Source organism: Lissotriton vulgaris, chromosome 6, assembly GCF_964263255.1.
Source record: "Lissotriton vulgaris chromosome 6, aLisVul1.2, whole genome shotgun sequence".
Classification (NCBI taxonomy): domain Eukaryota; kingdom Metazoa; phylum Chordata; class Amphibia; order Caudata; family Salamandridae; genus Lissotriton; species Lissotriton vulgaris.
Genome location: NC_141694.1, coordinates 1,130,370,616 through 1,130,442,704, shown reverse-complemented (window position 1 = coordinate 1,130,442,704; position 72,089 = coordinate 1,130,370,616).

Below are 72,089 nucleotides of genomic sequence, written 5' to 3'. Positions count from 1 at the left end.
AGGTAGTCTGAATCAGTTACACTTACACTTACACCTTAATCTTGTTCTTATTCCCTAGGCTATTGTATGTCTAACTAATCCTTTCCCTTTCAGCGGAGTGTTCCTGTTATGTTTAATCTTTCCCTTTCAGCGGTGTGTTAAAGTTACTGCTAGTTATAGAGACCCCATAGTTTTGTACTTTATTATTGTTACAATAAATGACCCCATTAATTAGTGAATTAGTGTGCATGAGTTTTTTTTATGATAAAGCTATCCTGGCTTCTAGCCAGTTGCTGTTGAGCCACTGATGGATCAGAAGGGAGTAGGAGCGCTTAAATCAAGAAATAACTCAATCACATAGTGTGTATCTCATACAGTGAGGGTAATCCCCTTTCCTAGTAGTATTGCTGTTTGAACAGATGCTACCCCTGATCAGGTAAGTAATAGTGAGGGAGAGAGGAGACCTGCAACTAAGGGACCACACCCTCCCATAATCCTGTAAACAGCGTCTTCTGTTCCAAAGCATAGGTAACCTTTTTCTCCTAGTCAGATGTTACAGCCAGAACAGATGCTGCCCCTGATCCGGTAAGTCTGAGTAAATAGAGAGAACAGGGAGCCCTTGGGCTAGGGAATTGTTGACACTAAGTAATTCGGCTATCCCATAATATTATTGTAGTAGTAGACTCTTAGTGAAGAGACATATATCTGAAGGTGTTCATAGGAATGTGGTCGTCGTTGATATACGGCGTTAGTGAGAGCGCTGGGGTGGATGACCAGCGTGGATACCCACAGGATTGTGGCTTGCGTAAGTGAGAGCGTCAGGGGGGAGACTGGCGTGGAGGTTTGCCGGATTGCGAACCGTTTGGAAATAAGGGAGAGCACTGGGGCTGCAGACCCACGTGTGTAGACGCACCGGATTGTGTGTCATATCTGCCCTAGGGTAGACCGGTCTGGGTCGGGGTGGCCACGAGACCAACTGATGTGAATATAAGTGTGGTGTAGGGTATGGATATCCCTAGTAATCAGTGAGTATTCTTAGTATCCCTATAGATTAAGTGGTGTTTTTAATAATATGAGCTTGTATATTGCGAGTTCCCCATCCTCAGGTAGGTACCCAGGTGCCTAGATAGTTGGTCCTGAGGAGGGATGTGATTACGTTCTGGCTGGGTTGGAGGGGCCCCTAGGGGCTGATCCCATCTAATCAGAAAATCCAGCCATAACATCTGGCGTCTACGAACAGTTTACGAAACCTGTGTGATCTGGCCATGTGCTTAGAGAGTTTCCCATGTGTTCTGAGGGAGTGCCCTGAACGCCGGTTCCATCTGGCGTAATGTTGCAGTTTATGTAGCCTGTGTGACCTATGGGCTTGAACAGTTGCAGCGTGAGGAGATTGCATTACATCATGGCATTTGGCTTATTCAGGGTGGAAGGAATGGTTTTCATCTTGGTGTTTAAACTGTCACGGTTGAAGGATGGCATTACATGAGGGAGCCAGTTACATCTTTGTGATGGTCCAATTGTATAATTGTGTGTAAAAAATGCTTTTAAATTGCCCATTAAATTGCTTGCTGCATCTGCTTATGCTGTGCAATGTGAAATGTGTTCATTGTAATATGTTCTGTGGAGTTCTTTGAATATAGCTCCTTGTAAATATGACTTGTGAATAGCGCCATGTTAATGTGGCTTGTGAGGTGCATGTTCTCATGTTGATCTGCTGTGTTCCTTGTGCATTGCGCCTTGGATATATTGTTTGTGAAAAGCTTGTCTTGTAAATATGGCTTGTGAATAGCGCCATGTGGTCATGGCTTGGACAGGGCATGTTATCATTACGTTAGGCAGGAGAGAGCTGGATCTCTCTCGGGTGCTTGAGGATAACGTTTTGAAAATGTGTGTACGTGTTATCTGTAAACGTGAAGAAATGTGCTCATGACTTTCCCATGTATCCGCGGACATTGGGGAATGATTCTGCTTGTGCTGCCAAAGGGTTAATACCTTGAGTTGAGATGGCAGCCTTTATTTTTCAACATGCTGTTTTACCTAGCATGGTTATTTGACCTGACTATAAAAGTCAGTGGATTATTTGATGGTTTGATTTTGACTTTTTTTGTGATTCCTTGGTCTGCCTACGTGCTTTGTCAGCTTCTTGATGGAGAGGTAACATCTTGTGCTTTGCAAAGGGTTCTGTTCATTTCACATTCTTTTTGAAATGCATCTACGAATTTGTGTGGATTTGCCTTGGAACTGATGCGGTTATAAATCAACCAGTCGGATTGAGATAAGGGTTTGCACGGAGAGAGCTGTGTTCTTTTAAATGAAATGTTAAAAAGATGGCCCTGTTAGAGTGCACGCTACGGGGCTGTTTTCATTAATTATTTCTTTGAGGGTTTTCCATCTAGAAAGGAATGTGCTGGTTGCAATGATCACAGGTTGAGAATAATCAATCTTGCCCGACAGTGCATGGTAACATGTGCTTTTAATTAGTGAAAGGCAACCGTGTGCTTTTGAAAACAAATCATTATTATTTTCCCAAACGTAAACTAAAAGTTTTTTTATAAATGTGTCAGTAAAACCGGCCTTGGTAAGTTATCCAACTCAGTTAGAAAATAATTGGCTGTTTATTAATGTATGAATGTGACCCTTTTATTAGGTTGGATTAAATAGTTTGCGCTATTAATTACACTGTAATGCAATATTACGTGATGCCCCTGGTTGAACGAAACACAATGTTGAAATGTGTCTGCATTTTATGTTGTTTTAAAATTATTTCTCTTTCAACAGCTGACAATAGTCCATGTTAATTCGTTTTTCAAATGCAGAATGTATAATTTTGTGTACAAAACTTAGTTGCCCCTTTCTAAATATGTGCCCTTATTTTAATTATCTTGCCTTTAGCTGAATTAGTTAGACAAAAGTCTTTTTAGAAGCTGGAGCTTTTAAGTAGCAGTACATTGTAATAGAATTGTTTTTTTTTAGAATGCTGGCTTTCGTTAGTTAGTGCAATCAGGCCTGGGAACAAGCTTGCAAAAAATGTGTTTGTCGACCTTGGCAGACCAGCTGGTTTGTGCAGACGAGTTTTTTTTTCTTCCTCTGCAGGCTCCGAACACGGCCCTGTCTCGTTATGATTGGCTATAATCCAATTTTATTCCGCGGACGGCTTGTTTATATAAGGGTGGGGTTAACTGGCTCTTCCTGGCTGTTGACGCAGGCAGCTTCGTTGCCTGCTGATAAAGGATTCTTGCACACTCTTGGCCCTTGGCAGTGGGCCTGGGCGGGCTTCTCTGATCAGGGAATGGGAGGCTTGCAGTGCCCTGCTCCTGCTGTGAGATCATCATTTGGCAGTGATTCAAATTACTTCATACTGTAGCCTGGCTCCTGCTCTGAAGGGAGGGGTGTCTCACAGAGGATTAGGGTATGTTAGGCCCTACTAAAATTTCATTAAACGTTAGATTTTGAATGTTTTTAATTAATTAGGATATTTTCTTTTCAACAATAAAAGGCACCCGGGGTGATTTTTAAATGGAAAATTTTGTCATGCAAGATTAATGATACTTGTTTTCTTGTCCCTAGGATTGCTGGGTTGTGGTTGTGCGTGGGTCGATTCCCCCTCCCACTTCCTTTTTCTTATTTTAGTTTTTTACTTTCATGTTTTTATGTTAGTTTATTATTTTTGGAAGATGGAACCAGACCAGACCAGACCGGAAGGGTGGTGAATGGCCGCATCGGAGGAAGTGTCCGGATACCGAAGATGCAGGGTGGTGACCTACACTGATCAACAAAATTGACATTGGACTTTTTTTTTTAAAGAACACAATTACACTTTTTTAATTTGTGACAGAATCATAAAAGGATTTGGTTACTTAATTCCTTGGCCTGCATTATTCCCATGTTTTCTATCACTACAAGCAGGCCCCACTTTAAAAAAAAAACACAAACATGTCACCTATTATAAGTTTTCCTGTTTTCTTCAAAACTGTTTTTGCCAATGAAGGACTTTTTTTTTGAATGGTGGTGCACACATGTGTTCCACAGTGTGAAGAAACTAAGTGATATATATATACACCAGCTATCTTGTAGAAATGGGGTTGTATTTTACTGTTATTACAATTTTACCTCGATTGATCAAAGGGTGGTTACCCTAGACTTTGGGTTGTCCTGGGAGGTGTGTCTTTTAGTATGATTATGTATTGATGTTTGCCCAGACCTTGAAAACATTTTGTCATGTTTACTTTTCAGATTTCACCAAAATGTTTTCTTAAGTTATATAGTAGGTAGGCCTCATTTAGGCCCATTGTTATTTTTATTCCACAAACAAGCCCCGACACCATTAAATTTCATGAGTCATCATTAGCTTAAGTTGACAATAGTAGGTAGGGCTCATTTAGGCCCTTTGTTGTTTTCTCATTAGAAGTTGAAACACATTTAGTTCTTAAGTTGTCCGAAGTAGGTAGGCCCCTTGCTGTTTTCATTCAACACATAAGTCCCTACATCACTAGATTTCACCAGTTATCACTAGAAGTTGAGGCACATTTAGTTTGAGGATGCTTAGGTTAGTTTCTGTTGTTATCAGATCCAATCTCAGATATGTTTCAGCATTCAAGTCAAGGGTGCTTTGATTTGTTTTTAGTTGGTTGTTAGGTTTGTATTCCCTACAATTGAGTTTCAGGTGGAATTTCCTTATGTTGTCATTCTTTTTAGAGAGTTTTTTAGTTTTTGATTTGTTGATAGATTGTGTTGATGTTTGTTTATATGGATGTTGTTGTTTATTGATGTTCGCAAGATAAGGATCTAAGGGTGGAATGTTATGGCAGAGTTTTTGGCTTTATTTAGCAGTGATATAGACCTTAGTCTTGCTCACATCTAGTATAGGTATTCTTAGCCTGTGTTGGCCCTTTTAAGCCCTTTTTTCCAGACCTAGAAGCGGATAGCTGCTTAATATGATAATAGATCCTTTATTCTTGACTCTAACCTGTCTATTGCCTATTGGCTTTGACATATTAGACACATTGGTATGGTTTATGTAGGTATTCTGGCAGAGCTAAGGGGCATTTCATCCCTTTCAGGCCTACAGGCCTAGAGCTAGAGCGACTCTATCTTGAGGGAGCTGAGAGGCTTTTCAGGGTAGAGTTAAAGTTTATAGTTAAGGCTGTTGTTCGCTTGGAGAGAACCGGCTCAGGCTGGCCCTTATCGAAGGAATGTATTTTTCTCCACTCCGAAGACACAACTTCAGGCTGGCCAGCTGGGAACGTGTCCTTGGTACGGGGAGGTACAAGAATTTGGTGGGCGGCAGGTTACTGGCCGTAACTTTCCATGAAAGGACAAGCTTCCATATTAGCGAGCTACAGGAGAGGAGGAGGGTTCAGTTCAGTTCAGTTTGGTGTTCAGTTCAGCGTGGAGTTCATTCCAGCTTGTGTGCAGTTCAGCCTGGAGCTCAGAACAGCTTGGAGCTCAGAACAGCTGGGAGCTCAGTTCAGCTTGGAGCTCAGAACAGCTTGGAGAGAGAGAGAGGATGTCTGCTGGAGCTGCAGAATAGAGTGCAGTTCTTGAATGGAGAAAGAAGGCAGACGATTGCTGAAGATGAGGAGAGAGAAAGCAGTGCAGAGAGCATCAAAGAAGGCTGTCAGCTGGAGCAACTGAACCAGAGGCGTGGTGATGTGGTGAAGGAGGGAGAGACAGAGAGAGCCCTAATCCCACCAGAGGCAGAGAGAGCCCTAATCCCACCAGAGGCAGAGAGAGAAATGTTCCTTCTAATAGGTGAGGTAGTCTGAATCAGTTACACTTACACTTACACCTTAATCTTGTTCTTATTCCCTAGGCTATTGTATGTCTAACTAATCCTTTCCCTTTCAGCGGAGTGTTCCTGTTATGTTTAATCTTTCCCTTTCAGCGGTGTGTTAAAGTTACTGCTAGTTATAGAGACCCCATAGTTTTGTACTTTATTATTGTTACAATAAATGACCCCATTAATTAGTGAATTAGTGTGCATGAGTTTTTTTTATGATAAAGCTATCCTGGCTTCTAGCCAGTTGCTGTTGAGCCACTGATGGATCAGAAGGGAGTAGGAGCGCTTAAATCAAGAAATAACTCAATCACATAGTGTGTATCTCATACAGTGAGGGTAATCCCCTTTCCTAGTAGTATTGCTGTTTGAACAGATGCTACCCCTGATCAGGTAAGTAATAGTGAGGGAGAGAGGAGACCTGCAACTAAGGGACCACACCCTCCCATAATCCTGTAAACAGCGTCTTCTGTTCCAAAGCATAGGTAACCTTTTCTCCTAGTCAGATGTTACAGCCAGAACAGATGCTGCCCCTGATCCGGTAAGTCTGAGTAAATAGAGAGAACAGGGAGCCCTTGGGCTAGGGAATTGTTGACACTAAGTAATTCGGCTATCCCATAATATTATTGTAGTAGTAGACCCTTAGTGAAGAGACATATATCTGAAGGTGTTCATAGGAATGTGGTCGTCGTTGATATACGGCGTTAGTGAGAGCGCTGGGGTGGATGACCAGCGTGGATACCCACAGGATTGTGGCTTGCGTAAGTGAGAGCGTCAGGGGGGAGACTGGCGTGGAGGTTTGCCGGATTGCGAACCGTTTTGAAATAAGGGAGAGCACTGGGGCTGCAGACCCACGTGTGTAGACGCACCGGATTGTGTGTCATATCTGCCCTAGGGTAGACCGGTCTGGGTCGGGGTGGCCGCGAGACCAACTGATGTGAATATAAGTGTGGTGTAGGGTATGGATATCCCTAGTAATCAGTGAGTATTCTTAGTATCCCTATAGATTTAGTGGTGTTTTTAATAATATGAGCTTGTATATTGCGAGTTCCCCATCCTCAGGTAGGTACCCAGGTGCCTAGATAGTTGGTCCTGAGGAGGGATGTGATTACGTTCTGGCTGGGTTGGAGGGGCCCCTAGGGGCTGATCCCATCTAATCAGAAAATCCAGCCATAACAATATGGCCATGTATGAACTGGGGTGGTGGAGTGAGCTAAAGAACGGTGATGGATTAAACCCAGATCAGTTGACTGGGGGTGAGTGTTTGTATTGTCAATGCTCCGTCCATCACCCCCTTTGGTTTTTCTTTGTTCGCCCTAAGTTGGCAGGGTATGCTCAGACTTGAGTCCCTTGCTCACTTTGCCACTGGATTCAAGTAAGCCCGGCTGAAGACGACTGGAATGCCAGAAACCTGTCCTGGGAAGCTTGATTCCGGTCCAGGGAAGACATGGTTTGGATTTTCTGGCTGAACTGTTCCCATGAGGCACACGGTCAGACTGATTTGCATATGACCATGTCTGAACTGGGATGGCGGAGTGAGCTAAAGAACGGTGATGGATTAAACCCAGATCAGTTGACTGGGGGTGAGTGTTTGTATTGTCAACGCTCCGTCCATCACCCCCTTTGGTTTTCCATTAATATATATATATTTTTTTTTTGGAAAAACCTTTATTTACGAATCAAAGTACACAGCTATTTAGCCTTACATCCCAGAGGCTAGGCAGCATAGTATAAGTACAACGGCTGGTGCACACAGTACATAGTGGAAAATCGTACCAGGTTTAGTTTTATGTTATAAAATAAGAAGAGATGAAATAGAACAGAATAAAAAGAGCACCATAACCAGTGCTAAAAGGCAAGGCAAAAGAAAATGTTTGCGACAGTACCCAGGTCAGGGGAAGGCTGGGCCGATAAACCCGAAAAGTACACGTGTGAACCGTTCAAAATGGACGATCGTGGGAGGGAAAGATTACAGGATGTGCAAAGTAATAACATTTGGGTTGGAACCACAGGCTACGGGGATAGTCGTTCATCCAAGGGGGCAGTGTCGGGTGGGAGACAGATATCACCCCTATATTCATTCCAGGCCCCCCAGACCTTATGCCACTGCTTGGGTTTACCCCGGGCCAAATACACAGTTTTCTCACGAAACATACACCAATCCATATTGGTCTTCCACAATGTCACAGAGGGAGGCGACGCCGCACCCCACTTCTGGGCGATGTCACGCTTTGCCACCATATTCCCCAAGGTGATCCATTGGGTTTGCGCACTGTTGTAATCCGTGGGGCCCCATACATTCAGCAGGCAGCGCCGGGCCTCGGCCGGCAAGTCAACTCCAGTCACCTCACTCATCACCATGTGGATACTCCTCCAGTAGGAAGCGACCGTGTGACACTCCCAAATGATGTGCATGAAGGCATACAGAAGCTTGACCCATCCTATGAATTCCGGACCAAATCCAAACTTCGTCAGCACCGCCCACAAGTAGTTCCACTCAAGGGAGTCAAAGGCCATCGTGGCATCCAAAGACGCCAAAACGGCCGGCTCCCGGAGCGTACGGACCCTCACGAGAGCCCCATGGAGTCTCCTAAGGTTAAGGGCTGTGTTGCGGTGAGGTATAAACGATTTACAAAAGGGGGTGGTGATGAACAGAGTGTCTGAATTGAGCAGACCACTCTTACCCAGTCCAAAGATCAGGGCTTGATCCATCACCGTTATTTATCTCACTGCCCCATCCCAGCTCAGAACCTGGCTATATGCAAATCAGTCTGTCCCTGGCCCAGTGCATCATGGGAACAGGGCAGACTAAACTACCAAGCCAATTCTTTACCAGAAAGGAGACAAGCTACCGGGGACCGGTTTCTGGCATTTCAGCCTCTTCGGCCCGGCTTGCTTGAATCCTGATGGAGCAGTGAGAAAGGGACTCATGTCTGAGTATACCCTGCCACACCTATAGTGGCCAAAATCGATTTACAAAAGGGGGTGGTGATGAACAGAGTGTCTGAATTGAGCAGACCACTCTTACCCAGTCCAAAGATCAGGGCTTGATCCATCACCGTTATTTATCTCACTGCCCCATCCCAGCTCAGAACCTGGCTATATGCAAATCAGTCTGTCCCTGGCCCAGTGCATCATGGGAACAGGGCAGACTAAACTACCAAGCCAATTCTTTACCAGAAAGGAGACAAGCTACCGGGGACCGGTTTCTGGCATTTCAGCCTCTTCGGCCCGGCTTGCTTGAATCCTGATGGAGCAGTGAGAAAGGGACTCATGTCTGAGTATACCCTGCCACACCTATAGTGGCCAAAATCGATTTACAAAAGGGGGTGGTGATGAACAGAGTGTCTGAATTGAGCAGACCACTCTTACCCAGTCCAAAGATCAGGGCTTGATCCATCACCGTTATTTATCTCACTGCCCCATCCCAGCTCAGAACCTGGCTATATGCAAATCAGTCTGTCCCTGGCCCAGTGCATCATGGGAACAGGGCAGACTAAACTACCAAGCCAATTCTTTACCAGAAAGGAGACAAGCTACCGGGGACCGGTTTCTGGCATTTCAGCCTCTTCGGCCCGGCTTGCTTGAATCCTGATGGAGCAGTGAGAAAGGGACTCATGTCTGAGTATACCCTGCCACACCTATAGTGGCCAAAATCGATTTACAAAAGGGGGTGAGGTATAAAGCCCGACTGATCCGGATGAACCAAGTCGCTAATCGCGCCAACCAGTCGATTGGCCAGCAATTTAGCTAAGATCTTAGGCTCAGCATTCAACAGAGAAATGGGGCGATACGATCGACACAGGTCTCTGGGCTTCCCCTCTTTATGAATGACCACGATGGTGGCCAATCTCTGGTCCGGGGGAAGCGTACCCACCTCCCGCGCCTCCAGGAACATGTCCAGTAAGGGCGGGGCGATGGCGTCGGGCTTTATCTTATAAAGTTCCACCGGGATACCGTTGGGGCCGGGCGCCTTGCCGGACCTCAGGGAGCGTATCGCGAGAGCGATCTGGTCAGCAGTTATATCCCTATCCATGTCGTCACGTTCAGTGTCCGACAGGCACGGAAGGTCCACCTCTCTCAGTAGGGCATTGGAGTCCGCCTCAGACATCTGAGAGACCGAGGTGTAAACGGACTCGAAGTACTCGGCGAAGACCATGGCTATAGCGCTGGGGTCGGTAACAGCCAAACCGTCCTCCCCCAGCACCTCAGGGACCACCCGGGAGGCCATCTCCTTTCTGTCAAGCCAAGCAATAAGCTTGCCTGCCTTGTCCCCGACATCATAGATCCTCCCCTGCTGTTCTCTGTCCATAGTCTTGGCAGCGTCAGTAACAGTGGCCCGGTACTCTGACTGCTTAAGCGAGAGAACATGGAGTAGGGCCGGTGTTGGATCGTTCTCCAATTGGGAGTCGAGAACCTCGATCTCTGATTCAATCTGCACCACGTCCGCATCCCTACATCTCCGCGCCTCGGCTATTAAGGAGAAGGCCTCTCCTCTCAAGACAGTCTTAAAAGCCTCCCATAGGGAGACAGCCGATGTGACCGAGCCTGTGTTTTCAGAGAAGTAGAGCTCAATGGCTTTGGCCAGGAGTCCACGTGTCTTAGGGTTACAGAAATACCACGGGTTAACCGGCGCCACCCTCTCGGCTACCACGATGTCGAAGTCAAAGGACACCCAGACCGGAGAGTGGTCCGAGATGCCCCTGGCCATCAGTCACCGCCGATGCATGGGCCGCCAGAGTCAGAACGTAGTCAATTCTGGAGAGGCTACCATGAGCCCCGGAGTGGAATGAGTATTGACGCTGGGTAGGATGTAAAAGCCTCCAGCAGTCAATAAGCCCGATAGTGTCCAAGAAGTCGGGAAGCCAGGACTGCGCACCTCGAAGATCTCTAGATGGATGCCTGTCTAAGGTCCCCAACCAACCGCATTGAAGTCACCACCCACAATAAGCAGGCCTTCAGGCAAACCCAAAATGGCGCCCCCGAGATCCTGAAACATGGTTGTTTGCAAACCGGGAAGGACGTAAACAGAAACCAAAACTAGGGTACGCCCCTCCCATCTGCCCATGACGGCGACGTAGCGCCCCCCTCTCATCAGTCACGCTGGATTCTATCTCGAATGGGAGAGACACTCGCACCATGATCCCCGCCCCGCGGGACCCCGAAGAGAACCCCGAATGTGCCACCATTTTGAAACCCTTTCTATTAAGCGCATGACACGTGTTTCCTACCAAATGAGTTTCCTGCAACAGAATGATATCAGGCATACATCTTTTGAACATTTGTAGTACTACACCTCTCTTAATACGATCCACCAGCCCATTAACATTCCAACACAGAACATTGAATTTCTTACCCCTATCATCAAAATGCAGGCCCATGCTAGCCCTGTCGGGTGGCGTTGCTACGACACAATAAGCAGCACAACATTTACCTTGCCTTGAAGTAGAAAAGTGGAAAAAGAGAACAAGTAAACAACAAACTACCCAACCGCCCCCCACCCTGCACCCCTGCATTAGACTAAAGAGCCCCCCAACTAGCAGTGTGCCTGTCGCCCCTAGAACACTACTCTACGAAAAGCCCCTAGAGGAGAAAGGAGTCTAAACTATCGCCCCCGCATCCCCGGTTCAAGAAATGAGGATAGTAACCAAAAGTACAGTACTGTGATACCGACTGCCTGGGCAGTCCCATTGTCCGAAAAAGGCCTGAAGGATCATTCTATTCCTGTTGTTCAGGGCCACCCGCTGCTCCTTCAGACTGTTCCTCAGGTTCCTCGCGCCGCTGAGGCAAAGTATCCAGCCAGTCCCTCGCGACCTCAGGCAAGTCAAAGAACAATGCACGGCCGTCGTGCTCAATACGCAGTTTTGCGGGGAACAACATGGAGTACTTCATCCCCAGCTCACGTAGTCTCCGTTTCACGCCCGTGAAGCTTCGCCTCCTCCGCTGAACCGATTGGGTGAAGTCCGGGAAAAAGTTGATATCTGCATTTTGATATTTCAGCGGCCCACCTCTCCTCGATTGCTGTAGGATAGCGTCCCGGTCCCTAAAGTTGAACACACGGGCAATGATGGGCCGCGGAAGGGCCCCCAACTTCGGGCAGCCTCCGGGCAGTCGATGAGCCCACTCAACCGAGAAAAACTTGCTGAGGCCCCCAGGGGCCAGATGATTCTGGATCAAGTCCTCGACAAAGAGGTCGGTGGCAGCCTCCTCTGCACCCTCCGGAACACCGACAATACGGACATTCTGGCGCCTGGCTCGTCCTTCAAAGTCCTCAAGCCTACGGGCAAATAGCGAGTTTGCAGACTTCAGGTCTCGGACCTCTGATTGCAGGCCGAAACGTCTGTGGTCAGGCTCGAGGTTTTTATATCGAGTGACTTGACCCGGTCATTGGTCTTGCCCAAATCGGCTCTGATCAGGTTGACCTCAATGGCCAGTGTGTCGACCTTATGCGCCAGGACCTCATGCTGTTTATGCATCTCGGCTGTTATACCCGCGATGGCACCCATAACGTTCTGGAAGGTTGGGGCCGAGCCGTTCGGCGACACCTCTCTATGTATGTCCTTAGGCCTCGCAGCGGCACTAGGCAAGCCCTTAGGGTGGGCATAACGTTCCATGTTGTTGGATTGGGAGAATGTTGATTTCCTGCTGGTCCGGGGCTTCCCTCTGTCGGAATCACCTCTGCCCGTCATGATAGGCGAACAATCACCACGGTCGAGAGTACCTCGGGGCCTCACCGGCTCACCAACGTGACCAGCGGTCGCAGCTGTCCCCTCCGTCCGTTCCGCGTCAACACACTCCGGAACTCCGCAAGCTCTGCTTCGAGGCGGAGCAGTCACTCTCGTACCATGCCACCTCCGTACGGCTGTGTCGCACTCGCCGGCTCAAGCACGGGCGCTGGTCACGTCGCCGTCCCCAAACTTGCACACAGTGTAGCTTCACCCAGGAACGTCGGAATTTCTATCGGACAACGAGTCCCGTACCAGCAGCAGTTCACCCACAGTTTTCCACTGTCGTGGGTCAGGATAGACCACAGGATTAATGTGGAGGATCGGAGGGTCTTCGGAGCTCGAGCTTACGCGGCCATCTTAGTTGCCCGCGAAGCTCCTCCCCCCGTTTTCCATTAATATTTAATAACATTGGAGCCAAAACACAGTCCTGAAGAACCTCCTTTCCCAATTTAAAGCCAGCAGTGTGCTCACCAGCTGGGCCAAACCCAAAAGACACCAAGTGATCATAATGCAAGGCCTGCAAAAAATCAACAAGCCCTATATCCACCCCCAAATCAGTTAGTACAGACCATAATTTAGGTCGTACTATGGTGTTGGAGGCCCACAACAGTTTAATGAAGGTCAGGCAGATGGAGTCCTGCTTAGCGAATGTATACTTGCTAATAAGCAAGTGCAGGTGCGTGCATTGTTTCACTGTGCGCAGCCCCTCCCAAAATCCGTTGGCACCTTGACAGAATGTTTGACTCCCTGACCCATATCAGAAGGCCTTCCAGCACAACTTTCCCTGCAGTATTGATCGCGAAGTAGAGCAGGGAGTTGGACCAATAGAAGCATGGGGACTGAGGGTCTCCCTTTTGAAAAATAAGACGATAGTAGAGTATGCCATGAATCTGGGAAATCCATTTTGGTAAAACCATTAAAACAATTGCATAGCAGTAAAGCCCAAAATTCCGGTAAGGATTTATACAAATCCATGGAGACCCTGTATGGCCCTAAGGCCAGCGGCAGCTTCTGATAAAGGGCGTTGGACTCCGCCCTCTTTACTTTCATCCCTCCAGCATCGGCATTGCTAAAGTGAAAAAAAACTCTTTAAATCGATTATTCCCCAAACAATTTACACACTTGTTTGTTGAGGGCAGGGCTGTCAATGTGCTGACACACTGCCAGCGAGTCCAATACATTCCTAAACCTTCTGCCTCTGGGTGAGCCCTGGTGCCTGAGTCTACAGTATTTTACGGGCTGATGAGCTCACAGCCCTGAGGCATGTAAGGTCATCAGCTCTGCAAAGACATAGACTTGAATTACAGTCTCCACCCTCTATGAAGTATGGGTAAAGCTTACCCTGAACGCTTCAGGCTGAAGCCCTGTAGCAATGGGGATTCACATCAGTCAGGGAGTGGAGAGATGATGGCCACCCCACCCTTTCCCAATTCATCACACAGGGCGGGTCTTGCCCTATGACAAGTTGTGAAAGGGTAGGGTTAGGGTGACCAACTTGCATGGGTGCAAATTCAGGACGGCGAGTGTAAAAATTAAGGACAAAGGGTCAAAATTCAGGACTATTAGGTTGAGACAATCATGGACTTCACGGTTGGCCGCTGCTTGCTACCTTAGACGATTCAAAACTGGCATCTCGCTCCAGCAGGCACATTAGTCACCAGACGATGGTGAACCACACCTGAATATAAGTGAGGCCACTTTTATTGTTGATTGAAAACTTCTGGATATACAAGGAACCCTAAGTAACAAAACCACTCACCCCCCTTTCCAGCCTCCCAGGGAAACACCCGATGCCCGGTTGGCCAGTCCGACCTTGCTACCACCCTCCATTGGTGCCCCTCATCTTCACATAGACCGTTTCTCATGTGTATTTAATTTCTTTTATAGTGTTACTCATTCCGAGTATGTAGGGCAGGGTGTCAGAGTGTGTTACATCACACACACATTATGTAGAGACAATGACTCATATAAACGTGAAAGTCAATGTATAGGAAATGGTACTAAAGATAATGGGTGCTGCAAGGTGTAATCATTCTTTTACATATCATTCAGTCTTTCACCATTCATTCTGACCTTCCATCTGTGTGCCCATCTATATCCAAACATATTCAACCATTTGCAAACATATCCACCATGTATCCTTCCATCCATAATTTCACTCATTCATCCCTCATCCACCATTTCATTCATCCATCCATTATTCATCCATCCACCCTTTCACCCCATCCATCCTTACAGTCATCCATCCACTCTTCTACCAATCCATCTATTCACTCAGCTATCCAGCCATTTACCCTTTCACCCATCTAGCCGTCCTTTCACTTACTCATTCATCCACCCAGTCACTTATTCTTCCACCCATTCACCCTTTTAGTCATTCATCCTCCCTTTCTCTCTCCATCCCCCTTTCACTTATCCATCCATCCATCCTTCCACCCACCCACCCATCTACTCATCCAATCATGAATCCATCCATTGACCCTATTACTCATCCATCCATTCTCTCATCCATCCACCCTTTCACTTCTTCACTCATCTATCCATTATTTTGTCCATCTATACCCTTTCACTCACTCATCAATCCTTACATCCACCCTTTAACTTATCCATCCATCCACCCTTTCACTTATCCATTCACCCATTCACTCGCCCATTAGCTACCCTTTCACTCACTCATCCATCCATTCTTTCACACACCTATCTAGCCTTTTACCCATCCATCTACCCTTCCACCCATACATACATCTATTTACCTTTCCTCTCATCCATACTTCCACTCACTCACTCATCCTTTCTTTCGATATCTATTCATTCACCCTTTCAATCATCCATTCATACTTTCACTAATCCATCCAGCCATTCACACATTACTTCACTTATTTACTCACCCATCTTTTCACATGAGCTGGGCCTTTATCTACAGAGTTGCAGACAGAAGAGGCCCATCAAGAGCTTCACCTGCTGTAGTTTCTAAAGCACAGGGTGGGGTGGGGGAGGGTTCACTATGCCCCTGAACATAGGCAATCTGAAAACTAGAAGTTGTGAGTCATGCATAATGCACAGTGCCAGGATTTGAGGTGACTGTGACATGGTGTTGTTTCCAGGGCTTTAAGTGGCGTTAAAAAGCTGGGGGGATCTCTTCAAAGGGGGTGTTCAATGTAATTAAGTGTGTGTTTTAAAAACCTTGGCTAAAAATCTGTGCTTAGCATTGTGTTTCGCGCGACTGGCATTATGTTGTTTCTGTAATTGCATCCAGATATATAATATAATAAGTATCATTACACCAACAACAAGCCAGGACTATTGGCTTTGTCAATGGTTGTTATTTGCTTAAAATACAAAAGCAGTAACCATGGCTTTATTGAATATATAATATTGAATAAACTTCAGTTCTAAAATGATGAGATAGTGATGAACATAACCTGTTCTTTTTAAGTTGTTTCACAGGCTTCTTTTTTTTTTTTTTTTTATTTTATTGTTCTTGTACAGCCAAACTGCAAACAGAAACACAAATAGCAATATATATTGTTTGATCATGAAAGATAAATGTCCAGATTTTTACATTCAAAGGAGAAAAACTCATGATTCGTAATAGTCCCGAAATGCGCTCCAAATTTTTATACCCAGTCTCTTTTTCCTTGATCCTTTAATTGAAAACAGACTCTACTCTAAATTATATAAACTCAGCATTTTAGCACGCCATTGATGAAAATCCGGTGGTTTTTTCTGTAGCCACTCCATGGCTATGCATAGGCGTGCAACAGTCATTGCAAAGAAAATTAAATGTCGTTATTGAAAAAGTGCTTCCGATAAATTGTCTTTTTGGATTTTGCCTAACAACATCATTGCTGGGGAGATAACAACCGTTGTTTTAATCACCAAAGAAATACATTTTTCCAAATGTTCAATAAACCCCTGTAGCTTAACACAACTGTAAAAAATATGAATCGCCCAGCATCAATATCCCCACACCGGAAGCATTTACCTTCATTTCCAGCTTCCCATTTTGCCATTCTCTTAGGAGTTTAATATAAATCATATAACGTTTTAAAAAACTGAGCTTTCAAATTTGCAGACATTAGCGCCTCCTTTGATAATCTTAAAAGGTCCTCAACTTCTATCTCTAAGTCTCCAAGAGATTCTCTCCATTTCAACTTGACTTTCTCAATATCATCCTTCTTAGCTGAGACCAAGGATTGATATATCACTCCAATTTTAACCGATCTGCTAATACCTTCAATGACTTGATGTTGAGTTAAATTCATACCTCTTCGATTTAAGTAATCACAAATTTGTAAATATTTGTAAAAAGTGCCATCTGGGCAGTGAATATTTATCCTTGATCTCTTCGAAAGATTTACAAATCCCATTCTCGTTTACCATGTGTCCTAAAATCTTGATGCCCTTCTGCTGCCACTGAGCAGTCATTACATCTGAAAAAATTCCAGGTAAGATCCTTTGTGCATTAAGCGGAGTATAGTATGATACTCTTGCTAAGTCCATAGTTTTTGTAAACCATTTCCAGACCTTATATGCCCCCAGGGTTACCTTAAACCTTGTTTGTTTATAATAGCTCCCATCAATCTCTTTGACTAGGATGTGCTTTGCATCTGGCCCTAACTGTATGTCAAAGATGTTCGGAGCGTTAGCAGCTTCAGCTTCTTGCTCTCCAGTAATCAAAACTTTCATTTTTAGTAAGAAGCAAGTTATATAATAGAGAATAAAGTCTGGAACCCCATCCCTCCCCTTAAGTACGGCAACGTCATATAATTCATTGCCCTTCTAGGTCTCCCGGGGCTCCATATGACTTTCCCACACTTGGACTGCAGCGGGTGTATTTTATCTTTAGTAATTTCTAAAGGTATAGATCTAAATAAATATAAAACTTTTGGTAATATATTCATTTTTATGACGTTTGATCGCCCAATAATAGTTAAATACAGCCTCTCCCATCTATCCAGGGATGATGTAATTTTTGCCATTAACACATTCCAGTTTACTTGTACTAGTTCCGTCATATTTGCCCTGATCAAAATACCTAAATACGTTACTTCTTCTACCACCCTACTGTCTTGCCATTTAATCGTCTCAGAGCAAATAATTTGGGTTTTTGACTCATTCAATTTATATCCAGTTATGGTGCCAAATACCTTTGCTTACCATTCTATTTCTTTTATTGCAGTTTCAGGATTAGTTGTAGCCACTGCTATATCGTCAGCATAGTCAAAAACCGAAAAATAATAATCCTGAACTTTGTAGGGGGGAACCAAGATATTCCGGCTCAATAACTCTATTAGAGGATTTATGTAAAGGGCAAATAAAAGGGGGGAGCAGGACACACTTGTTGTGTATCACGTGTTATTATAACTGTTTCCGAAAGTGAACCCATAACTGATATCTTTGCCACAGGATGTAAATATAAAGATTGGATTGCTCTAATAAATTTTGGCCCGAATCCCATTTTTTCCATTAGTTCCCACAGATATCCCCATTGCATGCGGTCAACCGCTTTTTCCGCGTCTAGCAGAATCAGCGCTACATCGTTCTTTTTCACCGAGGCAATATCAAATAAAGAAATAACCTTGTTAACATGTTCTACCATCCCCCTTCTGGGGATAAATCTGTGTTGATGATATGAAACTAAGGAAGTCATACAATCAGTCAACCAATTGGCTAATATTTTAGAATATATTTTGTTATCGCATTTAACAATGATATTGGTCGATAAGACCCTACTAGTTCTGGTGATTTACCCTTTTTACAGAAGACTGCAATGGTGGCTTCTTGGTGGATATTCCAGCTGAGCATTTCACATAATTTTTAATAGTTCCTCTTTAATATCTTGGTAAAATTGTACGTATACTTCACTAGGTAATCTATCAGGGCCTGCAGCTTTTCCATTGGCTAGGCTTTTAACAGCCCTTTCCACCTCCTCCTCTGTGATCGTATCCTTTAGCCATTGTGATTCTATAGAATTGACCCTTTTTAAGCCTTCTGCTAGTATTGCGCGCCAGTTTGATTCATCCCCCGTGGATCCTTCATATAGCTCAGAATAAAATTGTTGAAAGACCTTAAGTATCTCTTGTGGTTCTGATTGTGCCACCCCAGCAGAATCTAACATTTGAACAATATTTCTGGCTGATTCTTTTATACGTAATTGAGTCGCCAATTTTCTCCCAATTGCCTTTCCATATTCATGTTTATCCATCTTAGATGTAAGGTATCTCCTTGCATTTTCTTCAGCCCATAATCCTAATACTTTCGCTCTGTCCTTAGCCACATTGGCCTCCAATATGGTTAGATTGCTCCCCTTATTGACTATCCCCTGCATTAGTAATGTTTCAGATTGAGTTAGTTGCGAATATAATCTATCTAACTCTTGTCTAGCTTTTTTTTTACTCTTACAGGAAAAACTGATACATTCTCCCCGAAATCCAGCTTTAAAAGTATACCATATTATGGCCTGCGAGCTGGATCCCTTATTCTCTTCAAAAAATAATTTGATCCACTTCCTAATATGATCTCTAAAATCAGCATTGAAAATTAGTTTTCTGTCAAATGTAAAACTGGATTGTCTAGATTTAATTAACGCCATACCAATTTCTAGCAATATCGGGGAATGATCTGATGAGATTCTGGGGTAACCCATAAAAATATTCTTCCCTTTTCATCGTAAATTTCGATATAGGAGCAATAACCAAGATAAGTCATACCAATCAAGCACAGTAAAGTACTGAGTCTTCCGTACTAAAGCCAAATCATAAGTGACATTCTCAATATGCAGTTCACTGTACTCAAGAACTTTATTTCCCCACGTCTTCTCCCTACAACCCCCCAGTGTACCACCCGTGCACCCCCCAACCAAGTGTCCCCCTCCCCCCCAAACCCTGTACTGAGGCTTTAGGACTTATGGTCCTGTTGATGCGAGCTTGCCCCCATCTACCTGCCTTCGCCCGCGAACATATTACTAATTTTGATTAAGCTCAAAAAGAAAGAAAAAGTCTTACACACCGACCTACTGAAGAGAGGCCTATGCCATAAGCGTAGAACAAACCAACAGTACCAAAATCATAAATGAATCAGAGAACATTAGAATTATTGTATACTCATTTCAATTGGCCTGATTACATTGTATCCAAGAAGGTCTTAGCTGCAAGTGACGTCATAAAATAGTGAGTGCGTTTTCTATGAACAACTTTAATTTTTGCGGGAAACATTAGATAGGCTTGAGCTCCCTTAGATTGAAAAACAGATATAAAATATCGCAATTGCAATCTCATCTCAAATCCACAGTTTGTTTACAGAGATCAGGGCGTACAAAGTAATCACAATCAAGAGCTTTGATTTTCTTATCAGGTCTTGCTTTCATAAATATTTCCTCTTGTGCCAAAAAACTGTTGAATGCCACTAATATAGCTCTTGGTTTTGGTCACGCTGTTCCGAATCGTTTGATCTAATTTTAAAAGGAAACCAGTGTGCTCTTTCCACTTCCCGATCCCAGTCCCATCTTGTAGAATCTGGAAATGATTTTTTCAAAAGCTCAATAATGAACCCTCGAGGATCTGACCCCTCCTTTCCTTCTGGAATTTGTAAGAACTGCGAGTTATTTCTGCGAGAGTGATTCTCTAAATCAATAACTTTCCAATTGATCTCGTCTTTATTAGCCAGCTGTGCAGCTATTACCCTCTTCTGTTGTGTTACCTCATCCTCCAGTGTAGATATGCGCACTTCAGCTTCAGTTACTCTGTCCAAAAACTCTGAATGCGATTTAGCCAGGCGTCTAACTGAGTTTTAAAGTTTTTTACATGAGTTCTGCACTCTTAAACTGTCCTGCCTATGTTCCTCTCTATGCAACATCATAGTCTTGTAAATAAGGTCAAGTGAGATTTCTTCAGTTTGCTCTTCTCTAGAAAAAGATGCAGCACCTCTACGATCTTTATCTCCCTCCTGTGTCAAGCGCAATCTACGTACTATATGGCCATCCGTGTGCTCAAACTCCTGCTCTTCAGCCTCGTAACTACTATTAAGGCTTCCTTCAGCCATACTCATCTGCATAGCATACTGTTGTGCAAGATCTTCAGTAGATGACACAGAATGCTCCAAAAGGGAATAAAAGTCTGCTGAGTCGGTGCTTTCTATGTACTTAGCCTAAACACGAGCTCACTGCATCCTTCTCTCATACTCTAAGTCATGATTCACACCAAACAATCAAGCATATGGTCCTCTTCAAAGTGCTGCACAGTTCCAATGCAGGGCCTCTGACATGTCCTTAATATAAGTCTTGTCATTGATTTCAAACTGGTGCTCATCCCCTTCCCCTAGTATGAGCTCAGTGTAACTCTACCCACTGCCGTAAGAGCACCCCAAGGCCGACCTGCTGCTAAACAGCCTGCCGCCTCTGAACCTGCTGAACAGTGAGGACCTCCCCACAGACATGAGCAACTCTTCGTCGTCCTCCAGCACTCAGGACGAAGGAGAGTTGGAAACCTTTACCTCTGACCTCAATGGACGACTTCACATCAACTCTATTAACCACATCAGTGCCGAGAAACTGCAGCAAATGTTGTTCAGTGATTCACAGTTCATGCTGGAATTCCTGGATCAACGCAAGTTTACAGATGTTACACTTAATTCTTTGGCACGTGATGGTGTCAGCAAGCAGATACGGATCAGCTCCTACACCATCCCCATCAATAACCCCCTTGGGCCATGCTGTAGAAACCCAGAGACTTTATAAATCAAGTCAAAAGAGCAAAGGATTTGTGATGGACTCTGAGGTGGTAACACATGATATCCCGTACCAGGACTATTTCTACACAGCACACCGAGTCCGCTATGGCATCACCAGCGTCGCTAAGAACAAGGCCCGACTCAGAGTGTCTTCTATGTAAACTGTTTTCTAACATTGCAGCATTGCATGGGCGTTTTACCTTTTATCTTACAGATTGCCTTCCTGTACACTGAGGCAGGAGGAGGTCGCCACATGGAGTCACACCCCAGACTGCCCCATTGACATTCTGTCTGTGGCAAATAGCCGGCATACAGAATGACAATGGGCGGAGGGGCATACAGAATGACCATGGGCGGAGGGGCTGCTCCAGTACTCCAGGAGGAGTGCGAGGCGCCATCATCAAGGGGCTAGGGCTTCTCACAGGGAAGCAGTGCTGCTCCCTGTGATGGCCAAAATTACGGACAAAAGGCGTCCGTAAAAGGGATCCTCACGAACAACGGACATGAGGTTCCAATTACAGACGGTCCGTGAAATTTTCGGACGGTTGGTCACCCTGCAGAGTGGTAGAGGCTGCAGGTAGGTGGTGTTATGTTCCTGGAGGTCCGCCCCCGGCGCCCCGGGCGTGGGGCGCGCTAGTCATGTGACTCCTGATAATAAAAAGAGGTCTTGCACGCACGCAGGCGTTCAGAGGCGCGCAGACCAAGCAACAAAGTTATTCCCAGTGTCCGACTGAGTTTATTCTAGGGCCACGTGTTAGGCCTAGTTAGGATTAGATGCCCCGGAGTGTAGGCCCCAGATTGATACCCCTAGGACACACCTACAGGACACAACAATTGGCGACGAGGGTGGTTGCCGACCCCTCGCTACGGGCATGTGTGTGCCCCTTCTTGGGTGAGGCGGCTGCGAGCGCTCCCTTTCGCTCGTGGTGCTCGTGCCTTGCTGACACACTCACCCCCACACAGCGCGCCTGAAGGGACGACGACTTCTACCCCGGACCCTCTGGAGGTGAGCAGCGCTGCTCGACGCTACCCTGCTGCGCATCGAAGCACCATTGGTCGCGCGAGGCCATTCCCCCGCAGGATCTCCCCATCCGGTGCCGCACCGTGCTCGGTGGCATGTGCGTGAATCGCACCTCGGCACGCCTGGCGAGGCGATCTGGACGGCGTCCGGTCCTGCCTAGCTGCTCGAGGGGCCGTGGTGTCTGCCCGTCCCTAGGCGCTGCATTGCCGTTCGACTCCGGAGCGCCGGTCGCACGCGCTCCGCTGTGGTCGCTGAGGGACTCACAGCGGTCATCGTCCGCACTGCCGGTGGGCATTGACACGTGCGTGCTAAACCCCAGTCGTCGACGGCCTCATCGAAGTGCCTCTTCGGACCTTACCTCGGCCGGCCACGGGCCTGATCAAGCGCGTCCTGGGCGATGGCTACCATTCCGCCCATTGAACCGTTTGTGGTGGAGGGTGCGCCCTCCACTCTCGCTCCGAAATGGAAGGAGTGGGTGGACAGGCTCCTAATATTCTTCAAGGCCTCCAAGGTCCACAAAGAACAGAAGCGTGCCATGGTTCTCCACCTTGGTGGCAAAGACATTCATTCCATTGCTCGGACCCTCACAGAGGCGACCCCCAAGACTCATCATACCCTGATTAATGCTCTCAATGCACACTTTGAGCCAATGGCGAACCAGGACTACGAACGGTTCATCTTCCGACAAGCACGGCAACTGCCGGAAGAGTCGCTGGATGCATACCACACCAGACTTAAGAAACTGGCACTAACGTGTGGGTTCCAGGATGTCACGGAGGAGATCAGGGGACAGATAATTCAAGGGTGTGCTTCTGCAAAGTTGCGAGAGAGAATCCTGGAAGAATCGAGGAAGCCCCTACCTGACATCCTCACCCCGGGCCGCACAAAGGAGCTGTCCAAGGCCAGGGCGGCCTACATGGAGGCTGCATTACAAGCCAATGTGAAGGTGGAAGCGATCAACAAGATACAGGTCCAGACACCGTCCAAATGGCCCAAAAGAGCGACACCCCCTCAAGGTGGGGAATCAGGACAGTCGTGTGGTTACTGTGGAGGCCCGAGACACCCGGCACCAGAGTGTCCGGCACGAGGCAAGAGATGCTCAGGATGTGGCAAAATGAACCACTTTGAAAAAGTATGCCGGTCCAAGAAGTTCCACAAGCCACGCCAGACGGTGCACACGGTCGCAGAAGGTGAGCCCAGCAACAGCGACATGGATGACGATGACGAGGGGGAGCGGTCCGTACACAAGGTGCACATGATCGGCACCGCCACCAGACGCACCAGGACACTGCCCCAATGCTCTATCCAGGTGGCGGATCAGGACATCATGGCGGTAGTAGACACCGGCGCATCTATAAACCTCATGAGTGCGTCTCTCTACAGCAACATGTCTACACCTCCGAGACTCAGCCCCACCCCCATCACGGTGTATGCCTAGGTCAAGACATTCCGCTCCGGACCCGTGGGAAATTTAAAGCGGCAGTCCGCCATGGGGACAAAATCACGAGAGCCAACATCTTCGTGTCGGAAGAGGGTCAAGGCATGCTCCTGAGCTGCAGAACAGCCGAAGACCTGGGGGTGGTCACATTTGCATTTGGAGTACATGAAGAGTCGGTGCAACAGCTGATCATGGACTTTCCAGATCTATTTGAGGGCATTGGGTGTCTCAAGGGTCGCGAAATACATCTGCACGTGGACCCCACCGTGCAACCTGTGGCCCTGCGACACCGTCGCATTGCATTCCACCTTCGGCCACTAGTGGAGGAAGAACTGCAGAAGCTGGAAGCAGCCGGAATAATCGAGAAGGTATCAGGCCCCACCCCCTGGGTTTCGCCCATCGTGGTCACGCGGAAACCGAAACAGCCGGGAGCAGTCCGGATCTGCGTGGATATGCGCCTCCCAAATGCTGCCATCAAGAGGGAGCGCCATATCACCCCCACGATAGATGACTTAATCGGGGAAATGGCTGGAGCCTGTTGGTTTTCCAAACTTGACCTTCGGGCGGGGTATCACCAACTGGTACTAGACAAAGAGTCAAGAAATATCACAACCTTCTCCACCCATATTGGACTTCGCAGATACACCAGACTTAGTTTTGGGATATCCAGTGCGGCTGAAGTCTTCCAAAATGTCATTCAGGAGCTGATTGCTGGCATACCAGGGGTGATAAATGTCAGTGATGACATCATGGTGCATGCCCGAACAATTCCAGAACACAATCACCGGTTGGCGCAAGTATTTCGCAGGCTCCGCAGTGCTGGACTCACGCTACACCGAGACAAGTGTGAATTCCTACGGACCAAACTAGGGTTCTTTGGGTATGTCTTCTCAGCTGACGGCGTCAACCCCGATCCTGACAAAGTCAAAGACATTAAGGATGCGCCACCACCCACGACGGTCACGGAAGTCAGGAGTTTTCTTGGCATGGTAAACTACTGTGGTCGTTTCATCAAGGACTTGGCCAACCTGACCCTTCCGCTGCGTGAGCTCACTAAGGACTCCACTCCGTGGAGCTGGGGACCGGAACAGGAGAAGGCGTTCCAGGACATCAAGAGCTCCCTCTCTAGCAACACCACGCTGGCGTTCTTTGACCCGCGAAACTCCACACTTATCGCGGTGGATGCCGGACCGGCGGGGTTGGGGGCCGTACTGATGCAAAGGCCAAGAGATGAAATAGACTGGACACCAGTTGCCTTCGCCAGCAGGTCCCTCACGGACACTGAACAAAGGTACTCACAGATTGAGAAAGAAGCCATCGCAATTCATTGGGGATGTCGCCACTTCCACCTGTACGTCTATTGTAAGCCATTTACGGTGGTGACCGACCATAAGCCGCTGGTGGCTCTGTTCGCAGGGAATTCATCGAAACCACCCCCAAGAATAGAAAAGTGGATATTGCAACTGCAGGAATACAACTGCAATATTGAGTACCAACCAGGAGCGAAGAACCCGGCAGATTACCTATCGCGACATCCCAGGCCCGCAACTCCAGAAGAAATGGATGAGGCGGAAGAAACAGAAGCATATGTGAAGTGGGTAGTGGCCAGGTCATGCCCGCGTCCCATTTCCCTGGAAGATGTCGTGAGCGCCACAGCTCAAGACGCCTGCATACAGCGGGCCAAGGACCTCCTTCGAACTGCCAACTGGCAGAAAGCCAAGGAAAGCTGGAAGGTGCTCACCCCGGAGGCTCAGAAGATTATGGAAAGTCTGTACCATGTCAGGGCTGAACTTAATGAAGACACGGCAGGGTGCCTACTGCGAGGACATCGCCTAGTGATACCAACGGCTCTCACGGGACAAGTGATACAACTAGCCCACATAGGTCACCAGGGGATGGTCAAGACCAAGGCCCGGCTGCGAACCAAAGTATGGTTTCCCCTCATGGACGACATGGTGGAGAGCGTGGTGAGGTCGTGCACTGCCTGCCAAGTCACGGGAGAAACCTCCCGGGAAGCCCCCATCATTGTGGAGCCCCGACCACAAGGACCCTGGGAGCGGGTCAGCATGGACTTTGGCAGTCTCCCGGATGGAAGGCACACTCTGGTGATGATAGATGACCATTCAAAGTACCCCGAAGTAGAAATCATAACAAGTACCAGTGCAGACTGTGTCATACCCAAAATGGAAAAGATTATTGCCACTCATGGTGCCATGAAGGAACTTCGAACGGACAATGGACCGCCATTTCAAGGGCAGGACTTGGCCACATACTTGGCATCCCTGGGGACACGCCACAGGCGCATAACACCTCGGTGGCCTCAAGCCAATGGGGAAGCCGAGAGGTTCATGAGGACACTGAACAAAGTTATCCGTATTGCTCACAATAAGGGACAGTCCGTTGAAATGGCCATCTTTACATTTCTTCGAAGCTATCGCCAGACCCCTCACTCCACAACGGGGGTTGCCCCGGCACATCTGCTCCTAGGAAGAGAGATAACTGACTCAATCCCTCATCATCCACAGTGGTCACCTGAAGTGGTAAATGAAGAAGTGGTTGCGAAGAGAAGAAACACCACGTTTGCCAAAATCAGCCAAAGACGACGGGCAGTGCCACCCCAGTTCAGACGAGGAGATGTGGTGCTTATTCGCAATCGCGTCACTAGTGGCAAGTTTAGACTCAATTACGAGAAAAGGCCATGGCGAGTGATTGGGGTGAAAGGCACCCGTCTCACAGCAATCCGAGGACGAGAGAGGGTGACTCGCAATGTGTCTCACTTCAAACTGTTTCATTCTGCAGCCCCGGAGTCAGAGCATCGGCAGGGTGGTGAACAAACTGAAACTGCAACTAACTCACCAACTGTCGAATCAACACCCAGTCACGAGGTCAGACAAAGTAACACTCCACAGGCCTCCAGTGAAGAAGTGGGAGGTGACGCAGAGTCCTGTGAGGAGGCCCCAGATCCGGAGTGGGCCGACAGAGAGGCGCCAAGTCACGAGTCGGAGGCTGGAGCAGAAATGCTGAGTCACAGGGGGTCGCAACATCGATTAAGAGACAATCCCACCCCCTCCGGCTGGTTAAGAGACTACTTCACGTAAGACTGTTCTCATTTAAATATGCATATAGCTGAGCAGACCCGCCAGTAAAGTGGCGCTGCGCTTAAAGGACGCTGAAGGTATCGGTCCTAATGTTTCCTGAGACTGGAGTGAAAATGTTGAAGTGTGGTTTTGTTTGTGTTTTGGTTTTTCCTTATTTTAGGAGGAATGTTATGTTCCTGGAGGTCCGCCCCCGGCGCCCCGGGCGTGGGGCGCGCTAGTCATGTGACTCCTGATAATAAAAAGAGGTTTCGCACGCACGCAGGCGTTCAGAGGCGCGCAGACCAAGCAACAAAGTTAATCCCAGTGTCCGACTGAGTTTATTCTAGGGCCACGTGTTAGGCCTAGTTAGGATTAGATGCCCCGGAGTGTAGGCCCCAGATTGATACCCCTAGGGCGATCACTCCCCACCTACAGGACACAACAGGTGGGAAGCTCAAAAGATGATTGTGCGCAGTTTGCCATATGGACTTCTGAAGAGACACTTGGCAGACTCAAGGGGTGTCTGTTTCCTGTGCTGCTAATTGCAGGACTGTGTGGAGGCTGCCATTTGATCTCCAGCGCTTCAATGTCGGAGAGAGATCCGAATGGTTTTTCGGGCCTGTTGTCAAAGTGAAGACAGAAGCCGCTGACTGGTCCACACCCCTAGAACCCGCCAGGCTTCACTCACACTGGCATCCTAGAGCAAGCCCTCAGGAAGGTAAGCGCCATTGTAAAGCTTGGCAGTGCGTACATTTGATTTCATTTTCCATTGAAGTCTTCTTCTGTTTTGTTAATTTAGTGCACATGTTTTGATTGTTTTTCAGAACATCTGTATTGGATTTTTTTAAGGGAATGGCATGTTCCAGGGACACAACATCCTAATTTAGTATTGCAGGATTGGTGGGAGCTCAACTGTAAAGTTTAAAAAGGAAGACATGCTTTTTACGACAAAGGGAATATAGGATTGCCTGAATGGTCTGTATTTTAATTTAAAAAAGCATGCTTCATTGCCAAATGTAATGGTATACTGTTTACCCACATCGGGACGATGGAAATTCAAGTACTTCGTGCTGGTATTCGAACTGTTACCAGCCGATCACCTCATGCTTAAACAGCAGCGTTCAGCATGCTGCAGAAGCATAACGTGTAACTTCATGGCCTTTGCTTTGCACGCATTAGGAATGCAAGCATTGCTTTATTGCAAACGATGTAAATGTGACTGATATTTGAGCAAGGCTTGAACAGGATGTGGAAGTGAAATAAACACATACCTACTGCTGACTAACAAAAAAAAAACGAACAAGCTGGCCTGCCGTGTGCTTAAAGCACAGTTCCACCCACTTCTCTCAGAACCATCTCTTAAGTTAGAGCCATCTTAGCCTTTGCCCCTTCTCACAGGCCACACACCAGACTGTCTGTCACACGCGGCTTCCTCTCTGTTTCTGCTCTTTAAGAAAGATGTGAAAACGTCTCTCTTCATCCAACAGTTCATTAAATAGCGCTAAACTTAAAGCTACTGGCATCCACCTAGAAGCGCCCATTTTTAGCGCTCTGAATCTTGAAGCATTTCTAACTCCTGCACAACACTGCATCACGTCCGAGCTGTGTGTGCATTGCAAAGTACAGATGCACACATACAGGAGTAGACTGACATCCTTTCAAGACCCCATAGAGCAGCTCCCGCTGTGTGCATGGCACTCACCCCTTTGCACAAGTCAGGGTGCTGCAGAGCTGCACAGTTTAACATGCGTGATGCTGTGTAAACATGTGTTTGGGCCTGTCTCTGAAGAGACCCTGCATGCTTAGCTGCTCTATAGTCCGGAGGAGCAGCTGCCACCTTTATTTTCACCTATAACTATTTACCATTCTGCTCACCAGGTCATGCTCGAGCGGCCAAAAGAGCCTCAAACCTAGTGCAGCTGCTTCTGCGCTATTAAAGGATGGCCAGAAAATTCACAGGGTGAAAACACAATTTGAAGACCATACCTAGTTAGTGGTCTTACCAGGTGTTCTTGACAGTGCCCTGAAGGTGACAAGCATAGGGTACTTTTCTCAAAAACTTGCTCCTAGAAAACTTTGCGAGCTCTGCCAACCATCAGCAAAGTGGTGCGAGGCTGGTGCTGAGGGTACTGCTCTGTTTAGTGGCAAAATAGTTGCTCACATTCAGAGTGCAGCTCTTCCTGCCAGGCATCTAGCAGAAGTGTAGGCCAGACTTCTATGAGCTACGAGAGGGCAGGTACATGGATCCCTGGCACCCATTCAAGGTCAGAATATCTAGCTCTTCTGCTTACCCGTTTGTTAGACTAGTGCTGGTGCTTTGAAGTGCAGTCTGACACCCTCTGCCTTTCAGGGCTGAAGGGGCTGGGGCAACTGCTGTACCAGATTCTGCCGAGGCGTAGGGTAAATTATTTATTGACACTTCTTAATTTTGATCTTTGATTCACAATACTAAAGCTGTTTCTAATACAAATTGGAGCAAAACATATCTATTTTTAACAACTTGCAGTAAATATGTTGTTTACAATCCGCCATTAGAATCACATTTTGTTTTGCCGGGGAGAACCCCCCCAGCATCATCATTTTGCACCGGTATAAAACTTCCACCCACCACTTTTAAAATTGGCAGCCGCCACTGACTAGGGCCTTGTTAGCTGGGAAATTCACAATGGCATCCCAGCTCTCTTCTAAGGTAAGTTCCGTGGTTAAAGGAAACATCACCCCTGTCTCAGTGCTCCCCAAGTGCATCCCAGAGCCCTTTAAAGTGCTAAATGAGTTACACAGACCTCTGGGCTTATTATGGTAGTGACAGGTTTATCATTAGCCCCCATGGTGATAATATCATTAACTACCTTCCAAAAGCTTCAAGAAACTTTCTGTCTACAAGCCAAAACCAGCCTCTTCCAGGAGACCACTTAGATCGCATTGTGCCTATCTCTCAGGGTAGTTTTATATTCAGCTCTGTACTGAATATAACACTGATTTTCTAGTTTCACATTGTGCAAATCAGCTACTATATGGGTATCCCTTTCCCTCACGCTTTCTACATCAAACATCACTGCTTTGTTGTTATTTCTTGTTTCAAAATCTGTTTATTTGGTTTTAATAACTTCTTAGATTGTTGTTATTTCTTGGTGCATGAATTTATAAAGTGGGGGCATGTAGATGCCAATGAAAGATCAGTTCATTTTGGGCTCGAGGGTCCAAGAGGACCTTGAGCACAGACTGAGACAGACATCTGGTTGAGATATCACTAGTTCACCAACCTCTAAAGCTTGGCCTGAGATTGCAGACTGACATACGAAGATGTGTGAGATCTTCAGGCAGAGTTGAGGGCATGAATCTGATTGGGCCACTCCCCATTGCAGACTCCACATCGGTGTGCCACCTTTAGGGCTTTAAGCGAGGTGCGTTCTTCCAGGCCTTAGATGCAGAAGTAATGAAGTACTTCAAATTTGGACACTCCTTGGTCATTAATTCAGGTTCTTTACAGGAAAAACAATTATCAAATTCCGAATGCCGCCAACACATGTATTTATTGCTTGAGAGTCTCATGCAGATGCACTTTATTTTACTAAGGGTCACTGGTCATCGCAAGATAAGCAATCTACAACAATCACCCTTTGTAAAGTTGCAACCTGCATTCCTCCTCGCACACTGTGTAATATTTAACACTTTTCCCTACATTACTAAAGTCTGTAGGCAGTGGGATGCTGCTCATTTGTCGAGGGAAGTTCTAAGCATGTGAGTGCATACACGATAAGGTTTAGAATGTTGTCTAGATATGGCTTCGGGAGGGATGTATGGAGGTGGAAAAGACTCATCATTAAAAATATTTGACAGGCAATGAAAAGAAATGTAGGGGAAATTTCCCATTTATCCTAAACCCAGGAATGGAAAGGTTCAGACATACCTTAGGGCCATTATTACCACTGTATATTCCTATGTCATGTGCCTGGGTCCTCAAAGGTTAGGAATCGTAAATCCTGCAGTGGATGTTGGTCAAATGTTCGATGTTGGTCAATGCCCTTGCAGGAAAGTGTTTCGGGATTGTGAGATCCTTTTAATAAATTCTTCACTTCCTTCCTAATTTCACCCTGAAAACAGTAGTCCAAGCTCTAGGTATTTCCAGGTTGGACTACTGTAATGTTCTCTATCTGGGTATAACACATTCATGATTTAAAAGGCTCCAACAGGTGCCAAACGCGGAAGCTCGGATGCTGCTTGAGCTCCCTAGATGAGCCTCTATCAGCGCGGCATTAAAGAAATTAGACTGGCTTCCGGTAAAACAAAGAATTACCTTTAATGCTCCCCGGTACTGCTACAAGGTAATTTCAGGCCACATTCCTGACTATTTGGAATCCATGATAACCCCCTATGGCCCAACTAGAAATCTTAGGTCGGATGCTTGGGGCGTAACAAACACCCCGGCAGCCCCCGTGGTGCGGGGCCCCCCATTCTTCAGTACATGAAGGGGGAGCCCCCTCAGCTCTTCGGTAGAGAGCTGTGAGAGGATCTAAAGCAGGTGCATTCTGCTGCCTGCTCTGAGCTCCTCGAGCTGTCCCAGGACTGAAGCGAAACAAAGTAACAAGTTACCTTGTTTCTCTACAGTCAGAGCCACCAGCCAGGCCCGGAAAAAGGATGGGGGTGGGGGGCCCAGAAACAGCATTCTCCACAGAGCACTGCTCCTCTGAGGCAGCACAGAGCTGACTTCTGCCAGAAAGTTTGCAGCTCCAGAAACAGGATCTGCAGGGAAGCATTGAAAGGTCAGAGTTGAAGCTATTGATGGTGTAAAGTACAACATATTTTACCTTAATGTTTTCTGGAGTGGAGGGGATGTGTGAAGTGTCAAGTGGGCATATATGGTTTGGATTGGAATTGTTTGTTGTGGAATTGTGTTGTGTGGATTGGATTTGTGTAGTGAAATATTGTGGCATGGTGTGCAGTGTATTTATGTGGTATTGAGTGGAGTGGGATTGTGTGTCTTGGAGTGGGATTATCTGGAATGGTATTTTGTGTTGAGGAGTTGTATTTGGTGGAGTTTACTTATGTGGTGTGCTGTTAAATATTAGCATGATGTGGAATTTTGTGGTGTGGATTGGATGTATTTGGTGTGTTGTGCATTTGTGCTGTTAATCTGAATTATGTAGTTTGTTGTGAATTATGTGGTGTGGAATGGAAATGTGTAGAGTTGAATTGTGTGACGGGGAAGTTGCGGTGTTGAGTGAAATTATGTTAAGTGATATTATGAGGCATGGTGCGAAGTGTAGCTATGTGGAGTGTTGCTACGTGGCATAGACTGGATTTATGTGGAGTGTATGCTTGCAGCATGGAGTAGAGCATAATTATGTGGAGCTGAGTGGTATTATGTGGAGTGTTATTATGCTATGTGATAAATTGTGTGGGGATGAATTGTGGAATTGTGTGACGTGTGGAATTTTGTGGCATGGTGTGTTGTATAATTATGCAGAGTGGAATTATACAACATGTTGCAGAGTTGTATTTTGGGAAGGGTAATTATGTGTTTTAGAGTTGAGTGTAAATATGTTGTGTGAAGTGTAATTATATAGGTTGAAGTGAAATTATGTGTAGTTGAGTTGTGTGCAGTGTAATTATGTAGTTGGGAGTGGTATTAAGTTGTGTGGAATGTTATTCTGTGATGTAGATTTATGTGGCATTGAGTGAAGTGGAAATATGTGTATTTTTAGGATTGTAATTATGTGGCATGGAATGTTGTAGGGTTAAATTATTTATAGTTGAATTATGAGTGTGGAATTATAAGCAGGGGCATAACACAGGCCCCAGGGGCGTAACACAGGCCCCCGCAGCCCCCGTGTTGCGAGGGGGCCCCAGCACTCCAGGGGCCCCCTCAGCGGTGCCAGCAAGCACTACACATCTGTGACCGTCAGGGATAGGTAATTAATTAATATAGGTAGGTTATTTAAATTACGCTCGCTCAAGACTTTTCTTCATAAATTAAACGGTAAAATAAAAAAAAATGGTATGGGTGCACACTGCGTAGCGTGCAGATGTCTCCGCTGCCGCATCTGCACTGTCTTACTCTCACCCTTTTGGTGGGGCTAGTGACCAATTGTCATACGAATTGCTGACTGGTGAAGTGAGAAGGCATCCCTGAGGTCAGAGTGGAGACAATTGAGATGTAACATGCGACGGCTAGCCTAATTACATCTCTGGCTAGCCTTGTTTGCCCCGTCTTCTGTGGCCCGTGCAGGTGAGTCTGTCTGTTCAGTAAAAGAAAGGCCCCTTTGGTACATGAAGGTTGTTTGGAAAAGAGGGAGGGTTATTCCGGAATGATGGAGATCGCAAATTGGATGGCCAACAATTGCCTCCAATTGAACCCAAGCAAGACAGAGGTCATGCTGTTGGGAAAAGTTGAGGAATCCTGGTCCCCGGATTGGTGGCCAGCACAATTGGGCCCGATCCCTCTCCATCTCAGAGTGCGAAAAATTTGGGGATCAAATTAAACCACACCCTTACAATGCAAGATCACATTTCCTCGGTTGCTGGGGCATCTTTCCATAGATTGAAATTATTACGGAAGATCCTTCCTTTTATTCCTATGACACATCGCAGAACGCTGACCCAGGCGACTATTATTAGCCGGTTGGATTATGGAAACGCTCTGCTTCCTTAGTAGGGGGAACACATATAAGGAAACTGCAGGTCATTCAGAATACGGCCGCTAGGCTTGTTCTGAACCGACCGGCGGGCACCCCATCTCAGCCACTACTGAGAACCCTACACTGGCTTCCAGTGAAGCAAAGATCCTTTTTTAAAGTTTGCTGCCTTACCTTTATGTCTCTTCAGGGCTGCGGTCCATTGTATCTCCAATCAAAACTGGAAAAATACTCGCCCAACCTCCAATTGAGATCTAGTTTGCGGCATCTTTTGCTTATCCCGCGCATCAAACTAAGTAGGACAGGGGGTAGGGCCTTCTCTTACTTGGCATCTAAGTATTGGAATAGTCTCCCTATGACTCTTCCAGACATCTCCTCCTACCAATCCTTTAGGAAACTCCTTAAAGCCCACCTGTACGAGTCCTATCGACCTGTTATGCCGTCTTGTGTTTGCGAATAAGGAAAAAGCGCCGAGATGCCCCCCGGTGATTCGTGTGCTATACAAACAAGAATAACATAACATAACATAACATTATGTTACACATTAAAGATTAAAAGTGCGTGGCATCAGTTTCACCTGCGATTTATGTTGATTTGCGGATTTTACAGAACACACAAAAATCGGCATTGAAGTTTGTGGGCGCAAGAAAATGTACCCTTCACCTATGAATTTACATCTTCGTCTGTGACTTTAGGAGAAGTTTCCTGGTTTCGCCCGACTTTGTCAAGGCAAAGTGGTACCCACTTCCCCCCAAAACTGACCCAATTTCTTGTTGTTGATTTCTAGTTGCCAAGTGATGTCAGTTCTGAAGGAGTCGGTCCAGCTAAACTGGACATTAGGGTGTGAGTGGTTGGAGTGGGGGGAAGGGTTTGGGCAGAGAGGGTGAGGATTGGGGCTGTGGTTGCACTGGTGCTACATAAATTGCAGCTTGCAGGAAAAATGGTTTCTAACTGAAACAGATAAAAGTTACTAAAAGACAGCAACATGCACTACTGCACAGTCGAATGCCCTTCGCTAAAATTGACGGGCCACCTTTCAGTTACTCTTTGCTGTTTGGTTGTTAAACTGAGACTGAGGTGAAACATTTGCCGGAACAGTCTTAAAAGGTGCAAAAATTACAAAAAATTAAGCATAAGTATCACAAAATGTGCTGCGTTAGACCGCATAATTTGCCTTTTCCTGCTGCATAATTGAGTACCTACAGCAAAATTCTCATGGCACTGCGTACCATGTACTTCCCCTCTGTTTACTACTGTCGCAAAGAACCACCCATCCTATCCCACTGATATGAAACAAAAAAAAATAACATTTACAGCCTTTCTACGTTATGAAGCATGTTCTACCAGAGGTTGCACGTGAATTCAGTGGAAACAGGCACCAGAGTGTGTAACTCTCTTCTCTTTTTGGACTTTTTTTTAACACCAGCACAACCTACCTCACTTGTGACCTTTTAACTGTGGGGTGCTCCGTGCACATTTCTGCCTTGAAGCCGTCGTACTCCGCTCAGTAGCAGTAAAAGGATCAATGTTTCTGGTCCATAAATGGCTCCAAATCCCTGACTCTGTGGGTTTGACAAGATCACCCAGCATCCTGTCCTAGAAACCTGCCACCCCCACAGACCTCTCCGGGCACAGAAACCTGCCAGTCCCAAAGACCTTTCCGGGCACAGAAACCTGCCAGATTCACAGACCTCCCCAAGCAGAGAAACCAGCCAGCCCCACAGCCCTCCCCAGGCACAGAAACCTGCCAGCCCACAGACCTCTCCGGGCACAGAAACCTGCCAGCCCCACAGACCTCTGCGGGCACAGAAACCTGCCAGACTCACAACCCTCTCCTGTCATGATCGGTATGGTATTAGTGCCGGTGCCTCTGCTTTTCTGTGGTTTCCTCTAGTGCGCGAAACCAAACAACTACAATTCCCGGCATGCCCGTGACGTAGGGGCGTGACGTGCGTTGAAGCGCACAACCAGGAAATAAACAGGCAGCGAGGGAGACAGACACTGCCGATTATTCACACCATGAATCAGGTATGGTGGCGAACCTTCTGCTACTGATGAAGTAAGTGATTGAACTGCATTCATCACCCGTTTTCCTTGTGTACCTCGTGTTGGGTTAGGTATGACTCTACTGTTGCAGCGGAGCAGCGCGAGGTTAGCTTTGCACCTCGATTTGGTCTTGCTGCTGTTTCTGACTGTGAGACTTTTTCTGCTCGTGTTGTTGTCCGTGTGGTGGCAAGACTTAGATTCGGACTCTCCAGGGCAGTGAGAATTCCGCTCTCGTGGTCATTTCAACACAGATCTTCTGGGTTATGTACTGCGACCATTTATTCCTTTTCCTTTTGGGAGTTTCCTTTGATCTGCAGAATGAGACTGGGATAAAGCACCTGTAAAGTCCTGGTATTCGTGTGGAGACTTTATTATTCATTGGCTCTATGGTTTCCAGGATCTATTCGCTCAGCCACATAAACATTGAGTGTGTACAAAAGCTGGGTATTCAATCCTAGGGTGCTATTGCGTATTAAGAGGTATTAATACGTCCTGTTGCCCACTTCTTCATTTTTTGTCTCCACAACCTTTTATTTTGTCTCACTTCAGAAGAGAGATCACAGGGGATACAGGGAATCCTCGGACCAAAGAAAATACCTGCTAAACGCTGGTAGGATGCGAGGAAAGTTGTTACATGTTATATGATCAATGTTTCAGTGTTCTCAACCTGTTCTTTGTTTCCTTATGCTAGGTTTGGTCCCTGGTATTTTCCTTATCTCTTCTGTATTTGAGGCCATCACCTTTTACTATTCCAGGTATGACCTAAGGCAAACTATAGTTGGGGGTAAAGGAAGGAATTCTTATGGTGTATATATATATAGAAGTTCATGGTGTGTATACTTAGTGTATTTCTATTGTTGTTACAGCTCTCCCTCCCCGCTGTCCCCTTCCTTTCCCACCCTTGCTCAACTGCCTTGGTGATCTGTATGCTTTCAGCCAGACACCGGGGACGTCGGGAGGTGGAACCCATTTATCTTCAGCACAATTCCGAAGACCAGGATCAACTAAGTCTGACATCCCCGAGCAGAGAAACCAGCCAGCCCCACAGACTTTCCCAAGAACAGAAACCTGCCAGCCCCACAGACCTCCCAAAGCACAGAAACGTGCCAGCCCCACAGACCTCCCAAGCACAGAACCCTGCCAGCATCACAGACCTCCCCAAGCACAGAGACCTGCCATTCCAACAGAACTCAGGCAGAGAATCATGCCAGTCCCACAGACCTCCCAGGCAGAGAAACCAGCCAGTCCCACATACCTCTCCAGGTAAAGAATCCTGATTGTCCCACACCCCCCCTGGGCAGAGAAACCAGCCAGCCCCACAGACCTCCCCAATCACAGAATCCTGCCAGGACCATAGACCTCCCCAGGCTGAGAAACCTGCCAGTCCCACAGACCACCCAGGCAGAGAAACCTGCCCGTTCCACAGACCTCCCCAAGCACGGAAACCTGCTAGTTCCATTGACCTACCCAGGCACAGAAACCTACCAGCCCCACAGACCTCCCCGGGCACAGAAACCTGCAGTCTCACAGACGTACACAAGCACAGAAACATGCCATCCCCACAGACCTCTCCAGGCAGAGAAACATGCCAGTGCCACAGGCCTCCCCAAGCACAGAATCCTGCCAGTCCGACAGACCTCCCCAGGCAGAGAATCCTGCCAGTCCCACAGACCTCACCAGGCAGAGAAACCTGCCTGTCCCACAGACCTCTCTGAGCGCAGAAACCTGCCAGCCCCACAGACCTCTCTGGGCACAGAAAACTGCCAGCCCCACAGACCTCTCCGGGCACAGAAACCTGCCACCCTCACAGACCTCCCCTGACAGAGAAACCAGCCAGCCCCACAAACCTCCCCAGGCACAGAAGCCTGCCAATCCCAAAGACCTCTCTGGGATCAGAAACCCGCCAGCATCACAGACCTCTCCGGGCACAGAAAACTGCCAGCCTCACAGACCACCCCAGGTAGAGAAACCAGCCAGCCCCACAGACCTCCCCACGCACAGAAACCTGCGACCCCCACAGACCTCCCCAAGCAAAGAAACCTGCCAGTCTCACAGACCGACACAGGCACAGAAACCTGCCATCTCCACAGACTTCTCTAGGCATAGAAACATGCCAGCGCCACAGGCCTCCCCAAGCAAAGAATCCTGCTTACCCACAGACCTCCCTAGGCAGAGAAACCCACCAGTTCCACAGACCTCCCCAGGCAAAGAAACCTGCCAGTCCCACAGACTTCCCTGGGCAGAGAAGCCTGCCTGTCTCACAGACCTCTCCAGGCAGAGAAACCTGCCAGCCCCAGAACTCCCGGGCACAGAAACCTGCTAGTCCCACAGACCTCCTCAGGCAGAGAAATCAGCCAGTCCCACTGACCTCCCCAGGCACAGAAACCAGTTAGCCCAACAGACCTCCTAGGGCACTGAAAACTGCCAGTCCAACATACCTCCACGGGCACGGAAACCTGCCAGCCCCACAGACCTCCCCAAGCACAGAAACCTGCCAGTCCCACAGACCTCCACAGGCACAGAATCTGCCATCCCAAAGGACCTCTCCAGGCAGAGAATCCTGCCAGCCCCACAGAACTCCCCAAGCACAGAATCCTGCCAGCCCCACAGCCCTTCCCAGCACAGAAAACCTGCCAGTCCCCCAGACGTCTCCAGGCAGAGAAACCTGCCCGTTCCACAGACCTCCCCAAGCACGGAAACCTGCTAGTTCCATTGACCTACCCAGGCACAGAAACCTACCAGCCCCACAGACCTCCCCGGGCACAGAAACCTGCAGTCTCACAGACGTACACAAGCACAGAAACATGCCATCCCCACAGACCTCTCCAGGCAGAGAAACATGCCAGTGCCACAGGCCTCCCCAAGCACAGAATCCTGCCAGTCCGACAGACCTCCCCAGGCAGAGAAACCTGCCAGTCCCACAGACCTCACCAGGCAGAGAAACCTGCCTGTCCCACAGACCTCTCTGAGCGCAGAAACCTGCCAGCCCCACAGACCTCTCTGGGCACAGAAAACTGCCAGCCCCACAGACCTCTCCGGGCACAGAAACCTGCCACCCTCACAGACCTCCCCTGACAGAGAAACCAGCCAGCCCCACAAACCTCCCCAGGCACAGAAGCCTGCCAATCCCAAAGACCTCTCTGGGATCAGAAACCTGCCAGCACCACAGACCTCTCCGGGCACAGAAAACTGCCAGCCTCACAGACCACCCCAGGTAGAGAAACCAGCCAGCCCCACAGACCTCCCCACGCACAGAAACCTGCGACCCCCACAGACCTCCCCAAGCAAAGAAACCTGCCAGTCTCACAGACCTACACAGGCACAGAAACCTGCCATCTCCACAGACTTCTCTAGGCATAGAAACATGCCAGCGCCACAGGCCTCCCCAAGCAAAGAATCCTGCTTACCCACAGACCTCCCTAGGCAGAGAAACCCACCAGTTCCACAGACCTCCCCAGGCAAAGAAACCTGCCAGTCCCACAGACTTCCCTGGGCAGAGAAGCCTGTCTGTCTCACAGACCTCTCCAGGCAGAGAAACCTGCCAGCCCCAGAACTCCCGGGCACAGAAACCTGCTAGTCCCACAGACCTCCTCAGGCAGAGAAATCAGCCAGTCCCACTGACCTCCCCAGGCACAGAAACCAGTTAGCCCAACAGACCTCCTAGGGCACTGAAAACTGCCAGTCCAACATACCTCCACGGGCACGGAAACCTGCCAGCCCCACAGACCTCCCCAAGCACAGAAAAATGCCAGCCCCACAGACCTCCACAGGCACAGAATCTGCCAGCCCCACAGAACTCCCCAAGCACAGAATCCTGCCAGCCCCACAGCCCTCCCCAAAAACAGAAACCTGCCAGTCCCACAGACCTCCACAGGCACAGAATCTGCCATCCCAAAGGACCTCTCCAGGCAGAGAATCCTGCCAGCCCCACAGAACTCCCCAAGCACAGAATCCTGCCAGCCCCACAGCCCTTCCCAGCACAGAAAACCTGCCAGTCCCCCAGACGTCTCCAGGCAGAGAAACATGCCAGCTCCATAGACCTCCCCAGGCACTGAAACCTACCAGTCCCATTGACCTCCTCGGGAACAGAAACCTGTTAGCCCCACAGACCTCCCATAGCACAGAAACCTGCCAGTCCCACAGACCTCCTCCCGCACAGAAACGTGCCAGTCCCACAGACCTCCACAGGCACAGACTCTGCCATCCCCACAGACCTCTTCAGGCAGGGAAACCTACCAGCCCCACAGACCTCCCCAAGCACAGATTTCTGCCAGCCCCACAGACCTCCTCAGGTAGAGAAACCTTCCAGTCCCACAGCGCTCCCCAGGCAGAGAAACATGCCAGCTCCATATATCTCCCTAGGCACCGAAACCAGCCAGTCCCACAGACCACCCCAGGCTCAGAAACCTGTTAGCCCCACAGACCTCCCAGGGTACAGAAACCTGCCAGTCCCATAGACCTCCCCGGGCACAGAAACCTGCCAATCCCACCGACCTCCCCAAGCACAGAAACCTGCAAGTCCCACAGACCTACACCAGCACAGAATCTGCCATCCACACAAACCTCTCCAAGAAGAGAAACCTGCCAGCGCCACAGACTCCACAAAGCACAGAATCCTGCCAGCCCCACAGACCTCTCCAGTCAGAGAAACCTGCCAGATCCACAGACCTCCCCAGGCAGAGAAACCTGCCAGTCCCACAGACCTCCCCGGACACAGAAATCTGCCAGTCCCACAGACCTCCCCTGCACAAAAACCTGCCAGTCCCACAGACCTCATTCCTGGGGCACATGAGAACGTTTTTCTATTTTTGTGCTGTAGCCAAAATAGAATAAGCTTACTATAGGCTAATTATTATTGCTATGTCAGTGCAAACTGAATTTGTTCTTTTTTTTTACCTGGTGTTAAAGTGGATTTCTTATGGCCTGAAGTTGTAGGCCTGTTGTTTTCTAATGAGATAGCTCCATAACTGAAAAAAGAGGCATTTCATGCATATTCACAGTGGCGTAAGATAAGCTCCTGCAACCCCCTCGGTGCAGGAGGGGTCCTCAAGCTCCAGGGGGCCTCCTCTGCAAAAGTGGTAGGTGGTGGCCCGGGGGGGGGAGCCCCCTCCGTCTACTTTCGTTATCCCACTGGCTGCTTGCAAGCTGACCTTCATTCCTATATTTAAAAAAGCCAACATTGGTGGCTGTGGTTTTAGTTAACTGACTCCAAAAATCATCTGAAAGTCTTTTCCTTGGATCTTCGACTATCCCTTACAGAAATGATTTTCAGAAAAAATAATGAAAACGTGGCTTTTTAGACTCGCTTAAACTTTAATGTCGGTGAGCAACTCTTCTTACGCTATCAGCATCCTAGCGCTGGGACACTTCGTTAGAAGTAGCCACGCGGTCTATAGGTGGCATTATTTTTATGATTAATATTGTTAAATATACACAAGTCAGAACATTACAATGGTGGAGAATTGCAAATTCTTCATGAACAGGAGCACAGTGGACACAGCTTTTAAAATAATTCAACCATTGGTTTGCCAGAAAACACGAAGGGGCATATTAGCAAGAACCTCGTTAAAATTATTGTTGTTTTCGCGGCAGGAAACTGAAGCTAAAACTGCGATAATGGGCTTGCTAATATGTGTTATAGAATTCCAATAGAAGCCCAGGTTAGATGTCCTGCGCATCTAAACTGGGCTTCTATTAAAATTCCATAACGCATATTAACAAGCCCATAGTCGCCGTTATAGCGGCAGCTTCCTGCCACAAAAACGGCGATAATTTTAACGAGGTTCTTGCCAATATGCCCCCCATTTCTGCAATAGTTTTTTTTTATGTGCGCTGTTTGGTCTTATGAAACCTCGTTTCGTAACAGAGCCAAAAAAAAAAGATTACTGCCTCTTTATTCATAAATTAAATCACTGGAGCGAGTGAGTATAAGGGCGCCTTCATTCTTGCGAACGGATTCATTTAAAAAAGTTTTATGTTCAGGATATTATTAGTTATTATTAGAGTTAGAGATCTAGAGGCGAAAACATGAAAATACAGAAGTGAAGTGGGTCCATTAGGGGACGTCAATGCGCCGTAACTCAAATACTTTTAAATGGTTTTTGCCAGAAAAAGTTCTAACAGGATGAAGGCACTTACAAGAAACGTTTAATGAAAACATGAAGTATGCTTTTAGAAAAGGTTACCGAGGGGGTAATTCCAGACATAATGCACTATGAAATCAAGGCACAAGGACATCTCATGTGGGCTTTTTATGATGTTCATTAGGAACACACGTGTGCATCCAGGGGACTTTTTTCAATATTGTTTGTGAATTTCATTTCCGTGCAGACTTCCTTTGACCAACATCCACTGACATAATATTTTAAATTAATCCCTCTCGTTTAACCTCCACGAGTTCATTTTGAAATGCCTATCATTTGGTACGTTCATATTGCAAAAGTATAAAACTGCATTTGTGCAGTGAAGCTTTTTGGAGTCAAGTAACCCTACTAGACGAAGAGCACTGTGTGCCAAGTCCAGGTATGCTCAGCATGCCCTCGCCATTACGACCTACTCCAAAGATGGGGAGGGGGTCTATGGACGAAGGTAAGGCCCTAGAGGATGGCCACAGCAGCGACTCAATTTCATGCCTTGCCCTTGAAATAGATGCAAAGGTAAGGATTGTTGCTATGGGCATTTCATCAACCTTTCACCTCTATGATGGGTGACTCCTTTTCTCTCTTCTCAAATTTGCCACTAATGTATAGATCTATGCATGAAATCTCGCACTTCCATAGCACAAACTGACCTTCAAAGCAACTAAGGGGCATATTATCAAGAAACAGCGTTAACATTATCGCTGCTTAAGCGGCAGAAAACTGGCGCTAAAGTGGCGATAAAGGGCTTGATAATACGCCTTTGTGAATTCCCATAGAAGCCCATGTTCTAGTGTGAACGAGGGCTTCTATGAGCATTCTCTATGGCGTATTATCAAGCCCATTATCGCCGCTTTAGCTCCAGTTTTTCTGCCGATAAAGCGGCGATAACGTTAACGTCGTGCTTGATAATATGCTTTTAAGTGTTGCACAGGGAAGAATTATACACCATTATGCAGGCAAGGTGGGCTTCTAGTGCTTGGCGGAGGACTGATCGGGCTAGGAGAGAGGCATCAATAAGGAGAGATTGTTGTATAGAATAGAGCTGGATTAATTGCACAAATCTGAGGGTGGAGGGGGTGGCAAAGGATTGAAAGCAATGGGGAGTTCAAAAGAGAGATGAGAAGCAGGGGTGGTTAACTTGTGACAAGCCCTTTATAAAGTCACTTCAACCAGTAGGAAACAGCCAATTCCAACAGGCTGCATTGTTATGGAAAAATGGAAGTATAAGGGAAGTATTGTTAATACATTACAGTCATTAGAGTTGTATCCATCTGTGTGGTTTAATACAATGGCAGGGTAGAGTTTATGATATACACCTCTTCATGAAGGCTTTATAGCAATCGTAACCATATATAAAAGTGCAACATTTTTTCTTGTTTTTCAAATGTATTTGGAATCAGTAACCATGTTGAAATGTAATCTTTTACAGTTAATAAAAGCTTTGCAATGTTTACCAAAAATTGGAGTTAGCAATATACATTGAAGTCAATATCACATGTGTGAGTCTTTCTTTTAGCACTTCATGCCACGTAGACCACAGCCATGAGACCAACCACTAAAGGGCCCACTACTCCCATCTTAAGAGCATCAAGCTCCACCTTCAGGAAAGCTTAAGAAATACTGAAAATCTCACCAGGTCATACATTATGGGTATTTTCCTCATCCTGTTGAGAGCCCTCTGTGACGCATCTCGTTAGAGGTCAGGGATGGGTTGGCTTTTCTTTTCCTCTGGGCACATTTCTTGAGACCCTCTGGTACCATTGTTGTTTACATACATTCTAAGACCTGGGAGACAAAGGGTTAATTTGCTAACTCTGCCATGGGAGTGCCTTATCTGCAGCCTACAGGTCTTAAAATGTATTTTGGTGGGGTCCCTGTCCCTCCTTGGAGCCCTACAAGAAAGAAAACGAAATGCTTTGTTTCTTCCTATTTTTTTTCTTCCTGTGCTTTAGCCCAGTGGGCACCCAGATGCAGGTAGATGGCATCTCGTGGGGACCACTCCTGGCTACTCTGCAGGCTCCCCTCTTATGTGCACTCTGGGTCCATATTCCGGTAAATGCACATTTTCATTGTTTGCACCTGGTGCACCTTTAAAAAGGTCCACCCGGCGCAAACAATGCACTATTACCATGAATGCACTATCCCGAGGGCAGCCGCAAACTCGCGTTGTCCTGGGGACAGCAGATTCCTGTAAAAAAACGGAGCGACACCTTCACAGCTGCTCTGTGTTTTCACAATGCAAGGGGCAACCCGCCTGCACTTTGAAGGTGGATTAGAAATGCCCTTGCAGACGGGTGTAGACAGTGATTGCACCCGCCTTCAAGGAGATGTCTGGAGGGTCCATAGAACCCCTTTCCCTCTCCAGATGCCTGCACTATGGGGGTACACGGACAGTGTGCAACCTTTTAGATGGCGTATTGTCAGTGCACCACCTGAGAGCATCTTTGCCTCCGCGCCCATGTCTGGAATAGGATGCTAGTGCAGAGGCAAAGAGATTCCCTCATTTGCATGGGGCACACCCCCATGCAAATGAGTGAATGCACCCTCAAGACAGCGCTGGAACTTTGTGAGCGCAAGCGCTATTGATATTACTGAAGGGGCCAATCAAGTGTCTGCGACCCCTTCTGTAATACCAAAGCTCCCTGGTGCGGGCAAAGCAGATAGAAATTCCTGTTGCGCCCCAGGCCACTTATGTAATGTGGCCCCTTGATTGCAGTACATGGGATGCAACACTCTTCCTTCTACTCCTGCAGTGGGAACAGTAATGTGTGCCACTCGTACTCCCCAGTTCCTTAGGTATTGTTATGGGTATGGGGTCCTAGGGTCCTCCACAATTTTACTTGGGTTCCTGGGATTGTGGTACTGGGCCGCCCCCCAAGGGAGCACTTGCTTTAGTCAAGGCATGTTCAAATAAGCAAGCCTTCAAATTCCTGCCCCTTTTGACCGATTTTCCTGATCTGGGTGACCACTGACCCTGGAGAGGCCCATCGAGACCTGGGACTGAGCTGAAGACAGAGTAATTCGAGGCATCAGGTGGCGTGTCCATTTAACTGGTTTAGCCATACGGAAAAAGTGATAGTAAAATGTAGAGCATGCTGCAATGTTTTATTGAGATTTATTAACAGAGTAGGTACCTAACCAATGCATACCGTTCTGAAAATCCATAGGCAAAAAGAAGTTGTAAGCAAAGTCAAGCGCACACAACCGTAGTTGGTTCCTAGGTTAGGTTTTGTATCATTAAGGATGAAAGGAAAAGATCAAATTCCAACTTTTTTGTTCGTTTTTTTATTTTTCTGGTGAGTATTTGTTTCACAAAAAAACAGCCGACACGTGTTTCGTCAATAACGGGGTAGACCCGTGACTCTTCAGGGCTGTGAAGTAAGGCTGAGGGCTGTATCATGGGACCGGTGATAGTTCCAACCCGGTCCTGATCGGGTGTCAGTATTGAAAGATGCGAGAAGGGAGTGCTTTCAAAGCGTCAAAACAACTGCTCTAGGTAGCAAGGTCCGCCGCCGGGTACGCGGTCAGTCATAGAAGGCAAGCCAATCCGCTTGTCCTTGTTTGTATGCTTAATGCCGTGTTACGGGAAAGGGAATTTAATCTGTGGGTTCTCCAGGTTTGTGAGAATGTGGTACTGGGCCGCCCCCCAAGGGAGCACCTGCTTTAGTCAAGGCATGTTCAAATAAGCAAGCCTTCAAATTCCTGCCCGTTTTGACCGATTTTCCGGATCTGGCTGACCATTGACCCTGGAGAGACCCATCGAGACCTAGGACTGAGAAAATCCATAGGCAAAAAGAAGTTGTGACAGCACTTTACGGTGCTAAAGTTTGGGAATATTTGAACGATAAGGAACTTCAAGTAACTGAAAACAATTTTCTACGCACCCTGTTAAAACTGGATCCTGGTACACCAGTAATTCCTTTGTACATGGAGCTAGGCATAAGGCCTATTTCCCGTGTAGTTGCTCTCTGTCCAGTTGTGTACTGGATCCGACTGAAAAGGAATCACCTTGCTCTGGGGTATTTAAAATCTACGCTGGAAGTGATGTATTTAAAGGGTGCAAAAGGCAGGCAGGGCATGTCAGTAAAGTGCCCAATAACTTGAGTCTAAGCCATTTATATAAGCACCCTAGCCAAATGAATTCTGGGAGCATCACATTTTTAAACAATGCCTATTACCTCAGTAGCTCAACATCCTCTGATTCTGGGCAAATCATTTAGGGCCTCATTTACGAGGCTTTGCCTCACTTTTACGCCACTGGTCCGTCACTTTTTGTGACGCACTAGCAGCGTAAAAAATGTTCCTTGTTGCGCCATATTTACAAAGTGACGCATCTAGTTAGTTGTGTCACTTTGTAAACCCCTGCGCTACATTATACCTACGCAAGGTATAATGTATGCAGGGGGGTGTTCTGACGCAAGAAAGGGTCATAGAAGTGACGCAGTGAAATGAAGATTTCACTGCGCCACTTGTAGGACACAAATGCGTCAATTTCTTACGCCTGCCTCACAGCAGGCGTAAGACTGACACAGGCCCTTTCACGTGGGGCTTGCCCCATGTGAAAGAACACATTAATGGAGTTGCGTCTGATGGAGCGAGTTTCAGAATTCATTTTATTCTGGCTCGTGAAGTTAATTCTCTGTAACATGAACTAATTTATTAATGAAATTGTTGCATGATTTTTATTATTAAACCAACTTAGAGTAAAATTGCATTCACAAACACGCGGGTCTAACATTTATGTGCTCATGTTGTTTTTTCGAGTTTGTCTTGTAACACATGATTAATATTGTCTTGTTTGTCCTATTGTCTTTTTTACTATTAATGCTGCTGATCACTTTATGGCATGTGCTTTCATTATGTGTGCTTATGTGTTTGTCTAATGTTGTGACTGTTTATCCATGTTTTGTTCGTCTATCTTTTTACTCTTTCAGATATATAAAGAATCCAGTTGGACTTTAAGAAGAATGGTAGATACTAAATGTGCTGCTTTATTTGTTTGCTTCTGCTAGGTGACATATACTAATGGGTAAAATATTAGCAATGAAGGGTGGGTAACAGAAGGGTTTATTTTACTTGAATTAATCACCTTTTTGTGTTTGTTTAAATACTAGCTCGAGTGAAAGGCTTGAGGCCTAGTTCTAATGAAAGTTGGTTGGCCTGACTAAAAGGAGCTGAGCTCGGCAGTGACGGTGCTTTCATTGAATAACTTCAACGGAAACGTGCAGAAGCTCAAACAATGGATGTTGTATGCATAAAGCTCCGAAAGTAAAAGCGTCAAGGCCAAGGAAGCGTGTAGAGGCAGCTTGGCTAAAATCCTGGAGGAAATAACTGTGGACATTTAGTTAAATGTTGCAACTCTGGGAAGTCAGTGTTGCTTCGTGGCAATGGACAATGACATAATGATGTCACCAGTACTGATGCGTTGGCCTCTCGGTGGTCTGATGGATGACAACCAATTAGGTTGCTGCTTTTTGCGAAAATATCATTTTTAGTTAGATTAGTGAGCAAGAATAGGTATAAAAACTTGGCCTCTTGAAGAAGCACATGATTTGTTGCCTGGAGACTCGGTGAGGACTAAAGTTCATCGAAGAAGAAATTGTTTAGTACCAAGGTGGCAAAAAGCAAGACAAGTCATTTTGGTCACAACTAATGCAGTCAAGTGTAAAGGGCTGAAAAGGTGGGTGCATGCAAGCCATACAATTCGTGTACCACCTCCTGAGAATCCTGATGAAGATAGTGAAGCAACAACTGATTCAGATTCAGAAGGAGATCCAGAAGATCCCGAGTTTGATGATCAGCAAGAAAATCAACATCAAGAAAATCTAGATGGGAATCAGAACTTGAATGAAGAAGATCTGGGTATCGAAACTGGAGATCAAGGTGTTGATGAAGATTTGCTAGGAAAAGAATCTCAAAAAGAAAAAGGAGATTCAGAAGCAAAAGATTCTGAGCAAGACGAAAATCTAATCCAGGAGAGTATTGAAAGGCAAAGAAGTAACTCTGTGTGCAGGAGCAAGAAACCTGAAACTGGGAAGTTAAAGGTGATCCCTGAAGAAGAGGAAGAATGACCAAGTACCAGCTATAAGGATTATGTTGTTCCTAAGGAAGTGAAGCTGCCGAGTAAAGAAGTTCCTAGGTACAGATTTGAAGTGTCAGATACAGATTCTGATGAAAGTGATGAAGAATCTGAAATAAGAAAATTCAGAAAAAGAGCTTGGAAAGCTGAATGTAACGAAAACGTGCCAAGGAAGAAAATCCTGAGGAAAGGAGATATTTGGCCTGAAGATAATTTGAAATTCAAATTGGTGAAGAAATCAAAAGAGCAGATCAACGAAGTATCTAGTCAGGGAGGTGACTCTGATAAGAAAAACGAAAATAAAAAGATTGAAGTAATCACTCGTAAAACAAAAAGTGTAATAAAGCCAAATCAGAAGTATAAGTCCCCAGAGTGGACTTACATTATTATCCCGCCAATTGTTGAGGTGGAAAGCAGTAGCCAAGAAGACTTGGAAGAAGCTAGTGACAAAGATTGATGTTGTTTAAGTTTTAGATAAGGATTTTGATTCCTGGCATAAGGCTGAAGAAAATGTGTTAGGTGACTTTAGGTCGAAGAAATTGTGTTTAGCTGGAAAGCACATACTCATGTGACGCAAGGTCGAAGAAAAGCTGTTTAGGGTTTCTTTTAAAAAAAAATATATTAAAAGGGGGGATATAGTTTAGTTTTACACTTATAGTTTTACACTTACATTTTAGTTGACTTACATCATTTAAAATTTTTTGTTTTTCAGTTTTGATCGTTTCTTTAAAATGCCTAGTTCAGATACTTCAAGGTTTTCGATCTTAAGAAGATGTTGCAAAATGTCTTCAATTTGTGTGGTTTTAATAATTTTAGTTTGGTTAATATTAGCTGTAGTGTACCCTTTTGGTACTGATAAACAGAAACTCAAGACTAACATAACAAGTAAGGTAGAGACTAAACATGAGAAACATGCTGGCAAGTCTAGCAGAGTTATTGAGCATAATCCAGAGATCCATCAAGATAGATCTGTTGGAGATTTCTCAAGCAATTCATTTTCAAGGCTTCTGTCTGAATATGTTAAAGTAATGAATGTCAAAGATTTGTATGTCCTTGTGAAGCTGCCTGCTTCTGTTTCAGAGGGGGTTACTTACAACATGTTACCTCTCACTTATGGCATTACTTACAGTGTAATTGCTAGCCTGTTTTATCAAACTGGTCGTCTGGAGTACTATTACTCAGACTTTGATGAGGTTTTTGCAAATCTCAAAGTTGTAAATAGCTTAAACAAAGTAAAACCTGCGAAACAGATGAGGGAATTCTTTTTAGTTACTAATGAACTTAATTACGAGTATGCTTATAGAAATAATTTAACATGCAAAATGAGAGCAGAAGAAAAGACTTTCCTGAACATGGTTGAGGAGAGAAGGGCTGTTTACAAGAGAAATGAGATGCTTAAACATGCTAAGTCAAAATACTGACAAATGGAGGACGCTAAGCTTAACGGTGTTAACACAAATGCAGCTATTCATACAGATGAACCAGTTAGTGGTAAATTTTGCATTAGAAGAGATAACACACTCTATGATAACTTTTTTGTGGGTGCTAGTCAATGTGAGGATACCTATTGTATCATAGGGGGATGGGGATTTAAAGGTGGTAAGGATCCAATTTTTCCTGGAATTTATTTTATTTGCGGCAATAAAGCATATTTTAGCCTCCCAGACCATTGGTACGGGACATGTTATCTTGAATTAGTTTTTCCAAAAAAATTTCATGTTGACAGAAAAGAAAAGGGTACTTTTGAATTTGGTGAACATCTGAATAGATACAAAAGAGAAAGTTTTACAGAAGTCCTGGGAGACATCTTTGGTGCTGTCATTCCTATGGTAGGAATTACCATGAATTCAATCAAAATCAGAAAGGTTTCTACAATTGTAGATAGATTGTCAACAGATACTGCAAGTGGTTTTCAATTAGTCATTATAGAACTTGTTGCTACCAGAAGCATGGTTATGCAGAATCGTCTTGCATTAGACATTCTGCTTGCAAAAGAGGGAGGAGTCTGTGGGGTCTTACATGTCCAGCATTGTTGTACTTATATTCCTGACAAGAGTCGGAATATAGAGTCGCTTATTAAGAATATTACACAGTTTCATGAAGAAATAGAACCCCTGGAAGAAGAAAGTTTCACAGAACGAATAGGCAAAAGGATGGAGGCAATAAAAGAATGGTTTTCAGAAATTGGTAGCTCCATCATTGGCAAAGTGCTCTATCCAGTAATTGTCATCATTATAGTGATATTGCTGCTAAAAATTAGTTGCATGATTCACAAGAGGAAGAAGCATCAGAAAGAAAAGAGGAGGATTTACAAACTCAGAAAGGAACAGGAGAAGGAATATGAGTTAGAAGAGATGCGAAGGGCTCAGTTTGAAAGTGTTGATCAGACAGCAGAAACAGGGGTTTAGGGAGACTAATACTGAAAGAATTCAAAGTGTGACGTCTCTAAATTGGGTTCAAAATTTTCCTAAATTTTGGGTGTTGTTTGGTGATTTTTAAATCACCAGATGAGGGAGTTGATGGAGCGAGTTTCAGAATTCATTTTATTCTGGCTCGTGAAGTTAATTCTCTGTAACATGAACTAATTTATTAATGAAATTGTTGCATGATTTTTATTATTAAACCAACTTAGAGTAAAATTGCATTCAAAAACACGCGGGTCTAACATTTATGTGCTCATGTTGCATTTGCGAGTTTGTCTTGTAACACATGATGAATATTGTCTTGTTTGTCCTATTGTCTTTGTCACTATAAATGCGACTGATCACTTTATGGCATGTGCTTTCATTATGTGTGCTTATGTGTTTGTCTAATGTTGTGACTGTTTATCCATGTTTTGTTCGTCTATCTTTTTACTCTTTCAGATATATAAAGAATCCAGCTGGACTTTAAGAAGAATGGTAAATATTAAATGTGCTGCTTTAATTGTTTGCTTCTGCTAGGTGACATATACTAATGGGTAAAATATTAGCAATGAAGAGTGGGTAACAGAAGGGTTTATTTTACTTGAATTAATCACCTTTTTGTGTTTGTTTAAATACTAGCTCGAGTGAAAGTCTTGAGGCCTAGTTCTAATGAAAGTTGGTTGGCCTGACTAAAAGGAGCTGAGCTCGGCAGTGACGGTGCTTTCATTGAAAAACTTCCACGGAAACGTGCAGAAGCTCAAACAATGGATGTTGTATGCATAAAGCTCCGAAAGTAAAAGCGTCAAGGCCAAGGAAGCGTGTAGAGGCAGCTTGGCTAAAATCCTGGAGGAAATAACTGTGGACATTTAGTTAAATGTTGCAACTCTGGGAAGTCAGTGTTGCTTCGTGTCAATGGACAATGACATAATGATATCACCAGTACTGATGCGTTGGCCTCTCGGTGGTCTGATGGATGACAACCAATTAGGGTGCTGCTTTTTGCGAAAATATCATTTTTAGTTAGATTAGTGAGCAAGAATAGGTATAAAAACTTGGCCTCTTGAAGGGAGCGGGGCTGACTGTTTCCTGAGGGCGAAGTGCTGTCCGTTTTCCTGAACTAACGGACGGCGGAGCTTCAGTAATTTACACTGAAGGGTTCCTTTGACCGCGGGTGACTTGGGGGAATCTTAGCACCAGAGGCATCCCTGGTGACCTCGTGAGAGCGTGTATTTAAAGGTGGTGATCGATACATAAAAGAAATACGGGACTCCTTCTCCTTATATCGTATACTTTGGAAGGAAAGCGTGAGTCTATCCCCGTGAGGCAAGAAGTTGTGTATATCCCTCAGGGTGGTGCCTTGGCACTCCCTGCCTGGGGGGGTCCCAGTTACCAACCCCTTCACAGTACCCTTGTCCTGACGAAGCCAGAAGATACAACTGGCGGAAACGCGACCGCGACTGCGTCGACAGATAATTAACAGACAGACAATTAATAGTGTTTTGTTTCACCCTCTCCTACTTTCTGTGTTTAGGGTACAGAATTGTATATTTGTATATATTGTAATTACTCCTCCTTTGATTACTGTATATAGTCTGGTTTTTCCCCCCCGGTTTTTTGACCCAATATTTTGTCCTATGTTAAAATTATAATCATTTATTGGCAGAAAAGAGCATTTAAAAAAACAGGTTAATAAAGTGTTTCCTGTTATGAAGTAGTGTTGTTTAATTTATCCCTTTATACCTTTTTGTTCTACTTATTCATCTAATTGATGTTCCTTGCCCAGGTATGGGAGGGTAATATGGGCAGAACCCCTGTTCATTTCACAGTCCGTTTTCCTTTGGACACGTAAGACTTGTTTGCTTAATAAATGTTTATTCCTTTTCAGGTCAGAAAGCTAACATAGGGTTTAGGTTGATGATTTCTTTAATTCATTATTTCTGTGCAATGCTGATGCGATGGACCTTTTGAGCCAATAATCTAATGATTAAAACTGATTTAATAAAAATGATTGAAATTAATAAATGAGCTAATAAAGATTTGAAACTTTGAAACTTTTAAAAATAAAAGACTTAAAACGTCAAGCTGGTCTTGAATATTTAGTCGTTACCATTAGCTTATTCCATTGGCCTCAGTGGTCTAATTAAATGTTTCCTTGTTAATCAATGAAAATAAATGTTATACTGCAGTTGTAAATATTGTACATACGAGTTTGATAGTGTGATTAATTAGGCCACATGATTCAGCTTCATGATTTTCTGTCATAAGTTGTATGGGCCTTGGTATTGATTAGTATGGTGAGTATTAGGTAGTGAATGGTGACACATGTATGGCAGAATTTCTATAGTGACGCTGGATCACGTCACTTTTGTGACACACTCCAGCAATGCGTCACTTTTGCGCCATACAGATACGTCAGAAATACTGACGTATCTGTAACTCCTTGCGCCATGATGCGTCATACTCTAAATTTGATGTATCATTGGTGTCGCAAGGAGGGCGCAGTGAAGAGTGACTCATCGCTGTTTTCACGCGGCGATGCGTCACTTTTCATAAATGAGGCCCTTAATCTCCCTGAGCCTAAAACAATAGGACCTTGTGTAATGTGATCAATGTGCTCAAGTAATGTGCTCCAACGCTTTCGGCCAAGTTTGTGCAATCTAAAACTGCAAAAATATCAAAAATCCTACGTCTTTCAGAAAGCTCACTTTTTTTAATGAATAGGTAGGTAAAACGCCTGTCTTACATGGCACTATCAGAAATTCCTCAACCCTGGGCTGTTTGTGCGGATTCCTCTTGTAAGCGCCCTTGCTTAATCACATGGCTTCTTTGTCTGTGACACTCTACTTGCTGGAGCATCCACACAGTGACATGCACAATGGGTTTCAGCATTCAGTAAGATGGAGGTACCCCTAGCTAACAACATCACCCAAAGACTGCAAACTAGCAACTGGTGAGGCATTGATGGACAGGCACGCCGTACCAAAGCTCTGGTATGTTTAGAGTGCCGTGAACAGACTACTAGAGGGTTGTGGCATGGGCACAGAAACCTGCATCCTGACAAACAAGACAAAGATTACACTATCATAAAACATAACAAGTGACAGTGGTCTGAACATCTCCACTCAGCAGGTGAGCACCAACACAGCACTGCTTCAGAAAAGTCTACCGTCTAAGGAGCAGTATACCAGACAGCAGGAAATCACTGGTGTACGGTTCTATAATTATGACGAATTTCTCGCTACAACTCAAGGCTAAAGGTAGCCCTGAGTGATATCAGGCATCCCTTCTTCATTCAACAAACACTGAAGCGCACCAAAGTTTGGGGCGCTTCAGTGTTTGGTGACCAAACAGTTCCCTGAAACAGGAAGACCCATCTCTCATGGGCAGGATATCCGGTTGCTGTCTTCTGTGTCCCACCTAGAATATCTAAAACTCCAACACAGATGAAGTCAGGAAACACACCCACATCCTGAAAGCTGAATTGTTCCCACTTTTTTTAATGTCGGGTGCAAAGTTAAAAAGCTGCCAGATCCTAGGCCATGTCATTATGGGTTTTAGTTCATATATTCAAGTATTGTATCAAGTACATGCTCCCTTTTGCACTGTGATGCCCCAGTGGACAGGATGACAGTGGGAGGCAATGTATTCATGTAACTAATGATGTGGGGGTGAGTAGTGAATTGTTTGTAGCGATAGTCTGAGAGATTAGGAAATGAGGCTAAAACCCATAATGGTATATGAAAAGATCACGGGCCTCATTTATGAGGCTGTGCGTCACTTTTACGCCGCCGGTGCGTCGCTTTTTGGTGACGCACCAGTGGCATAAAAAATGTGCCTTGTTATGCCATATTTACAAAGTGACGCATCTAGGTAGATGAGTCACTTTGTAAACCTCTGCACCACATCATACCTGCTCCAGGTATAATGTATGCAAGGGGGGCGTATTGACGCAAGGAAGGGTCGTAGAAGTGACGCAGCGTCACTTTTAGGACGCTGTTGTGTCAAAATCTTGCGCCTGCCTCACAGCAGGCGTAAGACTGACGCAGGCCCTTTCACATGGGGCTTGCCCCATGTGAAAGGACGCATTGCTAGAGTTGCGTCACTTTTGTGACACACTCCAGCAATGCGTCACTTTTGCGCCATACAGATACATCAGAAATACTGACGTATCTATAACTCCTTGTGACATGATGCGTCATACATTAAATATGACGCATCAGGAATGTCGCAAGGAGTGCGCACTGAGAAGTGACGCATCGCTGCTTTCACGCAGCGATGCGTCTTTTCTCATAAATGAGGACCCACGACTTTGAATTACCTGCAGTTCAAGAATAGTTTACACGGTTGACGTCACTTTAATTAAATCAGTGTTTAGAATTATATTTTCAGGTTCTTTTAAGTTCCGGAGGATTACAGCATTTATGACATGAAATATTACTTTGAGGTAACAACGTCTTTTTATTGGTTTGGAAATATCAACAAGTTAATCATGTGTTGTGTATTAATTTGTACTTCCTATATACCTCGTAGGATTATGCATCTTGAAAACTTTATGCTATTCTTTATTTTTAGGGAACCTACTGCTCCATATATGACCATCCGTTCGCAAATCAGGTTGTACAATTTGCGCACAGACTGGTTTCCGAATGCGTGTGTAATTTGTGATGTGCCCTATATACTACCAGATAGCATCCAAATTGTTTATTTGCATAGGGTCCCAAAACGATCTGCCTAATGAATGATAACTATACAAATGACATAGATAGCCTTCAAATGCAAGGATGGAGGCCTGAAATGGACAGCAGTTCGGGCTGGACTGTTCCCGTGAGGCACAGGGTCAAGACTGATTTGCATATGGCCATGTCAGAACTGGGGTGGCTTGGTGAGCAAAATAACGATGGATTAAACCCAGATCTGTGACTGGGGGTGAGTGTTTTGCCATTGTGCAACATTCCGTCCATCATCTTGTGTTTTGCAGAAACGGACAGCAGACATAATTCCCGACTGGCATTTCCATTCCCATTTCCATTTCCAAACTTGATTTTTTTTTTTAAATGCAGCTTTTCTCATTAAAGGGACTGGAGCTGCTTTAAAGAAAATGTTTCTGTTTGGAAAAACATCAGCCTTCCCAAAGCCCCTCGACAAAGGGGAAGCTGTCTAGCAGGAACAATTTCCCATTCGCAGTAGCCAACCCAACTTGGGGGTCAGTAATTGATTAATGGTTTCCAACCACAAGCCATAATACAAACTGTGACAAATTATAAATAGAAGGGGAATGCCCCTATCATGCCGAATTCTGCTTCTGGTTAAGTAAAGGGTTGCTAAAACTCTTTTATGTATGAGTTGGAAAGAGTTTGAAAATCACAGACTTTACAGCTGCAAAAATGATTTGTACATCAGACCTTAATTGCCACAAGAGGGTGCAATATATAAAATACCCTGAATTAGTATATCATAGTAATGTTTCTAGTGAGCGTACCCTTACATTAAGCACTTTATAGTTAAAAAAATGTATAAAGTTTGACTATTGAGTGGGGCATTATGGGGAGCGTGGCTGGCAGCCTGGAAGGATGGATGCATCGAGCTAAGGCTCATCCAGTGAAAGTAGGACCGAGATCACAATGGGCATCCAAATACAGAGGACGTGCAGGGAGGAAGGTGGTCCCAAGGTAGAATGCCAACCTTTTGTCCAATCAGCCTGTCGGGTGCACCCCAAGGATTTCTCCCCAAGACCTGGTGCAGCAGGGGGGCTCATGGGCATCGGGTGGAGTGGCACAGAAAACGATAAGCAGGTTCTGTGGAGGGCATTTGGGATCTGATCGTGCCCCCCCCCCCCCACACACACACACTCCATCTGCTGCAAGAGGCAGCTTCTCAGGTGGCAGTGGCTCAAGTAGTGGTGGTGTCTGGACAGCTGGACCCAGAGAGACTGAAGCCTACATTGGATGCTTGAGGGCCTCTATCCTGCCCGGAGGGGGTGAGAGGATTAGGTGTGATGAATCACCTAGCAAAACATTGCAGAGTAAAATGGAGCATTGCCATCCTAGAATGTGGCAGGCAACCAGGAAGGCCCCCATGGAAAGGCCATTTTGCATTGGGCTCCCATGAGTGAACTCGATACCAGGCCTTCAACGTGCACAGCTTGAGACCTGATAACCTCCTTGTTTTGACGTAATGTGTGGAATCTGGAACCTGGGGCATGAGCCACCCTCATGTTCTATGTTCCAGCTCCTTGGCTAACTTTCATGAAGTACCAGTTGCTGTAGGACTGTGTTAAGGACGGCTGCATTGTGGTTGCAGATCGACTTACCTTCAATAAACCTGAACTTGTTATATTTACCGGTGTCCTGTCTTCATTATGAAACCGCTACAATTAGTTGGCGATGACTTGGCCAGTCACCGTCTGCAACCCAGCCATCGCAGCCAGAAACCCACAACAGCGTCAAGTGGGCAAGCTTCTCCCACCAGTTGGAGGAGTGGGCATTTCAGTCAAGTGGCCTACTTTGTAGACCAATGTTATGGCTTTCCTCATGGTATTTGGCCAGTGGGGAGTATTTTGGGCAAAGGGAAGTGTCAGTGAAGTAGGATCAGTCAGTGCGACCATTACGTTCTGCCTTTCATGCACTGCTCCATAAAAGCAAGGATAGGCTCTGCTCCACACCAGTTTTGTTTTCTGTTGAGGAAACAGGCTTCATAACTCGAGCAGATCACACCTTGGTGATTCACATTCCATAATCGGAATTACTTTAATCCCACATGCATCAAAGCAAAAACCGGTCACAAACAGGCAGATTCTCAGAATCAGCACCTATGCGACCGGTATTTTTGCATTTGGGATGCATCATCCCAAATGCAAAAATGCAATATTAAGTAATCTCTAAATTGCGATTACTTATATTGCGATTGATTTTAAGGAATCTCAAATTGAGATTCCTTAAATGCAATGCATTAAAGTAAAAAAAATAGCGATGTCGCTAATAGGGGGAGCAAATTACCATGAAGTTGAACTTCATGGTAATTTGCAAAAACTTTAAAAAATACACTAAAGTGCATTTTTCAAAGTTCAATTTTACACACACACATGCCCTTGGGGCATGTGTGTGCGCAAGATGTACTCATATGCATATTTCAGGGGTGCAGCAGGGTGTCCTTTTGACACCATGGCACCCTTGAAATTACATTCTCAGTTTGCTATTCTCTAATTGAGAATCGAAAATTGAGAATGTCTTCCTATTCATTCCTATGGGCCTCTAGGCCCATAGGAATGAATGGGGAGGTATTCCTTAATTGCGACTCGCAATTTGTGAGTCGCAATTAAGGAATGTTTAGAAATCACTATTTTTTAAGCGATTTTTACATGCATAGCCTTTTGCTTATTCCTTATTAACGAATCCTTATTTTTCGCTAATAAGGAATCGCAAATGGCATTGTTGATGCATGTGCAAGTTGATCGTCTGTGTGCTTCTCGTTGATGCACACACCTCAGCAGGGTCTCGGTAGCATCTGAATGATTACGTAATTTAGATCCATTCTCCTTAATTAGCTGTGTTTATTTCGAGTTGGGAATTGTGCAAACTTTATTGATGATTTGCACACCAGAATTACTATTGAGATTTTTATTGTTATCATTTTAAGTGTAATTTAACATCTTCTGAATATTTAGCCTCAAAGTTCGATAGTGTCACCATTAATATTTTTACCAATCCTGGGTCCATTAACCATTGAATGGGAGGATTGGTTGAGTATATTTGAAACATATATTGCTGCCTTGGACAGGGCGAAATTCAGAGCAGCATGAAAAAAGCTCTACTTTTGAAAAATGTAGGCAAGGAAGGCCAGCACATTTTTAAATACTTTCTCACTGCTATGCAGCTCAATGGGAACCACATTGAAGATGTTTATGAGGAAACTAAGAAACTCCTGGAACTAAGATTTGCCAAAGAAGTCAACTTGGTAATGAATAGATATACATTTTACGCACATCCTCAAGCAAAAACTGATACCATAGATGAATTTGTTTCCAAGTTGAGGGAGAAATCTTTAAATTGTGATGACTGATAATTTAGTCTATGATCAATTGATAGTAAATTGCAAGTTCCAGAAAACACAGGAACATTTGTGGGATGCCAAGAATCTGTCTCTTAAGGAAGCAATTGACATCCCCATAGTGGTAGAACAATCTCAACTGTGCATGCGAGAGATGCAAAAGAAATACAATGCTAGTTCAGCAGTCTCTACTATACTTAAGGATGATCCTGGAGTGGACTCTGTAATTAAATCAGGTTGCGTTATTGCCAGAACTAATCAGCCCACTAGGGGCTGTTATAGATGTGGATATAAATTTCATACTGCTGATTACCATAAATGCTTTGCTTTAAATGAGGATTGTTTCACGTCTGTTTGCAAACAGGGCAACAAACATAATGTAGCTAACTTAGATGAGAATAATATTATTATTCAGCAACATGAAATATTTGTATGCATTAGTGAGGTGAACACAGTGCAACAGAGGAGGAGTAGACCTAAAGCTGCATTTGTAATCAATGGGAAAGTAGTAGAGCTTATGATAGATTCAGGCTTCGTGTTCACTATTATTTCTAAGACCATGTTCATGGAGCCTTATTCAACATGCTTCTGCTACCTAAAGACATTAACCCAGTTGGGTATCAGGGTGTCACAACTGATTTAGAAGGATACCTGGACTCTTCGATTGAGTTTGAATGTTTAAAGGCAAGATTTATGTAGCGGAGGATGGACCACCAATCCTGGGTTGGATGCACCAGTGCAATATCAACATTGTGTTAAATCCAAGAGTGCCCAACCAAGTAATGGTAGTTGATGACATCAAATTGTTGCACATTCTTAAAGAAGCCCAAGATGTCTTTAAAGAGATATTAGGTCTACTTAAAGGTTATGGGGCCAATTAACAGAACTAATCTGAGACAAAATCCTAAAGTTACTACTTTTGGTATTCACAGAAGGCACTTACGATTTTTGGTATTCACAGAAATCACTTAAGACTCCTAACTTTACGTATGCACTCAGGCCGGAATTTCCGCACTCGGGCCGGAATTTTCACACCCGGAGCAGAATTCCCACCCCGGGAGTGGAAATTCCGCTCTTGTGCTGGAATTTCCGCACTCGGGCCGAAATCTCCACATCCGGGCCAGAATACCCGCACTCTTGCTGGTTGATAATTTTCCTCAATGCTAAACACCTGTCCAAGTGCCTGCTATCCCCCACCATGCATCAGCTGAGGACCAGAGTGGAAACTATATTATCAGCCAATGAAATTGTTTTTACTTGAATGGAACAGGGAGGAAGTTAATAAGTGTTACATGGGCCAATGAGGATGCTCCATAGCTGTAGGACCAGAGTGGAAACTGCAGTATCAGCCAATTGAATAGTTTTTACTAAAACAGGAAATGGAAACTGCATTATCAGCCAATGGAATCGTTTTTACTTGCCTGGAACAGGGAGGAAGTCGATATGTGTTACATGGGCCAATGAGGATGCTCCATAGCTGTAGGACCAGAGTGGAAACTGCAGTATCAGCCAATGGAATCGTTTTTTCTAGAACAGGAAGTGGCTGCTTCTCAAAGAAAGTGTGCCATGGTGCTTGGACCAGCCCACACACAGGGTAGCTGTAGGACCGTAGTGGAAACTGCAGTATTAGCCAATTGTAAAATATTTATAAGTAGTTTCAGAGGAAGACCTGCACACACTAAAAGGGATCACCCATGTTGGTGGGTACAAACCCAAGTCCTCTATTAAGAACTCAAGGTCACTGAGGGTCCAAGAGCTAATATTGACTATGAGACTCTCCCCTCTGTGCTGGGTCCTGCTTGTTGTTGTTGTTGCTGTAGATGGCCCTTCCTGCTTCGGGTGTAAGGAAAGGATGGTTCGTCTTCCCAATGAACTTGGGGCCGGCCTCTCCTTCTGCCTCTGCTCCATCCACGGCCCTGTCCTGAAAAAGCCTAGTCATTAAACCATTGTGGTTGAGGCTGAAAATTGGGCATTGGTTGTGGGAATTGTGGCTGATGATATCCCCTAGTAGCCGGAGGCCACCAGGGACCTTGTTGGTAAAAATTACCTCCTTGTCTGGCCCCCTTACGATTGGGCCTATTGAAACTACCTCTTCCCTGCCCCGTTGATGTGCTACTACGCGGTGAGTCTAGGTCACTGGAGTGTGGGTCTGAGGAAGAATTGGAATAATTAGACCCATGCCGTTTCCCCTTCTTGCTGTAATCTGGAGGGTTATAGGTGTCACTTGTGTATGGGTAAATTTTCTCTAACGAGAATTTGGCCAGATCTTTACGAATTTTTTCAATTTTGGAAAAAAGTATAGACTCTTTGTACTCCTTGTTCGCTTTGGTAGTTTCATCAGAATTTTTCTTAAAGACAGTATTGGTTAAAGTGGTCTTGATCTTCCCCTCTAGGGTTTGTATTTCTATCAAGATGGCATCTGCCACTCTTTTGGCTGTGGTGATAATCAAGATCAACCAGTCACGGGTACATCGCCATGCGATGAGCGACCAGTCTTTCAAAAACGTCTTATCTGTAAGAAAAAGCCGGGGAGCATTGGTGACTATGAGTCCTGTAGGAGCGCACTTCCCATGGAGATATTCAGCCATAATCTGCCCGTGGATGCATGTACGTGAATACATTTTCTTTAAAATCAGAACAGTACCCCAATCATCCTGCTGAGTTGGTCCTCCCGTCGGTAGAGCATCCAGAATACTAGGATTCTCTGAAAGAATGGAATTGAGTGTCTCATCGTCAAACGACAAGCCGGTGAAGTCCGCCATCGTACAACCTCAGAATAAATTGCCTAGGCGAGCAAATGCAACTCTAAAGTGAGAGCTGCTCACAATATATATATTCAAGAAAGAAGACCCGCAGCCGTGGCTGCTCTAAAACGTCAAAAAACAAGGTTGGTGGAGGATCCAAGGGGAAAATTATTTAAAGACCAAAGGACAGACAAACCCCTTATTCACAGTATAACAATACAAAAGGACTGTCAATGGTCTGTACAACTAATGGGGGCAAAGAAAAATATGACGGACTCTGTGTCTACCTATAAAGTGTGTACAACAAAAAGGAAATGAATCTCATCAGCCCACCCATATGGCAGAGCTTCATCATCTGGGATAGAACCAAAGATGGTCCGGTTAAGGAGCCACACACCTGTTGGAATTATGTGCTTCTCCAAACCCAAGGAACCACCAGTGATGGATCATACCAAAAGTCAAATCAGTTTGGAATGGTGTGGGATGTTAAATTGCAGTGAGAGAAAAGTGTGCAAAAAGAATCAAAAAGTGAGATGTAAAATTGGCTACCATGATTTAAGGAAAACTTTATTGGGGAAAATCATGGTGTCAAGATTAAAATGAGTGTGAGACAGTTTGACACAATAACTGTCTATTAAGGATGGCATTTGGTCAACATGTTTCAGCCATCGTAGGAAACACTGTTCCCACTAACGTGCGCGCGGGCACGCGCGCACGATGGTCACCCCGAGCGCGCAGTGTCCCGGATTTAGCGCGCACTCTGTGAGACATCCCTACAAGACATTTCGCACCACCGCTTTTTAAACGCGAGCGGTGCGAAATCTAGGTGTGAGGCAGAGACATGGTACTTAAAGGTGCGCAAAGCCCATTGTACTGAATGGGCTTCTGCTTCAGCCCCCCCCCCCCCCCCGTCGTGTGTGGACTCCAGGGCTGAGACAGCTTCACGGGAACACAACAGACACACAAAATACTTCACGGGGCTTTAAAAGACAATTTGCATGTAAATGAACTTTGCCGTTTTTTCGCTCCCGCATCTCCACACTTCTTATTGCCTACTGGGATTAGGGAAGACTTCCTGTGCAGAGGTCGACTACCTTGGCATTTACGCTTCGGCTCTGGTGCATTAAGAGTCTCTACAGGGGGGCTACAACAAAGAGAGGCGGAGGTGAGGGGAGATTGAAGACAGGAGGCGTCAAAACATTCAAAAGGGCAGCTATTAGTCCCACAGTTATCAAAACCTCGCCAGCAAGCTGTTGAGATTCTAACTATAAGAAGAATAGAAATACCTTTCGCTAAAGGAATATGGTGCAAATATTTCATCACTGCTTGCAACTTTAATAGGATGTTTCCTGCAATCCGATTCCTAAACAGACACGCTGTGTGGCCATCAAGAGCTATTGGCAGGGGCTTTTCACAGCTGCCAAGATCCAAATGCTGGTAAGTATCAATGGGCTAGAGGAGATCTATGCTGATGCCAGCCCGAGAAGTCGTGTGACTGCACCGTTGATGCACAGGGACAGGGACAGGCCACTTTGCTCAGATGGAATACGAGGGTCCTGATTTAGATTTCGGCAGACTGCCACTTAGAATAACTACAAAGATATTGACTGAGTCAATAATATAATTGCACAACAATCATAAACTAACTAATTACCCAATGTAGTTTTCTATTCAGAGGACAGTAATGACCAATCCTCATATGGCCTTCGTGTGACCTTATCAATTAGTTGGTTTTATATTACTGCACCTCAAGTCTTTCCTTTCTAACCCTCTCAACTACATGCACATTTTACAGACTAACAATAGCCAACAAGAGGAGTGACAGCAGGCAATGATTTCTTGCTTGTCGTAATTTATATGTATCGGTTTTAATACATTTACTAACGTAAGTGACTCTCTGGTATCCTGGTGTTGACTTGGTGATATGGATTGGTGCATTTTGTGCTAGACATTCTGCTCTTGCTATAGTCATACATAGTAATCATAGGCTGTTTCCATAGTTTTCCGCATTTTGCCAGTTTTCTTCTGACAAGGTCTAACAGGTAAAAGAGATGTGTACAGCACATCTTGAAACTCAACTACCTTGTGCAGACCCTGAAATGCACTACATAATTAATACTTAGACCTCGATGCAGTAGGTATTTACAGCATTTTCTTTAATTAGCTCATCATTTATATCCCTTCGAATTCGAAGACATTGACTGCGATCAATTTTAGTGAAGTAGCAAGAGAGTGAGAAACACACAAGGAGGGAAAGGAGGAGGAAGAGCAAGACCAAAATACGTGACAAAGGAGAAAGCGGGACCCTGGTAAATAAAGGGGCTGGTGGTGATTGAAGGCATATGGTGAAATCAGAACTTCACAGTCTGGGTATTCGGTTCCCCGACTTTCAACTTGGGGCCCTGGCAATTCGTTTTCATTTACATTATTCACTGATGGTAGTTAAAATCATATTTTACACATACTGCTCGGAATGTCTTCATTTTTTGTTCAAGTTATTCTTAACACATCTATGTTCTGTAAAAATACTTAAAGGTGTCCTGATATTGTCTTTTTTCTATATTTGTGTGGTATGCACATCTCAAGCGTATTTCTGTTGCGCACAGTGCTTGACTAGTGGCTGCTGTGAAAGCTTTGGGGATCTAGCCAAACCAGGGCGATTGGCTTCTATTTAAAGTAGAAGTGGCGAATAGGTTTGGCTTACGAATTAGGTGAAGTCACAGAGGGGCATGGCAGACTATGCACGCACAAACACAGATCCCCAAGCACAAAGAGATAAAGATGCAAGCAGACAAATGGACATCTAGGCATACCAAGACATATGCGCATCAGAACTAACAGACAACACATATGCACCTACAGACAACAGTACAAAGGCACACATACAGTCTCAGACATACAGGAAGAGGAATGCACGACTGTGTGAGTAGATGGATACGTGTGCAACTGTGAATGCACACATGGTTTAATGTATACACATGGGTGCATGAATGGATTAACAAATATACATTTGTTGTTATGACTTGTTTTTTGGCTTACAACTGATTGGATTTGTTTTACTATGATGCAATTTTGAAATTGTTTGCATTGTAAGAGCCTACGATATATGCTTAAGAAGCAGGTTCCAAACTTCAGTCTCCGTTAAGAGCATTCAGCAGTGATAATATCAAACAAAACATTTGAATGGGACAAGAGAATACATAAGTCTTCACTACATGCCTTTATGGAAAGCAAGTCTGAAACACATTCAGGCAGTTACAAAATGTGTGCCCCATCCTGGTATCTGTGAAGAAACAACCCCTTTTTCAATCCTAGATCAATGGCATCTAGAGTATGCACATAATGCCTTATTAGCCAAGCACCGACCACAAAATGTATAATAATTATATAGAACAACCCTCAGACACTTATAGTGTAGTAGGACGTTATCCAGAGAGTGAAGCAAATGCAGCGGAAAAAAATACTCTAAATGCTGGGCTCCACCCCAAACAGCACTCACTATAGCTTATGATGGGCTACAATAGAGGAGTGCAAAACAAATAATTAGAAGGAATAGTCAATAACAAAAATTAACAAGCATTCTACTTTGAATACACAGTATAAATAGTTACTCAGGTATTTTGTTTTAGTGGAAAATAACGAAGTTCAATGTGTGGTACATAAGATTTTTTGTCAACATATCTGAAAAAGAAAGTGCAGGGAGAATGTTTTACAGCAATTTAAATCCAATTAAAAAAAAACTTGTCAAAAGACCACTTGTGGGTAATACTGAACAGTGGTCTTTGGGTGAGGAAATTGTTTTTAATTGGTTGGCTCTAAAGGTAATCTAGTTAACTAGTTTCTTATTGGATGGCTTTTGTCGCTCTTGTGTTTTTTCTTCCTCTGGACCATAGTTTCTCTACCACCCTTTTGATTGGATGACTTGTATCCTTCCACTGCTCACATTTAGATAACAACATTAATGTTATTTTTAGCACTACACAGGAGTGAGCACATGTGTTTTCTTGAGTTCCCTCCCTTGCCATGAGTGTTGACTCTCTGTTCACCCTTCCGCCCCCTTTTTTCTGGTCAAATAATAACTTTGGTGATAAACATAGCATTTCATAAAAGCACACACAGTACATCCACAGCACATTAATATTATATAGTCTCTTAAAATCTACAAACTAGTGTTGTCCTGGGCGCTGTCCCAGAGCCCTTTTCCCATCGAACAGGGCTGGTTATTCCCCATTTGACAATTAAGGTGACTTTGAGACATGGTCCATGCTAGTCACCATGCAACAAAGTTTAATTCCGGCCTTAAGAATCAATATGAGCAGGCCTGACTGACTAAAGAAATCTTCTCAGATTGGGGCAGCCAGCAAGTTCAGAGAATACAGAGGCATGTCTTCTCAGGCTCCGGTCACACAATGCGGGAGGGTTGTGGCATTCAGCAGACCTCTCTGGATTATGCACCTGGACAAATGATCTCTGACGGGATATCCAGACATTACTCCGTAGCTTGCACGTCTAATTGTAAATATGTTATGTAATTGTGTATATATGTGAACTTGTATAGGCTCACAAAATTCCCCACCCTATGACCAGTCCTTGAGCTGAGGATCTTCAGTAAAATCTTATTATGATGCCACCATTGGAGTCCTGTGCTTTTCTAAACCCAAACTGTACTTGCCTGTGTAACCAATTCATGTCATTGTGTGTATATCTAAATTTAAAACCTGCCTTAAGACACTTCATGTGGCGCTACATGTGCAGAAATGCACTCTCTTTTCACTTTTAAGCAGAGGTTTGGCGTGGAATTTGGCGCTGCACCACATACGCTGTCTGGTTCCCAGCGCACATAGCCTTAGTTGCAGTGAACAGAGATCTTATACTGCCGCACACAGAAGAAAAAAATTAGAGGGAACATTGGTAGGAAAGTGTACCCGGCTTTCGTCAGGACCTCTTAAACACTACTGCAAGTAAGCTTGACCTAAGCTTAGTGAAAAAAGCAAAAATTAACACAAATTAATGATACAAAACATCCTATCGTACATTGGATTTTCCAGACGGGGGATGTCTGTTTCATAAGGTATTTAGTATTCTTTCCTAAAAAGGAAGATACACAACAAGGGACAACATATAGGTAGAACACAGACACACATTTCTATTATTTTTACGCCATATGTTTCTTTATGCCAATAGGTCATTCTCCAAAACGATAGAGATATGTTTTTTTATTTATTTTTACTCACCCAAAAATGCTTGGGAGAAAGCCTCACCTCTCCCTGGCCACTGCTCAGGGTTGAAGGCCCGCTCTAATTCATGAAAAAGAATAGTGGGTGTCTGGTTAGATCACATCCATACTAATGATTCACTAGCACAAAGTGCTAAAAACCTAGGCACTGTTTCTGAGTACATGACAGACAGCAACTGCAAGGGCTGCCGTGAGAGTGAGATACAGTTAGTAACAAATCTCTGATTCTAACAATATATCAATGTAAGATCAGTGAAAAAAGTTCTTCCAGGCTGGCTGATAGCGAACCTAGTCCATTTAGTAACAATAATGCATAAGGAGCTCATCAATCTCCGCTTTGTAATTGTAATCCAACAGCCTATATGCTGATATCCAGAGCGCTCTCCTAAGAATGAAAATAGAGAAACGCTTTGCTGTGTAAAGCTGGAAAATGAGCGCTCTCCTAAGTATGAAGTAGGAAACCGCTTCGCTTTAGAGAGCTGCATGAGATTGGCTGGCATCGCTTCCTCACCTGTCCGACGGTGCCCCTGGACTGATCCTGAGCTGAGGGGGAGGTACCGACTGGATCGGGGAGGAAGTTAATATATGTTACATGGGCCAATGGGGATGCTCCAAAGCTGTAGGACCAGAGTGGAAACTGTATTATCAGCCAATAGAATCATTTTTAATTGACTGGAACAGGGAGGAAGTTAATAAGTGTTACATGGGCCAATGAGGATGCTCCATAGCTGTAGGACCAGAGTGGAAACTGCAGTATCAGCCAATGGAATCGTTTTTACTAAAACAGGAAATGGGAACTGCATTATCAGCCAATGGAAACGTTTTTACTTGCCTGGAACAGGGAGGAAGTTGATATGTGTCACATGGGCCAATGGGGATGCTCCATAGCTGTAGGACCAGAGTGGAAACTATATTATCAGCCAATGGGATTATTTTTACTTGACTGGAACAGGGAGGAAGTTAATAAGTGTAACATGGGCCAATGAGGATGCTCCATAGCTGTAGGACCAGATTGGAAACTGCAGTATCAGCCAATGGAATCGTTTTTACTTACCTGGAACAGGGAGGAAGTCGATATGTGTTACATGGGCCAATGAGGATGCTCCATAGCTGTAGGACCAGAGTGGAAACTGCAGTGTCAGCCAATGGAATCGTTTTTACTAGAACAGGAAGTGGCTGCTTCTCAAAGAAAGTGTGCCATGGTGCTTGGACCAGCCCACACACAGGGTAGCTGTAGGACAGTAGTGGAAACTGCAGTATTAGCCAATTGTAAAATATTTATAAGTAGTTTCGTAGGAAGACCTGCACACACTAAAAGGGATCACCCATGTTGTTGGGTACAAACCCAAGTCCTCTATTAAGAACTCAAGGTCACTGAGGGTCCAAGAGCTAATTTTCACTATGAGACTCTCCCCTCTGTGCTGGGTCCTGCTTATTGTTGTTGTTGCTGCAGATGGCCCTTCCTGTTTCGGGTGTAGGGAAAGGATGGTTCGTCTTCCCAATGAACCTGGGGCTGGCCTCTCCTTCTGCCTCTGCTTCGTCCACAGCCCTGTCCTGAAAAACCCTGGTCATTAAACCATTGTGGTGGAGGCTGAAAATTGGGCATTGGTTGTGGGAATTGTGGCTGATAATACCCCCAAGCAGCCGGAGGCCACCAGGGACATTCTTTGTAAAAATGACCTCCTTGTCTGGCTCCCTACGATTGGGCCTATTGAAACGACCTCTTCCCTGCCCCATTGATGTGCTACTACGCGGTGAGTCTAGGTCAGTGGAGTGTGGGTCTGAGGAAGATGTGGAATAATTAGACCCATGGCGTTTCCCCTTCTTGTTGTAATCTGGAGGGTTATAGGTGTCACTTGTGTATGGGTACATTTTCTCTAACGAAAATTTGGCCAGATCTTTACGAAATTTTTCAATTTTGGAAAAAAGTATAGACTCTTTGTACTCCTTGTTCGCTTTGGTAGTTTCATCAGAATTTTTCTTAAAGACAGTATTGGTTAAAGTGGTCTTGATCTTCCCCTCTAGGGTTTATATTTCTATCAAGATGGCATCTGCCACTCTTTTAGCTGTGGTGATAATCAAGATCAACCCGTCGCGTGTACATCGCCATGCGATGAGCGACCAGTCTTCAAAAACATCTTATCTGTAAGAAAAAGCCGGGGAGCATTGGTGACTATGACTCCTGTAGGAGTGCACTTCCCATGGAGATATTCAGCCATAATCTGCTAGTGGATGTATGTACGTGAATTAGTTTTCTTTAAAGTCAGACAGTACCCCAATCATCCTGCTGACTTGGTCCTCCCGTCGGTAGAGCATCCAGAATACTAGGATTCTCTGAAAGAATGTAATTGAGAGTCTCGTCGTCAAACGACAAGCCGGTGAAGTCTGCCATCGTACAACCTCAGAATAAATTGGCTAGGTGAGCAAATACAACTCTAAAGTGAGAGCTGCTCAAAATATATATATTCAAGAAAGAAGACCCGCAGCCGTGGCTGCTCTAAAACGTCAAAAAACAAGGTTGGTGGAGGGTCTAAGGGGAAAATTATTTAAAGACCAAAGGACAGACAAACCCCTTATTCACAGTATAACAATACAAAAGGACTGTCAATGGTCTGTACAACTAATGGGGCCAAAGAAAAATGTGACGGACTCTGTGTCTACCTATAAAGTGTGTACGACAAAAAGGAAATGAATCCCATCAGCCCAACCATATGGCAGAGCTTCATCATCTGGGATAGAACCAAAGATGGTCCGGTTAAGGAGCCACACACATGTTGGAGTTATGTGCTTCTCCAAACCCAAGGAACAACCAGTGATGGATCATACCAAAAGTAAAATCAGTTTGGAATGGTGTGGGATGTTAAATTGCAGTGAGAAAAGTGTGCAAAAAGAATCAAAAAGTGAGATGTAAAATTGGCTACCATGATTTAAGGAAAACTTTATTAGGGAAAATCATGGTGTCAACATTAAAATGAGCGTGAGACAGTTTGACACAATAACTGTCTATTAAGGATGGTATTTGGTCAACATGTTTCAGCCATTGTAGGAAAGTGTACCCGGCTTTTGTCAGGACCTCTTAAACACTACTGCAATTAAGCTTGACCTAAGCTTAGTGAAAAAAGCAAAAATTAACACAAATTAATGATACAAAACATCCTACCGTACATTGGATTTTCCAGACGGGGATGTCTGTTTCATAAGGTATTTAGGATTCTTTCCTAAAAAGAAAGATACACAACAAGGGACAACAAATAGGTAGAACATAGACACACTTTTCTATTATTTTTGCGGCATATGTTTCTTTATGCCAAATGGTCCTTCTCCAAAACGATAGAGATATGTTTTTTTTTTTTACTCACCCAAAAATGCTTGGGAGAAAGCTTCACCTCTTCCTGGCCACTGCTCAGGGTTGGAGGCCCCGCTCTAATTCGTGAAATAGAATAGTTGGTGTCTGGTTAGATCACATCCATACTAATGATTCACTAGCACAAAGTGCTAAAAACCCTAGGCATTGTTTCTGAGTACATGACAGACAGCAACTGCAAGGGCTGCCGTGAGAGTGAGACACAGTTAGTAACACATCTCTGATTCTAACAATATATCAATGTAAGAGCGGTGAAAAAAGCTCTTCAAGGCTGGCTGATAGCGAACCTAGTTCATTTAGTAACAATAATGCATAAGGAGCTCATCAAACTCCGCTTTGTAATTGTAATCCAACAGCCTATATGCTGATATCCAGAGCGCTCTCCTAAGAATGAAAATAGAGAAATGCTTCGCTGTGTAAAGCTGGAAAATGAGCGCTCTCCTAAGTATGAAGTTGGAAACCGCTTCGCTTTGGAGAGCTGCATGAGATTGGCTGGCATCGATTCCTCACCTGTCCGTCTGTGCCCCTGGACTGATCATGAGCCGAGGGGGAGGTACCGACTGGATCGGAAAGGAAGTTAATATATGTTACATGGGCCAATGGGGATCCTCCATAGCTGTAGGACCGGAGTGGAAACTGTATTATCAGCCAATAGAATCATTTTTACTTGACTAGAAAAGGGAGGAAGTTAATAAGTGTTACATGGGCCAATGAGGATGCTCCATAGCTGTAGGACCAGAGTGGAAACTGCAGTATCAGCCAATGGAATCGTTTTTACTAAAACAGGAAATGGAAACTGCATCATCAGCCAATGGAATCGTTTTTACTTGCCTGGAACAAAGAGGAAGTTGATATGTGTCACATGAGCCAATGGGGATGCTCCATAGCTGTAGGACCAGAGTGGAAACTATATTATCAGCCAATGGAATTGTTTTTACTTGACTGGAACATGGAGGAAGTTAATAAGTGTTACATGGGCCAATGAGGATGCTCCATAGCTGTAGGACCAGAGTGGAAACTGCAGTATCAGCCAATGGAATCGTTTTTACTAAAACAGGAAATGGAAACTGCATTATCACCCAATGGAATCGTTTTTACTTGCCTGGAACAGGGAGGAAGTCGATATGCGTTACATGGACCAATGAGGATGCTCCATAGCTGTAGGACCTGAGTGGAAACTGTATTATCAGCCAATAGAATCATTTTTACTTGACTAGAAAAGGGAGGAAGTTAATAAGTGTTATATGGGCCAATGAGGATGCTCCATAGTTGTAGGACCAGAGTGGAAACTGCAGTATCAGCCAATGGAATCGTTTTTACGAAAACAGGAAATGGAAACTGCATCATCAGCCAATGGAATCGTTTTTACTTGCCTGGAACAAAGAGGAAGTTGATATGTGTCACATGGGCCAATGGGGATGCTCCATAGCTGTAGGACCAGAGTGGAAACTATATTATCAGCCAATAGAAATTGTTTTTACTTGACTGGAACAGGGAGGAAGTTAATAAGTAGTACATGGGCCAATGAGGATGCTCCATAGCTGTAGGACCAGAGTGGAAACTGCAGTATCAGCCAATGGAATCGTTTTTACTAAAACAGGAAATGGAAACTGCATTATCACCCAATGGAATCGTTTTTACTTGCCTGGAACTGGGAGGAAGTCGATATGTGTTACATGGGCCAATGAGGATGCTCCATAGCTGTAAGACCAGAGTGGAAACTGCAGTATCAGCCAATGGAATCATTTTTACTACAACAGGAAGTGGCTGCTTTTCAAAGAAAGTGTGCCATGGTGCTTGGACCAGCCCACACACAGGGTAGCTGTAGGACCGTAGTGGAAACTGCAGTATTAGCCAATTGTAAAATATTTATAAGTAGTTTCGTAGGAAGACCTGCACACACTAAAAGGGATCACCCATGTTGGTGGGTACAAACCCAAGTCCTCTATTAAGAACTCAAGGTCACTGAGGGTCCAAGAGCTAATTTTCACTATGAGACTCTCCCCTCTGTGCTGGGTCCTGCTTATTGTTGTTGTTGCTGCATATGGCCCTTCCTGTTTCGGGTGTAGGGAAAGGATGGTTCGTCTTCCCAATGAACCTGGGGCTGGGCTCTCCTTCTGCCTCTGCTCCGTCCACGGCCCTGTCCTGAAAAAGCCTGGTCATTAAACCTTGTGATAGCGCTGACACTGGCACTGTCAGACAATGTTCTAGCTTTACTACTTAAATAATTGTCAAGGATTAAGGTGTCTATAGACATTTTCAGCACCACAGGCTCCACACTCTGTGGAAGTACAATCTCTTTGAGGGGATATTAACAGTTTCCACTCCAGGATGTCCAGCCTAGAACAAAGAATGTTGAACAGGGAACCAAGTGAGACACTGCCCGGAAATCTGGGAGCTCCATCATAAAACCATAGATTTTCAGGGTAGATGCTGCTGGAACAACATGTGAATTTCCAGGATACCGGAAGCTGCAGAAAAGGATAAATTGATGACGTTCCTTGGCACCCTGCTCCTAAACATCACTTTCGGTCTCCCCTTGAAATTTCAATGAGCCCACAGGGTTAGATGAAGTCACACCCCTTCCTCACAACATCGGGGACAAGTTATTGCTCTCCCCCTGAGGCAGGAGCAGGCCCATCAGA